The following is a 72,089-nucleotide window of genomic DNA, read 5'->3' on the forward strand; positions in this document are numbered from 1 at the left end:
TGTATGCCCAACCATTAAAAATCCCAGCTGGATGGTTTTGAAAACACCCCTTGCAACAAGCATTGACAAATAGGCAAATAAGTATCGATTTTTGTTTTCCCCTGCACAATTATCCAATTGTAGCAACAAGTTCTCTGGCAATCTGCGAAATGTTGACCCCAATTCCTCTTCTGCAATTTCTGACGACTGCACAATGGGCTCTTTTCCATCACTCAAGTTATGGTAGTCCAAAGCATCCCTTGAGTTCAAAGCATGTAGTAGTGAAATATTGCTCCTTGGAAGTCCATTTGTTACTAGATCACCAAGAGGATGCTTATCTATCCTCTCGAGGTTATGTAAACAATTAGCAATTGAGCCAATTGTAAGATTTGGATCAGCTGGCCACAAACCATTCAAGACAAAGTGTCCGTAATGACCTTCTCCATGTCCATGAGTGATCATGCCAATCAATGCCACCTGCAGATTATATCCTGAATCCACACCCTTGGGAACAATGCGTAATCTAGGAATGGCAGTCTTCTTTTGATCCATCTTATCATGGATTATGCATACATATTTTTGTGGTTGAGTTTCTGAATACGTGCGCCATGCATAATATAGGCTTCTGCAACTCTTTTGTTGTGCCATGTGAACTTCTCTCTCCCTCAAGAGAAGAGCTCTCTCTTCAAGAGAAGGTTTAGCTTCTAACCTTGCCTTGATTGAGCTACAAATATTGCACTTAGAGAACTCACTCGTCTTTGTTAAAGTGACATGTGGGTACTCTTTGTTCCAAATTCTACCAAAAGAAGATTGGGATAGCTTCTTCTCATAGCCCATTTGGTCAAGTGTCGTGTTGATTTCACATAAAATATCCACTTGTTTGTATGTTGATGGAATCACCAATTGAGTCTCTCTTGAGCCATCTAGCAGTGTTCTACTTCTATGTGGCATCTTCTCAGAGTTGTTTTCCACAAACTCATTTAGTAGTGCTCTTGCTAAACTAGTATGTTGAAGTCCCCTTCTCAATGTACATGTGTTCCCATGTACATATTGGCGCACACCATTTTCAAAGTTCTCCTTGTATCGATAAAATGATGTCTTTGGTATTCCATGTAGCTCATACCATGCTCTACAACAAACAATAGAGCCATTTAGCCTGAATTAGTATCGTGACTTCTCATCTTTCTGATAACATATAGAAAGAACATCATAAACATAATTAGTGCGTGATTTTTGAGACTATCCCCAAAATTGTTGTCGTAACCTTGTCACCATATCACGATCTACAAATTGGCAGCATTTTTGTGCACAACAATCAATGCATGATACCCTTTGAATTGATTTGTTTGAAAGGTAAAAAGTCGAAGCTGGTGCTGCTTTTGATTTTTGAGTCCTGTTCATGAAAGTGTATCGTCTCTTCTTTGACAACTGGACAACATTACTCCCATCAAGTTTTTTTCCAACATTGCCATCGTTGGATACATCCTCATATGTAGCATGCATGCCATCAACAGGAACAAAGCGTTGTAATGGGCTCCCATTCAACATTGTTGTCTGCTTGATGGGCCACTTTAGCAAAGTGATGCTACCCACTTCAACCACATCATCAATGCTTGCATTTTCTCTTTCAATACCCACACCCACACAATCAGGACCAAGTTCCTGAAAGTTGACATAATCATGTGGAAATACATATAAGATGGTCCCTTCATTCATGGTTTGCATCATTGTGTCATCTTTTAAAAGGACCCTCTGATTTCTCCAAGACTCTCGAATCATTGCTTCAAATTCTGGGCTTGTCATAGGTATTGCATCTGTAACTAGAGGATCAGAATGATCATGTTCTTCATCACCATTGTAGCTTTCGTGTGGATCAATTAAGTTCCCATTTAATACAAAAGATTGCAAAAGAAGCTTTGACCATCGAACAGCACTCCATAATGAGCCTTGGAGAGATGAAGTATCCATTGTAGGAAAAGGTAGGACCACATCCTTCAAGCATTCCTCCACTAGTATGGAGACATTTCCCAGCCCTATCTTTGTACCACCACAAGTGGAATCTGGATCTGTTCTACACACACAACCAATACCAACGATTTCATTGTCAAGTATCATATGTACTTTCTCCCCAGATTCGAAGTCCATCCTGTAAGTAAAAAGATTACATTGTTAAATCCATAGTTATAGAAAAATACTCTTCAAACCAAAAATCATGCTACAACATGAAAAAGGTTTGCATAGGTTGGACAAGTGGTGAACCTTGAGACCAAATCCTCCTTGCTATATTAATGGAAGCAAGGTTGGAAAAGTGGTGGACCTTGAAACCAAAGCCTCTTTGCTATATGAGAGCATAGGTTGGACCTAGTTGTAATACCCACTGCCACCTATCAACTACTATAGGACTATGCTTTCCAATGTCCAAGTATCCCTTGAGTCTTTCAAGGTTGAACACGTGGTGGACCTTGAAACAAAAATCCCCTTTCTATATCAGAGCATAGCTTGGACAAGTGGTGGACCTAGTTATAATGCCCAATATCCAAGGTGAAATACCTTAGGACTTTGCTACCTTGCTTGCCAATGTTTACGTAGCCCCTCATTTCTTTAATGGAAGTAAGGTTGGACAAGTGGTGGACCTTGAAACCAAAGCCTCTTTGCTATATAAGAGCATAGGTTGGACCTAGTTTTAATACCCACTGCCACCTATCAACTACTATAAGACTATGCTTTCCAATGTCCAAGTATCCCTTGAGTCTTTCAAGGTTGAACACGTGGTGGACCTTGAAACAAAAATCCCCTTTCTATATTAGAAAGGTTGAACACATGGTGGACCTTGAAACGAAAATCCCCTTTCTTTATCAGAGCATAGCTTGGACAAGTGGTGGACCTAGTTATAATGCCCAATATCCAAGGTGAAATACCTTAGGACTTTGCTACCTTGCTTGCCAATGTTTACGTAGCCCCTCATTTCTTTAATGGAAGTAAGGTTGGACAAGTGGTGGACCTTGAAACCAAAGCCTCTTTGCTATATAAGAGCATAGGTTGGACCTAGTTTTAATACCCATTGCCACCTATCAACTACTATAAGACTATGCTTTCCAATGTCCAAGTATCCCTTGAGTCTTTCAAGGTTGAACACGTGGTGGACCTTGAAACAAAAATCCCCTTTCTATATTAGAAAGGTTGAACACATGGTGGACCTTGAAACGAAAATCCCCTTTCTTTATCAGAGCATAGCTTGGACAAGTGGTGGACCTAGTTATAATGCCCAATATCCAAGGTGAAACACCTTAGAACCTTGCTACCTTGCTTGCCAATGTTTACGTAGCCCCTCATTTCTTTAATGGAAGCAAGGTTGGACAAGTGGTGGACCTTGAAAGCAAAGCCTCTTTGCTATATGAGAGCATAGGTTGGACCTAGTTGTAATACCCACTGCCACCTATCAACTACTATAGGAATATGCTTTCCAATGTCCAAGTATCCCTTGAGTCTTGCAAGGTTGAACACGTGGTGGACCTTGAAACCAAAATCCCCTTTCCATATCAGAGCATAGCTTGGACAAGTGGTGGACCTAGTTATAAAGCCCCTCCTTTCTTTAATGGAAGAAAGGTTGGAAAAGTGGTGAATCTTGAAACCCAAACCCTTTGGCTATATATAGAGGATATCTTGGACAAGTGGTGGGCTTAGTTGTAGTATCCAATGTCCAAGGTCCAAGGTGAACTATGTAAAGACCTTACTTCCAAAAACAGAGTCGTACAAGTGGTTCTCCTTGAAACCAAAACCTCCTTAGTGTATTAGAACATAGCTTGGAGAAGTGGTGGACTTAGTTGTAATGGTGAATGTCCAAAGCAAACTATTATAGGACCTTGCTTCCCAAATCAAGTTTGGACAAGTGGTGGATCTTGAAACCAAAACCCCCTTACTCTATTAGAGCATAGCTTAGATAAGTGGTGGACCTAGCTGCCATGGAAAATGTTCAATCTGAACTGCTGCAAGACCTTGCTATTAAATGTCTAAGTAGAGCTAGCTTCTTTAATGGAATCAAGGTTGGGAAAGTGGTGCATCTTGAAACCAAAAGCCCTTTATTGTATTAGAGCATAGCTTGGACAAGTGAGGGACCTAGTTTTAATGTGTGATGTCCAAAGAAAAGTATTACAAGACCTTGCTTTCCAATATTTGAATTGGTCAAGTGGTTAAAACTAAGTATAAAACTTTGACCATTTTCTTCTCGAATTGCCAAAAAGCTAGTTTTAGACACCCCTAAATGAAAATGGTTTAGGGTGGCCTTAAACAATGTTTTTTCAAAGACTTGAACAAAAGGGTTGTCGAAGAGTAATGACAATTTATTGTGGCTTGAAGTGCCTGAGTATGTGAAAACAAGCCTAGGTTTTCCACGAGGCAAAAGGTGACATAATAAGAACATTGGAAAGTTAGGATTGACCATGTGGCCTAAACTTTGCAAGTGAAGTGGTGGCCAAGTTTTGTGGCACAGTGTGCACTTGGTCCTATATGTGTTGACCACTTGGCTAAATCTAGGACCATAAGGCCAAACCTTTGGCACCTTAAATATAGTATGGGACATAATCTAGAACTGCTATAGTAAATTAGTAGTATAGCTAATATGTTAATATTTGTATTATATTTAAGTATATGCTAATATAATTTATGTTCAAAATTTCACTAATGAAGAATGTTCCCATTTAGCACTCCAGATGCGGGGTTCTTAGGGCAATGCCACAATGGGGTGACAAGGCAGCGCTTCCACGTGAGGTTTGGGGGTAGCGCTCTTGATGGGGATGTGGAATATAGCGCTCTCGATGGTGGGGCTTGGGAGGTTGATTTTGGGATATTGTTCTGGGCGGGGTCCGGGGCAGCGCCCCGGGCGGGGTCAAGGGGCGGCTTCCCCTTGTCGCCTCCTGGCGCGACTGCCGGGAGGGGTCGAGGGGCAGCGCCCAAAGATTTTTTTTTTTTTAAGTGAATTCCTAGTATAGAGTTACGCATGTTTTTCATATTTTCAACCATGATTTCTTTAATTTTGGCCGTGTGAATTGGTTAATTTTTTATATTGCTTTTGTTTTTTTTAATCCTATGATAAAACATGGACTTGTAGCATACGTGGCATTCTAATAAACCCTATCAAGATTAGGCACACAGAGAGCGCACGAGAAACGCACACAGAGAAAGCAGGCGAGCAGCAAAAACACAAAAAGCGCACACGGATCGCACACAGTTGGAGTATACGTGCGCGTAGAGGAGCAAGCTCGGCATCGTACACAACACACAGGTGGAGTGCACAGGATTGAAAGTTCGCGCACAAGACAAAGAAACAGCAGCGTACACAACGCTTTCCAGAAGGGCAGGATCGAGCAGTCTTCTCAAGAGACATTGCACACCTCACGAATAGAGAAAAAACAGGTATTTCTCTCTCTCTCACTCTCTGTCTTTCTCCATATAGAGAAGATGGTTCTCTGTAACTCTTCTTGCACACACACTCTCTCGTCAAAAGACAGAGATACATAGTTTAAAAGTATCCCCGCACACATACACATATTCCCACACATCGTCTTCCTCTCTTCCACATACATAACCACAGTGAAATCTGTTATCTTGCTGTCTCTCTCTTGAAAATACATGCACATATTCCCACACATCGTCTTCCTCACTTCCACATACATAACCACAATGAAATCAGTTATCTTGTTGTCTCTCTCTTGAAAATACGTGCACATATTCCCATACATCGTCTTCCTCTCTTCCACATACATAAACACAGTGAAATCTGTTATCTCTCTCTCTCCTCTCTCTAAAAAACAGTTATTTATCTCTCTCTCTCTCTCTATCTATCTATCTCTGTATTTGCTATCTCTCTCTTGAAAATACATGCTCATGTATGTGTGCGTCTGTGTTATCTATGTGTATGTATGTATATTTGTGTTATTTCATTGTAATACTCATACATAATGCAGATACACAATTACACTTAATTACGATATGCACACATAGTATATATACATACATAAATATCACAAATAACTAACACATTGTAATACTAGTAAAATTGAATGGAAGACTTACTTGCGTGATCTGTTAAAGTCGATTCTTGTAGCGAGTTCTGGATGTATGCTGAGCTGATTTTCCTCTAATCCATTTGTAGATATGATTGTAACTTCTGTTTCTCAAAAATAGTAGTGTTGTTTAGTGATACACCTAATGGACATAAATGGTTTAAACTAGGACATGTAGACCAAAAATACGTGTATTTCTTTGGATGAATATATACACTTTTTGGTGACCCTTACCACAAGTGGTGGACCTTGAGACCAATGGACTATAAGGACCTCCAAACAATACCTTGTACACTCAATCCTTCTTGGTATCTAGGTTGGACAAGTGGTGGACCTTGTTCAAATTCTCTAACCACTCTCTCTAACATGGTGACATAATTTAGGTGTGATAAATTCATATCTATGCAAACTAATATCAGTTTAGGCTTGTTAATTTGAATTTGTTTGAATTTATGTACAATATAATGATTTGAGGTTTGCATATTTGAATTTAGGTGGTATAATGATATCTTTTTGTGGTAAACTTGAATTTAAAATCAATTTTGCGTGGAATATTTTAAATTTAAGTAGTAAAATTTAAATTTTTATAAAAAAGTTTGAATTTTAAAATTTGGGCGGGATAGTTTAAAATTTAGGCGGGATATTTAAGATTTGGGAGGGATATTTTAAATTTAGGCGGGAAGGTTTTGAATTTATAGCGAGATCTCCCTTACATAAGAGAGTATAGGTTGGACAAGTGGTGGACCTTCAAGCTAGAGCATCCATGCTACTGGACATGATAGGTAGGGAATCTAGTTGAATATTGTATGTATAATATATATGTAATAGATCTAGCTTGGACAAGTGGTGGACCTTGGAATAAAACCCCATGTAAAACATATCATGCACATTCCAAGTGGTCAAAAAAAATATCATTTAGAATATAGCCTTATAGGTTGGACAAGTGGTGGACCTTAACACCCAGATATTCTTCATATAATGACATAGAGTGGAAAACTGGTGAATCTTGAGACCAAACCATGCTACTAGCGATAATAGCTTGGACAAGTGGTGGACCTTGAAAGTAAACCCCCCATCTACGAAATATCGTGGGTTTAAGGTATTTCGATGGAGCCTAGCATCTTGGAGACATCGTGCATCTTGCTTCTCTTCATGTTTCAATGGAGCCTATCTTGGACAAATGGTGGAGCATCCTTCTCTCCATGTTTCAATGGACCCTAGCTTGGACAAGTGGTGGACCTTTACTTCTCTCTATTATTCAATAGAGTTAGCTTGGACAAGTGGTGGACCTTGGAACCAAACCCCCATTTAAAACCTATCATGGTCACTCCAAGTGGTGAGAAAGAATAACCTTTAAGATATAGCCTTATAGGTTGGACAAGTGGTGGACCTTAACACCCTAATATTCTTAATATAATGACATAGAGTGAAAAAGTGGTGAATCTTGAGACAAAACCACTCATGCTACTAGCACTAATAGCTTGGACAAGTGGTGGACCTTGAACGTAAACCCCCCATGTTTCAATAGAGTTAGCTTCGACAAATGGTGGAGCATCCTTCTCTCCATGTTTCAATGGACCCTAGCTTGGACAAGTGGTGGACCTTTGTTTCTCTCTATGTTTCAATAGAGTTAGCTTGGACAAGTGGTGGACCTTGGAAGCAAACCCCCATGTAAAACCTATCATGGTCACTCTAAGTGGTAATAAAGAATAACCTTTAAGATGTAGCCTTATAGGTTGGACAAGTGGTGGACCTTAACACGCGCATATTCTTAATATAATGACATAGAGTGGAAAAGTGGTGAATCTTGAGACCAAACCACTCAGGCTACTAGCAATAATAGCTTGGACAAGTGGTGGACCTTGACTGTAAACCCCTCATCTACGACATATCGTGGGTTTAATGTTTTTCGATGGAGCCTAGCATCTTGGAGACATGGTGCACCTTGATTCTCCTCATGTTTCAATGGAGCCTACCTTGGACAAATGGTGGAGCATCCTTCTCTCCATGTTTCAATGGACCCTAGCTTAGACAAGGGGTGGACCTTTGCTTCTCTCTATGTTTCAATAGAGTTAGCTTGGACAAGTGGTGGACCTTGGAACCAAACCCCCATGTAAAACCTATCATGGTCACTCCAAGTAGTAAGAAAGAATAACCTTTAAGATGTAGCCTTATAGGTTGGACAAGTGGTGGACCTTAACACCCACATATTCTTAATAAAAGTGGTGAATCTTGAGAGCAAACCACTCAGGCTACTAGCAATAATAGCTTGGACAAGTGGTGGACCTTGAATGTAAACCCCTCATCTACGAAATATCGTGGGTTTAATGTATTTCGATGGAGCCTAGCATCTTGGAGACATGGTGCAGCTTGCTTCTCGTCATGTTTCAATGGATCCTATCTTGGACAAATGGTGGAGCATCCTTCTCTCCATGTTTCAATGGACCCTAGCTTGGACAAGTGGTGGACCTTTGTTTCTCTCTATGTTTCAATAGAGTTAGCTTGGACAAGTGGTGGACCTTGGAACCAAACCCCCATGTAAAACCTATCATGGTCACTCCAAGTGGTAATAAAGAATAACCTTTAAGATGTAGCCTTATAGGTTGGACAAGTGGCGGACCTTAACACGCACATATTCTTAATATAATGACATAGAGTGGAAAAGTGGTGAATCTTGAGACCAAACCACTCAGGCTACTAGCAATAATAGCTTGGACAAGTGTGGACCTTGAATGTAAACCCCTCATCTATGACATATCGTGGGTTTAATGTTTTCGATGGAGCCTAGCATCTTGGAGACATGGTGCACCTTGCTTCTCCTCATGTTTCAATGGAGCCTACCTTGGACAAATGGTGGAGCATCCTTCTCTCCATGTTTCAATGGACCCTAGCTTAGACAAGGGGTGGACCTTTGCTTCTCTCTATGTTTCAATAGAGCTAGCTTGGACAAGTGGTGGACCTTGGAACCAAACCCCCATGTAAAACCTATCATGGTCACTCCAAGTAGTAAGAAAGAATAACCTTTAAGATGTAGCCTTATAGGTTGGACAAGTGGTGGACCTTAACACCCACATATTCTTAATAAAAGTGGTGAATCTTGAGACCAAACCACTCAGGCTACTAGCAATAATAGCTTGGACAAGTGGTGGACCTTGAATGTAAACCCCTCATCTACGAAATATCGTGGGTTTAATGTATTTCGATGGAGCCTAGCATCTTGGAGACATGGTGCAGCTTGCTTCTCGTCATGTTTCAATGGAGCCTATCTTGGACAAATGGTGGAGCATCCTTCTCTCCATGTTTCAATGGACCCTAGCTTGGACAAGTGGTGGACCTTTCTTTCTCTCTATGTTTCAATAGAGTTAGCTTGGACAAGTGGTGGACCTTGGAACCAAACCCCCATGTAAAACCTATCATGGTCACTCCAAGTGGTAATAAAGAATAACCTTTAAGATGTAGCCTTATAGGTTGGACAAGTGGTGGACCTTAACACGCGCATATTCTTAATATAATGACATAGAGTGGAAAAGTGGTGAATCTTGAGACCAAACCACTCAGGCTACTAGCAATAATAGCTTGGATAAGTGGTGGACCTTGAATGTAAACCCCTCATCTACGACATATCATGGGTTTAATGTTTTTCGATGGAGCCTAGCATCTTGGAGACATGGTGCACCTTGCTTCTCCTCATGTTTCAATGGAGCCTACCTTGGACAAATGGTGGAGCATCCTTCTCTCCATGTTTCAATGGACCCTAGCTTAGACAAGGGGTGGACCTTTGCTTCTCTCTATGTTTCAATAGAGTTAGCTTGGACAAGTGGTGGACCTTGGAACCAAACCCCCATGTAAAACCTATCATGGTCACTCCAAGTAGTAAGAAAGAATAACCTTTAAAATGTAGCCTTATAGGTTGGACAAGTGGTGGACCTTAACACCCACATATTCTTAATAAAAGTGGTGAATCTTGACACCAAACCACTCAGGCTACTAGCAATAATAGTTTGGACAAGTGGTGGACCTTGAATGTAAACCCCTCATCTACGAAATATCGTGGGTTTAATGTATTTCGATTGAGCCTAGCATCTTGGAGACATGGTGCAGCTTGCTTCTCGTCATGTTTCAATGGAGCCTATCTTGGACAAATGGTGGAGCATCCTTCTCTCCATGTTTCAATGGACCCTAGCTTGGACAAGTGGTGGACCTTTGTTTCTCTCTATGTTTCAATAGAGTTAGGTTGGACAAGTGGTGGACCTTGGAAGCAAACCCCCATGTAAAACCTATCATGGTCACTCCAAGTGGTAATAAAGAATAACCTTTAAGATGTAGCCTTATAGGTTGGACAAGTGGTGGACCTTAACACGCGCATATTCTTAATATAATGACATAGAGTGGAAAAGTGGTGAATCTTGAGACCAAACCACTCAGGCTACTAGCAATAATAGCTTGGACAAGTGGTGGACCTTGAATGTACACCCCTCATCTACGACATATCGTGGGTTTAATGTTTTTCGATGGAGCCTAGCATCTTGGAGACATGGTACACCTTGCTTCTCCTCATGTTTCAATGGAGCCTACCTTGGACAAATGGTGGAGCATCCTTCTCTCCATGTTTCAATGGACCCTAGCTTAGACAAGGGGTGGACCTTTGCTTCTCTCTATGTTTCAATAGAGTTAGCTTGGACAAGTGGTGGACCTTGGAACCAAACCCCCATGTAAAAATTATCATGGTCACTCCAAGTAGTAAGAAAGAATAACCTTTAAGATGTAGCCTTATAGGTTGGACAAGTGGTGGACCTTAACACCCACATATTCTTAATAAAAGTTGTGAATCTTGAGACCAAACCACTCAGGCTACTAGCAATAATAGCTTGGACAAGTGGTGGACCTTGAATGTAAACCCCTCATCTACGAAATATCGTGGGTTTAATGTATTTGGATGGAGCCTAGCATCTTGGAGACATGGTGCAGCTTGCTTCTCGTCATGTTTCAATGGAGCCTATCTTGGACAAATGGTGGAGCATCCTTCTCTCCATGTTTCAATGGACCCTAGCTTGGACAAGTGGTGGACCTTTGTTTCTCTCTATGTTTCAATAGAGTTAGGTTGGACAAGTGGTGGACCTTGGAAGCAAACCCCCATGTAAAACCTATCATGGTCACTCCAAGTGGTAATAAAGAATAACTTTTAAGATGTAGCCTTATAGGTTGGACAAGTGGTGGACCTTAACACGCGCATATTCTTAATATAATGACATAGAGTGGAAAAGTGGTGAATCTTGAGACCAAACCACTCAGGCTACTAGCAATAATAGCTTGGACAAGTGTTGGACCTTGAATGTAAACTCCTCATCTACGACATATCGTGGGTTTAATGTTTTTCGATGGAGCCTAGCATCTTGGAGACATGGTGCACCTTGATTCTCCTCATGTTTCAATGGAGCCTACCTTGGACAAATGGTGGAGCATCCTTCTCTCCATGTTTCAATGGACCCTAGCTTAGACAAGGGGTGGACCTTTGCTTCTCTCTATGTTTGAATAGAGTTAGCTTGGACAAGTGGTGGACCCTGGAACCAAACCCCCATGTAAAACCTATCATGGTCACTGCAAGTATTAAGAAAGAATAACCTTTAAGATGTAGCCTTATAGGTGGGACAAGTGGTGGACCTTAACACCCACATATTCTTAATAAAAGTGGTGAATCTTGAGACCAAACCACTCAGGCTACTAGCAATAATAGCTTGGACAAGTGGTGGACCTTGAATGTAAACCCCTCATCTACGAAATATCGTGGGTTTAATGTATTTCGATGGAGCCTAGCATCTTGGAGACATGGTGCAGCTTGCTTCTCGTCATGTTTCAATGGAGCCTATCTTGGACAAATGGTGGAGCATCCTTCTCTCCATGTTTCAATGGACCCTAGCTTGGACAAGTGGTGGACCTTTCTTTCTCTCTATGTTTCAATAGAGTTAGCTTGGACAAGTGGTGGACCTTGGAACCAAACCCCCATGTAAAACCTATCATGGTCACTCCAAGTGGTAATAAAGAATAACCTTTAAGATGTAGCCTTATAGGTTGGACAAGTGGTGGACCTTAACACGCGCATATTCTTAATATAATGACATAGCGTGGAAAAGTGATGAATCTTGACACCAAACCACTCAGGCTACTAGCAATAATAGCTTGGACAAGTGGTGGACCTTGAATGTAAACCCCTCATCTACGACATATCATGGGTTTAATGTTTTTCGATGGAGCCTAGCATCTTGGAGACATGGTGCCTACCTTGGACAAATGGTGGAGCATCCTTCTCTCCATGTTTCAATGGACCCTAGCTTAGACAAGGGGTGGACCTTTGCTTCTCTCTATGTTTCAATAGAGTTAGCTTGGACAAGTGGTGGACCTTGGAACCAAACCCCCATGTAAAACCTATCATGGTCACTCCAAGTAGTAAGAAAGAATAACCTTTAAAATGTAGCCTTATAGGTTGGACAAGTGGTGGACCTTAACACCCACATATTCTTAATAAAAGTGGTGAATCTTGACACCAAACCACTCAGGCTACTAGCAATAATAGTTTGGACAAGTGGTGGACCTTGAATGTAAACCCCTCATCTACGAAATATCGTGGGTTTAATGTATTTCGATTGAGCCTAGCATCTTGGAGACATGGTGCAGCTTGCTTCTCGTCATGTTTCAATGGAGCCTATCTTGGACAAATGGTGGAGCATCCTTCTCTCCATGTTTCAATGGACCCTAGCTTGGACAAGTGGTGGACCTTTGTTTCTCTCTATGTTTCAATAGAGTTAGGTTGGACAAGTGGTGGACCTTGGAACAAACCCCCATGTAAAACCTATCATGGTCACTCCAAGTGGTAATAAAGAATAACCTTTAAGATGTAGCCTTATAGGTTGGACAAGTGGTGGACCTTAACACGCCATATTCTTAATATAATGACATAGAGTGGAAAAGTGGTGAATCTTGAGACCAAACCACTCAGGCTACTAGCAATAATAGCTTGGACAAGTGGTGGACCTTGAATGTACACCCCTCATCTACGACATATCGTGGGTTTAATGTTTTTCGATGGAGCCTAGCATCTTGGAGACATGGTGCACTTGCTTCTCCTCATGTTTCAATGGAGCCTACCTTGGACAAATGGTGGAGCATCCTTCTCTCCATGTTTCAATGGACGCTAGCTTAGACAAGGGGTGGACCTTTGCTTCTCTCTATGTTTCAATAGAGTTAGCTTGGACAAGTGGTGGACCTTGGAACCAAACCCCCATGTAAAACCTATCATGGTCACTCCAAGTGGTAAGAAAGAATAACCTTTAAGAATGTAGCCTTATAGGTTGGACAAGTGGTGGACCTTAACACCCACATATTCTTAATAAAAGTGGTGAATCTTGAGACCAAACCACTCAGGCTACTAGCAATAATAGCTTGGACAAGTGGTGGACCTTGAATGGAAACCCCTCATCTACGAAATATCGTGGGTTTAATGGTATTTCGATGGAGCCTAGCATCTTGGAGACATGGTGCAGCTTGCTTCTCGTCATGTTTCAATGGAGCCTATCTTGGACAAATGGTGGAGCATCCTTCTCTCCATGTTTCAATGGACCTAGCTTGGACAAGTGGTGGACCTTTGCTTCTCTCTATGTTTCAATAGAGTTAGCTTGGACAAGTGGTGGACCTTGGAACCAAACCCCCATGTAAAACCTATCATGGTCACTCCAAGTGGTAAAAAGAATAACCTTTAAGATGTAGCCTTATAGGTTGGACAAGTGGTGGACCTTAAACACGCCATATCTTAATATAATAATGACATAGAGTGGAAAAGTGGTGAATCTTGAGACCAAACCACTCTGCTACTAGCAATAATAGCTTGGACAAGTGGTGGACCTTGAATGTAAACCCCATCTACGACAATCGTGGGTTTAAGGTATTTCGATGGAGCCTAGCATCTTGGAGACATGGTGCAGCTTGCTTCTCCTCATGTTTCAATGGAGCCTATCTTGGACAAATGGTGGAGCATCCTTCTCTCCATGTTTCAATGGAGCCTAGCTTGGACAAGTGGTGGACCTTTGCTTCTCTCTATGTTTCAATAGAGTTAGCTTGGACAAGTGGTGGACCTTGGAACCAAACCCCATGTAAAACCTATCATGGTCACTCCAAGTGGTGAGAAAGAATAACCTTTAAGATATAGCCTTATAGGTTGGACAAGTGGTGGACCTTAACACCCACATATTCTTAATAAAAGTGGTGAATCTTGAGACCAAACCACTCATGCTACTAGAATAATAGGTTGGACAAGTGGTGGACCTTGAATGTAAACCCCCATGTACAAAATATCGTGGGTTTTCAATGTATTTGGATGGTGCACCTTGCTTCTCCTCATGTTTCAATGGAGCCTACCTTGGACAAATGGTGGAGCATCCTTCTCTCCATGTTTCAATGGACCCTAGCTTAGACAAGGGGTGGACCTTTGCTTCTCTCTATGTTTCAATAGAGTTAGCTTGGACAAGTGGTGGACCTTGAAAAAAAACCCCCATGTAAAACCTATGCTGGTCACTCCAAGTGGTGAGAAAGAACAACCCTTAAGATATAGCCTTATAGGTTGGACAAGTGGTGGACCTTAACACCCAAATATTCTTAATATAATGACATAGAGTGAAAAAGTGGTGAATCTTGAGACCAAACCACTCATGCTACTAGCGTTAATAGGTTGGACAAGTGGTGGACCTTGAATGTAAACCCCCCATGTTTCAATAGAGTTAGCTTCGACAAATGGTAGAGGATCCTTCTCTCCATGTTTCAATGGAGCCTAGCTTGGACAAGTGGTGGACCTTTGTTTCTCTCTATGTTAGTTAGCTTGGACAAGTGGTGGACCTTGGAGCCAAACCCCCATGTAAAACATATCATGGACATTTCAAGTGGTGAGAAAGAATACCCTTTAAGATATACCCTTATAGGTTGGACAAGTGGTCGACCTTAACACCCAGATCTTCTTAACGTAATGACATAGAGTGGAAAAGTGGTGAATCTTGAGACCAAACCACTCATGCTACTAGAGATAATAGGTTGGACAAGTGGTGGACCTTGAATGTAAACTCCCCATGTACAAAATATCGTGGGTTTAAGGTATTTCAATGGATCTTAGCATCTTGAAGACATGGTGCAGCTTGCTTCTCTTCATGTTTCAATGGAGCCTATCTTGGAAAAATGGTGGAGCATCCTTCTCTCCATGTTTCAATGGACCCTAGCTTAGACAAGTGGTGGACCTTTGCTTCTCTCTATGTTTCAATAGAGTTAGCTTGGACAAGTGGTGGAACTTGGAACCAAACCCCCATGTAAAACCTATCATGGTCATTCCAAGTGGTGAGAAAGAATACCCTTTAAGATATAGCCTTATAGGTTGGACAAGTGGTGGACCTTAACACCCAGATCTTCTTAATATAATGACATAGAGTGGAAAAGTGGTGAATCTTGACATCAAACCACTCATGCTACTAGTGATAATAGGTTGGACAAGTGGTGGACCTTGAATGTAAACCCCCATGTACGAAATATCATGGGTTTAAGATATTTCAATGGAGCCTAGCATTTTGGAGACATGGTGCAGCTTGCTTCTCTTCATGTTTCAATCAAACCTGGCTTGGACAAATGGTGGAGCATCCTTCTCTCCATGTTTCAATGGAGCCTAGCTTGGACAAGTGGTGGACCTTTGATTCTCTCTATGTTTCAATAGAGTTAGCTTGGACAAGTGGTGGACCTTGGAACCATACCCCTATGTAAAACCCATCATGTGCATTCCAAGTGGTGGTAAATAATACCATTTAAGATATAGCCTTATAGGTTGGACAAGTGGTGGACCTTAACACCCAGATCTTCTTAATATAATGACATAGAGTGGAAAAGTGGTGAATCTTGAGACCAAACCACTCATGCTACTAGGGATAATAGGTTGGACAAGTGGTGGACCTTGAATTTAAACCCCACATATACAAAATATCATGGTTTAAGGTATTTCAATGGAGCCTAGCATCTCAAAGACATGGTGCATCTTGCTTCTCTTCATGTTTCAATGGAGCCTATTTTGGACAAATGGTGGAGCATCCTTCTCTCCATGTTTCAATGGACCCTAGATTGGACAAGTGGTGGACCTTTGCTTCTCTCTATGTTTCAATATAGTTAGCCTATATTAGACAATTAGTAGACCTCGAATCTCTCCATGTTGTCTAGAGCTGAGCTTGGACAAGTGGTGGACCTTACTTCTCCCTTCCCTTAGTTTACTAGCTTAAATGATCACTATGTATACTTGCTTAGATCTAGCTTGAACAAGTGGTGGAACTTGTATTCACACAAACTTAATCCATTACAAAAAAGTATATGTTAAAATAACATTTGGTTTTTTTTGTTTCAGGAAAGATGGCTCCAAAAAAACAGGTTGCAAGGGTTGCTGTCTCAGTTGACTATACTTGCAATGATCTTAGGAAATGGTATTTGGACATACATGGTATAGAGGGTGCACAATTTCATAAGGTGCATCTATTTATTGCCAAAAAGGAGAATGACAGCTTGTTTGAAGATGTTGGACAAGTTGTGGAAGCATCTGTCTCTGTAGTTGATAGTCATCCAGAGGTGGAATGCATTGACATTCTAGTTCCAATGAATCTAGAATTTCAACTATCTCCAGGAGCATATGCATTGGAGCGCATGTCTAGAAACAAAGAAGAGACAATGTTTTCTCGAGGATGGAAGTTTGCAGAATCAAATCCAAATATCACAGCAGATCAACTTCAAAGCTCCATCATTGCCACACTACAACGAAAAAAGGTGAAAGCTTCACGACCACCATCCACAAAGAAGCAAGCAAAAGTGCAGAAAGTAGAAGCTAAGCGAACTAGTTCCATTTTGGATGTAGACAAGGCATCTTTGGCATCCTCATCAACAGAGGGTTCAATGTCAAAGATGAGAATTGTGGATCCAATGTTTTAGAAGCTGAGGCCATGAAAGGACAAGAAAAAGATACAGGTGGAATGAATAAGTACATAAATTATTTTCCTTTCCAATATAGGGAATTTGATATCCCTATTCAAAATTGTTGGCTTGCTCCTGATCACTATAATGCACGTATTATGGATAAAAAACACGCTGAAAGTGTGTTATTTGGATTTTCACGGAGTACGACCAAGCCTGCAGCATGTGCATATTTGATGCCTGTTCGAAATGCAAAATCAAAGAAGGGGACTCCTTTGGCAGTAGAAGAGGTAGAGGAGCAAAAAATTAAAGATTATCATTATTGGATTCTTGATGGGCAGCATTCAATCTATGCTGCAAAAGTTTTGCTTCACAATGAACAAAACAACAAAGAGATCTTTGAAAGACTGATTAGTGTGTATAAATTTAGAAAGGCTCGCATTGTTGTGAATGCTCCTCCATTTGTTGCAACTGCTATATCTGCCATTGCAAATGAGGAGGCTCAGGCATTGTATGTCAAGCAACCTTACAGCCAAATATTGAGACATTTACGGAGTCAATGGATCTTCTCAGGACGACCACCAAAGGCAGCAAGTGGAATTGCAGAGGGACATGCATCTCGTGCCGGATGGGATGTAAGTTATTTTCTTTGTCTTTTTGATAGTGTTTAATTAACAAATCTTGCTCAATAGTTTAATTATTTCTCTATTTCTTTTTAGGCTTTTCTTCGATTGGCAAGAATGAGTGCAACAGCAAGTTGGATTGCTAAACAGGCACACATGGTCACGTACTCTGATTTAGTTTATGATTGCTGGATAGAAATCATTGAAAATCTAGAAGAGGAGAATAAGAAACCCCCAACAACTGTATTTAGATACCTTTGTGGCCTTGAGGAATCAGAGGTAAAGACTATTCAAGAAGAGATTAGAGATGAGAAGATTTTACTGTCAAAGAGTGCAAAGGATGGTGATGCAACTGACATGTATGATCGAATCAAGCAGTTGAAGCAAGACAAATTGATTCAAGATGCACTTCTTGAAGGCTTCAACAATTTGAATGAGTCTTCACCATGTAAAGACTGGGAGGAGGTGGTCAAAATGTATAACATCAATGATGTTGTTTATAAAACAATTTTAATGCTATGCGAGGAATGGATCAGATCTAGTTTGACGCGTGGAACAAAGAAAATGGCTTTTCCAGATGGAGCAATAAAATACATGCAATGGGCAATTCACCTTCAAAAGGAGAAAACTGAGCCTAGAGATTTGCCATGGTCAATCTATGTGGTGAGCCTACAAATGGAAGGCAATCTCTACTTGATGCGCCACTTCAATAATAAAGTGCCTATTGGCTTATGTGTTTTAGATATGACAAAAAACGTTGGAGGCAATTTGAAGTGGAGTGAGGAGACATTAACAATGCTTTGGATGGGATCTTGGCTATTGTTGGAGGGTCAACAGATCCTGGATTTGTCTTTCTTGCATTTGTGGATTTCACTAACTTCACAAAATTGCAATGTGCCTTTGACGCCATGGGAGATAATCTGAGCTACCATTGTTGTGGTGCATTGCATCACTTTCCATCAGCTCCTTGCAAAGGAGCAATTCAATTCCTAACAGTTATTGCCTTCTTGGGACAAGGCAATGCATTTGAAGACCTGAGAAGAAGATTAGAGGAACATCCCATGCCAATTGATTGTTCTCTTCTTCAAGTAGCAGATAACGATATGTCAGATTTGCAATATTTGGAGGCCAAAAAAGAGCTTTGGTCAAGCACTACATTCGTACATATTGTTTTGAAGACCGCAAGCTTGTTGATGTTTTTGGTGATGGCTCCTTGGTTGCACAAGAAGGAATACAACAGAAAAAAGAAGTTATCTGCTTAATTGATAGTGTGGAGGAGGCAAAAAAGCGTGGAGACCATGCTGCTAGACTTTGTTAAGTCTCATGAAGATATAGAAAAATGGGCTGGACTTCAACAATCCACTTCGCAATCAGGCGACATTGTGCCTGTTACAGAGGAGTGCTCTCCACAAAGAGAAGAAGAACAACAACAACACCATCCTCTGTCAATGGAGGACTTTTTGGAAATGGAGACACGTATGTTTTGAGTTTCTTGTGCATGTTAGTGTTTCTTGTTACTGATTTGATACTCTTAATGTTAGATTTTGCTTTATATAGTATTGATTGAGTTTGTATTTTTATCTCAAGCATTCAAGGTTTGAATGTAAATAGTAAATTACTTGAGTTTTTGAATGGTGGATCTGTAGACTAAAACTATAACATTTAATACTCACAAAGACTTAATTACTTAAGAGCTTGAACTCAATAAGTTTTGGACCTTTTATCAATACCCCCTTGATATGATACATTAGATCGTAGCATGGTTAAATGGTGATGCTTCATAAATTGAACCTAGCTTAGACAGGTGCTGGAGCCTAAATTTAAACTAACCTTGCTAGAAGGGAGCTTATGTTTGGACTTTGAGAACTAGCATAAGTAATCAATTAGAGCATAGATTAGACATGTGGTGGTGGCCGGCCTTAGAGACCAAAATCTTAATGAGCTTGGAAAGGTATTTAAGTACTGCAATTTACTTAGTTTTAGTACTCATTAAATGCATAGCTTGACAAAAGGTGGACCTTACATGGATCCTAATTTCAAGAGGTGTGGTAGACCTTCAAAACAAGCTCATATAGCTTGGACATGTGGTAGACCTTGCATGAAGACTAGTTTAGACAAGTGTGGTACACCTTGTAACCAACACCCATTTGTTATATTAGCTTGGACAAGTGGTGGACCTTGCTTTTATGTTTCAATGGAGCATATTTTGGACAGGTGGTAGACCTTGTTTCTCTCCATGCTTCAATGGAGAGAAACTTTAGCTTGGACAAGTGGTGGACCTTGTTTTTATGTTTTAAAGGAGCATATTTCGGACAAGTGGTAGACATAGTTTCTCTCCATGGTTCAATGGAACCCACCTTAGACAAGTGAAGTACCTTGAAACCAAACCCCCATAATACAACCTACTAAATAGGTTGGAAAATTGGTGGATATGAAACCATCCATGATAGAGCATAGTATAGGTGAAAACGTAGTGGTCCTTATATCAATTACCCATGCATAGCTTGGACAAGTGGTGGACCTTGATTCTCTCTATGTTTCAATGGATCCTATCTTGGACTAGAGATATATCTTACTTAGTTCCATGCTTCAATGGATTGTAGCTTGGATAAGGAGTGGAACTTCAAACAAAACTCCACAGCATAGCATATATTAACAATTCATGGGTTTTATAGAGATTGTCTTGCCTATTTTGGAGAGTTGGTACACCTTTATTCTCCATTCTTCAATGGATCTGAGGTTGGACAAGCGGAGCTGGAGAAGTGGTCAACCTTAAAATGAAACCTCCCATGCTACAACCCATCATAGATCGTATATGTAGTGGACCTTGAAACTCTTTTATGTCCCTAGCTTAGAGAAGCATTGCACTCTTGATTATCTCCATACATGAAGGCAAGGTTGGACAAGTGGTGGACCTTCAAACCAGAATCTCTATGCAATAATAGGCAAGTGGTGGAGCTTGTTTTCTCCATGTTCCAATGGAGCCTAGCTTAGACAAACAATGGAGCTTGCTTCTCTCCATGTTTCAATGGATCCTAGCTTAGAAAAGTGGTGGAGCTTTGTTCTCTCCATGTTCCAATGGACCATAGCTTAGACAAGTGGTAGACCTTGAAAAACACCCCCGTATACAACATATTATGGGGTTTTCATGTTTCAATGGCTCCTAGCTTGGACAAATGGTAGAGCTTGCTTCTCTTTATGTTTCAATGGATCCAATCTTAGCCAAGTGGTGGACCTTGAAACAAGAATCCCCCCCCCCCATGTACAACGTATTATGGTTTTGAAAGCACTGGGAGAAAATAATAGCTTTGATAAGTGGTGGACCTTGCTTCTCTCCATGCTTCAATGGAGCCGAGGTTGGACACATGTTGGAGAGAAGATGGTTGCCCATGAAATAAGACCATGCATGCTATAATCAATCATATGTTGTACACATGGTGGACCTTGCAATTGTTTTATATGCCTAACTTGGACAAGTGGAGGACCCTTGATTACCTCCAGATATCAACAACAAGCCAAGTTTGGACAAGTGTAGTACCACCAAACCAGAATCTATATGCTACAATAGAGTATAGGTAGGACACGCGATGAACCTTGATATCAAACCATCCATGCTACTAGAGATGATAGGTTTCACATGTGGTGGAACCTTGTATCAATGTTCTATGTGTAGTTTTTGACTAGTGATAGACCTTGAAACTAATCCCTCTAGGCTACAAGAAAAAAGAGATGGATGAGGAGGCTAGACTACTTTTGTTGCATCAATGCATCCCATGTTACCACATATACTATAGGGTTCTTGGATAAGTGTTGGATCTTGTGTCAATGCTCCATGTCTAGCTTGGACAAGTGGTGGACCTTGGTTCTCTCTATGCTTCAAATGGGCAATAGATTGGAGACACAGTGGCCTTTTTTTTCCAATGATTTTATTTTTTGGAAACCTTGGAGGCACCATGTAAGAGGCACTCTAAGTCTTCCATACAATGGACCTATTGGACTATAAAATAATGATATCTTTCTTTGATATTGTCATTATTTTATGCATAATATTTTCTTCTTTTTGCAGACACAAAGGAGTTAAGTGATATAAAAACTAGATGTATTTCACACTATGATTGGCATGAAGATCCTTTTGGGACACCAACTTTTCCTATTCCCAAAGATGTAATTTTCCATATTAACGGTGTGGATTTTGAAGTGCGACTTTCATGTATTGAAGGAGCTGGTTATGGGCTATTTGTGCATACTACCCTGGAAAGTGGTTTGACTATTCTAAACTATGGAGGGCATAAGTATAGATTTCAAGACTGGAAAAAGATATGCAAATATTTCCAAGAGCTTATAAATATTCTCTTCTAGAGGATCCAAACATAGAAGAAGAGGAAGATCACAATCATACATTATTGGTTGTGTTAGAAGAAGGAAACGGTCGGGCTATATAAATAGTTCTCACAGTACAAATGTCTGCCCAACGTACGCTATACATTTGATCCAAATTTGCCACCTTGGCATTAAATGCACCTCTTCACACATCAAGTCAGAAGAATATGGCCATGTATGCATTGAGACTATTGTCAAGTTGAAGCAGGAGAAGAGTTGTTTGCTGACTATAACTTTACTTGACATTGTAAAGTATTGTACATGGATGGAAATCTCAAGTACATGCATCAATTTTCTTTTTCATGGGATGAAATCTCAAGTAATATAACATTTGATTATTGTTTAGTTTATGCTCAACGAGAATCTAGAGTGCTCTTATGCTTTGTGTGTTGTCTAACATATTTGACTACCCTTGGCCATAGAATCTTGATTCTACTCTAGATTGTGATAAATCTTACCAAAATTTAATCAATGTCTAGGTTGGACAAGTGGTGGGGCTTCAAAACATTACTGTCTTAAACAAGTGGAGTTATCTTACTTGAATAAGTGGTGGCCTTTGAATCCAAATCTAAGCCAAATCTCTAATTATTTTCTTGTAGTCTAGGTTGGACATTTGGTGGACCTTGTATCCATGTTTCCTCAACAAGGGTGGCTTTTAGTTTTCACTTTAAGTACTCATCTTTAATAAAGTGTAGGATGGAAAATGTTGAGTTAGTAGATTGTATTTTAGACAAGTGGTGTTTGGTGTACGAATGCTGAAAATGGTTGCAAGGATTCTAACAACGACTTTACCTTAAATAAATTTCTTACTAGGAGTTCTACATATAAATATGGTGAATAAAATTCTAGTGGTTTTGAGATACCATTTGTGTGTGTGTTTTCTTAGATTCACAAACTGGGATGGATAATGCTCCTATGGTTCAGTCAACAACTATAGAATCCATAGATTCTATGGTTTCTAAAGTGCCCAAGATGGATGATATTTCTATACTAGAGTCTAGTGTTGTGCAACTTGAGCAAGCTTCCAATAATGAGAACCAAGAAATCGATGCTTCAAAAATGCAACATACATCAAAAGAGACTGAAAAGTCCACTCACGAGCTATTGCCAATTGGTACTACGTCATGTAGCGTAGATGTTGAGAAATCCATGCTTACAATTATATTGGATTTAAATGGTCTATTGTTGAAACGTTCCCCTCAACCATCCTCACACCACAACTCAGTGCAAATGGATTCAAAAAGATATATTATACTCAGGCCAGGTTGCATCCAATTCTTGAAGACTATTTTACAAAGGTTTAATGTTGCAATTTGGTCGACAGCTACTAGGAATAATGTGTATCAAATCCTTGCAGCACTAAACAACTTAGCTGAGGATACATTGCCTTTCTTTGCAATTTGGTCGCAAGATGTTTGCTACACCGCTCAAACTCAAAAATTGTTTAGACCCGACAATCCAAACGTTGAGGCAATGTTCAAGCCTCTAGCCAAAATTGCCATGGGGTTTGAATGTGATCCACAAAGAACAGTGCTTATTGATGACTCTCCTTACAAGGGATGTATTTCACCAGCAAACAATTGCATTTTTCCACCACAATTTGATGCTGAGAAGATGGTTGACAATATGCTCTTGGAGGAGCTACTGCCATACTTGATTCAGCTTGATGAGAGAAGGGATGTGCGTGATTTAATTGCTTCTAATCGTTATGGACAACCTATAGTGACAAATGATAGTGAATACAAACAAATCATGGAGTATTGGAAGCAGAAAAATGATGTTTGGTCAGCTAAGGTGTTCTTTACAAGAAGAATACCACCTGCAAAAGGTGACAGAGATGAAACTATCATTGAAGATGCAAGTGACACAAGCCACCGCAATGAAATGAGAAGAGCCCAAATACAAGAGATCTTGGCAAAGGAGCGTACACCCATTGAAAGCATGAAGGCGTCACAATTGACCACTTTAGCTAGGCAATTGGGTTGTAACACAAAAGGAGTTTTGAAGGCAACCACAGCAAAGGCTTATATAAATAAGGTGAAAGCTGAGAACAATCTTCTAAGGCTGGATAGAAAGCAACCCTAAGGTACTAGTGACATGTCATATATTCTTGATACACATGCTTGAACACTCATGTGCATGGTATCTAACAAATCTTTCTTTTTATTCCTTCTTGCAGGATCTTACAAAGGATACTACTAGATGGAGCTCAATCAATAGAGATTTTGATATTTTTGCTCAAAATAATGAAGCAGTCACCTACATTTTTTGTTTATCAATTTCTTGAGAGACTTTATTTTAGTTTGTAATCATCAAATGAAATGAAAAGTATCCTTCTTATTAAGATTGTTGATCTTTTTCTTGTTCAAACCTTTCAATTGTGATTTATAGTTTTGTTAGCATGAGATTGTGCTTTTTTAGTTTGAAAAAAACTGTCAAAGATCCAAGTCTTTTTGGCTTTACTTAAGTTATTAATTGTGAAAGATCCAAGTCTTTTTGCTTTACTTAAGTTATTGATTGCCTATGTAATAGTCCTTAAAACAATATCGGATGGCTTTCTTGCTCCCATGTCTCACATTGGTCTTTAGGTAAGACAAGTGGTGACCTTGAAAGTATGGTCTCATATCTCGATCAAGTGAAGAGACATGAAGCTTAAATATCACTACTATGTATCTAGTGTTAAACTCCATCGAGACAAAGACTAGATAGCCAAATTGCAGTCGAGTTTAAGTGAAAAATCCATTTGAGCTAAGGTAAAACTTATAGTGCCTCATTTTTCTAGGATTCTACCCCATCAAGGAAGTTAGAATCTAGCACAAACCAATTAAGACTCTTTTGGAGCCTAGATAGGACAATTCGTGGAACTTATGAAACTTATTATTGAGTTAGAGTCTAGTTTAGATAAGCAAAAGATCTTCAAACCAGCACTTGACTTTCTTACTATTCAATATTCAAAGTCCCTTGAGGCTAACAAATTACATACCCACTTGTAACCTAACTAATGAGTAATTATATAGATCTAAGCAAGTATATATAATGAGTCTTCAAACTAATAATCCAAGGGAAGAGAGTAGCAAGGTCCACTACTTGTCCAAGCTCAGCTCTAGACAACATAGAAAGATGCTAGTTCTACTAATTGTCTAATTATAGGCATGGAGAAATGATAGAAGGTTGACCACTTGTCCAACCTATCATCTCTAGTAAGATGGGAGGTTTGGCCTTAAGATTCACCATGTAACCAACCTATACATCATTGTATTATGAAGAGTAAAAAAGCAAAGCTCCACCACTTGTCCAAGCTAGTTCTAAAATCCACATGGAGATAAGCAAGCTCCACCATTTGTCGAATCTCTCTTCCATTAAAACATGAAAAAACTCATCTATGTTGTATAGGGGGACTTTTTTCCAAGGTCCACCACTTGTCCAAGCTAGGATCCCTAGTAGCACGAGTGGTTTGGTCTCAAGATACACCACTTGTACACTCTATGTCATTATATTAAGAAGAACTATGTATTAAGGTCCACCACTTGTCCAACCTATAAGGTTATATCTTAAATGGTATCCTTTCTCACCACTTGAAATGCCCATGATATGTTTTACACGGGGGTTTCATTCCAAGGTCCACCACTTGTCCAAGCTAACTCTATTCAAACATAGAGAGAAGCAAAGGTCCACCACTTGTCCAAGCTAACTCTATTCAAACATAGAGAGAAGCAAAGGTTCACCACTTGTCAAAGCTAGGCTCCGTTGAAGTATGGAGAGAAGTAACCTCCATCATTTTTCCAAGATAGATGCCATTCAAACATGGAAAGAATCAAGATCTACCATGTCTCCGAGATTCTAGGCTCCATTGAAACACCCTAAAACCATGATATTTTGTACATGGGGTGTTTACATTCAAGGTCTACCACTTCTCTAACGTATTATACCTAGTAGCATGAGTGATTTGGTCTTAAGATTCACCACTTATCCACTCTATGTCATTATATTAAGAATAACTGGGTGTTAAGGTCCACCACTTGTCCAACCTATAAGGGTATATCTTAAATGGTATCCTTCACCACTTTTCAAGGTCCATCACCACTTTTCCAACCTATAAGGTTATATCATGACTTGTAATGTCCATGCTATGTTTTACAAAGGGGTTTTGTTCCAAGACCCACCACTTGTCCAAGCTAACTCCATTAAAACATAGAGAGAAGCAAAGGTCCACCACTTGTCCAAGATAGGCTCCATTGAAACATGGAGAGAAGGATGATCCACCATTTCTCCAAGATAGGTTCCATTGAAACATTGAGAGAAGTAATCTCCACCATGTCTCCAAGCTAGGCTCCATTGAAATACCCTAAACCCATAATTTTGTACATGAGGGGTTTACATTCAAGGTCCACCACTTGTCCAACCTATTATCCCTAGTAGCAAGAGTGGTTTGGTCTCAAGATTCACCACTTGTACACTCTATGTCATTATATGAAGAAGAAATATGTGTTAAAGTCCACCACTTGTCCAGCCTATAAGGTTATATTTTAAATAGTATCCTTTCTCACCACTTGAAATGCCCATGATATGTTTTACATGGGGGTTTCATTCCAAGGTCCACCACTTGTCCAAGCTAACTCTATTAAAACATATAGAGAAAGAAAGGTCCACCACTTGTCCAAGCTAGGCTCATTGAAACATGGAGAGAAGGAACCTCCACTGTTTCTCCTAGATAGGCTCCATTGAAACATGGAGAGAAATAAGCTCCACCATGTCTCCAAGTTGCTAGGCTCCATTGAAATACCCAATACCCATAATTTTTTGTACATGGGGGGTTTACATTCAAGGTTCACCACTTGTCCAACCTATTATCCCTAGTAGGTTTGGTCTCATGATTCACCACTTGTCCACTCTATGTCATTATATTAAGAGGAATTAGGTGTTAAGGTCCACCACTTGTCCAACCTATAATGTTATAGCTTGAATGGTATTTTTTCTCACCACTTGTAATGCCCATGACATGATTTACATGGGGGTTTTGTTCCAAGGTACACCACTTGTCCAAGATAAATCTATTGAAACATAGAGAGAAACAAAGGTCCACCACTTTTCCAAGCTAGGCTGCATTGAAACATGGACCTTAATACCAAATTATTTCTAGTAGCATGAGTGATATTTTGTACATGGGGCGTTTACATTCAAGGTCCACCACTTGTCCAACCTATTTCCCTAGTAGGTTTGGTCCCAATTTCACCACTTATCCACTCTATGTCATTATATTAAGAATAATTGGGTGTTAAGGTCCACCACTTGTCCAACCTATAAGGTTATATATTGAATGGTATTTTTTCTCACCACTTGTAATGCCCATGATATGTTTTACATGGGGTTTTTGTTCCAAGGTCCACCACTTTTCCAAGATAACTCTATTCAAACATAGAGAGAAACAAAGGTCCACCACTTGTCCAAGCTAGGCTCCATTGAAACATGGAGAGAATGATGCTGCACCATTTATCCAAGATAGGCTGCATTGAAACATGGAGAGAAGCAAGCTTTACCATGTTTCCAAGCTAGGCTCCATTGAAACACTCTAGGGGGTTTTATTTCAAGGCCCACCACTTGTTTAACCTATTATCCCTAGTAGCATGAGTGGTTTGGTTTCAAGATTCACCACTTGTACACTCTATGTCATTATATTGTGTTAAGGTCCACCACTTGTCCAACCTATAAGGTTATATCTTAAATGGTATCCTTTCTCGCCACTTGAAATGCCCATGATATGTTTTACATGGGAGTTTCATTCCAAGATCCACCACTTGTCCAAGCTAACCATATTCAAACATAGAGAGAAACAAAGGTCCACGACTTGTCCAAGCTAGGCTCCATTGAAACATGGAGAGAAGGAACCTCCACCATTTCTCCTAGATAGGCTCCATTAAAACATGGAGAGAAGTAAGTTCCACCATGTCTCCAAGATGCTAGGCTCCATTGAAATACGCAAAACCCATGATATTTTGTACATGGGTGATTTACATTCAAGGTCAACCATTTCTCCAACCTATTATCCCTAGTAGGTTTGGTCTCACAATTCACCACTTTTCCACTATATGTCATTATAATAAGAGGAATTGGGTGCTAAGGTCCACCACTTGTCCAGCCTATAAGGTTATACCTTGAATGGTATTTTTTCTCACCACTTGTAATGCCCATGACATGCTTTACATGGGGGTTTTGTTCCAAGGTTCACCACTTGTCCAAGCAAATTCTATTGAAACATAGAGAGAAACAAAGGTCCACCACTTTTCCAAGCTAGGCTCCATTGAAACATGGACCTTAATACCAAATTATTCCTAGTAGCATGAGTAATATTTTGTACATGGGGGGTTTGCATTCAAGGTCCACCACTTGTCCAACGTACTTTTCCTAGTAGGTTTGGTCGCAAGATTCACCACTTGTCCACTCTATGTCATTATATTAATAATAATTGGGTGTTAAGGTCCACCACTTTTCCAACCTATAAGGTTATATATTGAATGGTATTTTTTCTCACCACTTGTAATGTCCATGATATGTTTTACATGGGGATTTTGTTCCAAGGTCCACCACTTGTCCAAGCTAAATCTGTTCAAACATAGAGAGAAACAAACGTGCACCACTTGTCCAAGGTAGGCTCCATTGAAACATGGAGAGAATGATGCTCCACCATTTATCCAAGATAGACTCCATTGAAACATGGAGAGAAGTAAGCTCCACCATGTTTCCAAGATGCTAGAGTCCATTGAAATACCCAAAACCCCTGATACTTTGTACATGGGGGGTTTACATTCAAGGTCCACCACTTGTCCAACCTATTATCCCTAGTAGCATGAGTGGCTTGGTCTCAGGATTCACCACTTGTCCACTCTATATCATTATATTAAGAAAAATTGGGTTTCCATATCTAAATGGATCTTTGCTTGGATAAGTGGTAGACCTTGAGACCTAAATACCCATTCTACACTAGAGCATTGGTTAAGCCTTATACACTTCAAGAATACCTTTAACAACAAGTAGTAGTTATTAGTTGACTTAAGTCTAGTTGAACTCCATGGTATTGAGACTAAGAGAGAGTGTAGCATAAAAAAGAGTCAGGATTTTAATTTGACTTTCTTTCTATTAATGAGTAGATCATAGATGGATTTTGGTATCTAATAAAACCTTAGGGTAGACAATGTAAAACTCATGTCTATTGTTGTGTTTGCATTAAGTGTTCTTGTTCTTTAATTTCAGAACCATTACAGAAAAATGGATTGGCTATATGCTGGCATAAATTGAAGAAAACTATTGAATTACCCATCCAACCTCCTCCAAGACCTTGTCCAAGGAATGAATCACCTCCTTATCACCTACCACTTGCTTTCAAGGACATCAAAAGAGTACTTATCTTGGATCTAGAGGGGTTACTTCTCAAGACAGTTGAAATGAAACATGGAGATTCTATGCCATCTTGGGCTCAACACATGCGACTTGTGGAGGACAAAGATGAAGTTTATCATGTGGTGCGACCAGACGCACAAAGTTTTTTGGATTTTTGTGCTGAATACTTTGAGCTATGGATATGGAGTTGCTATAACTTAACAAGGGTGCAACGCATCACACAAAAGTGTTTTCCTGAGCAGTATACCAAGTTCAAGGTGTTTATGAGTAACAAAAATTGCCAAAATCCAAATATCATGTTAGGATTTACAAGGGTTTATCACAAAAATCTGAGTGATATTTGGAAGATATTTGAGGATTTGGATGCAAACAATACCTTAATTTTTGATGACACTCCATATAGGGTGATGTGGAACATGCCAGGGACATATCTTATATTTCCAAAGATGTGGAGGCAAACTTCCGAGCAACTTCAAAACTTCTTGCAGAGAACCATAATTCCATGGTTGGTAGGATGGTTGTATGCAAGAGATAAGAGAGTCTATACATACAACACAATTGTAAATCAGTATAGTGATTCTGAGACAAATTATGTCCTTGGTGTGTACTTGTCAACACGAAAGCATTGAATAAATATGGCTATAAGATGCTTTTTTTATTCTAGTGTGTATCTTTCAACATTTGTATAATTTGATATAGTCTTTTTTTTTTTTTTTAAAGGTGTGTCAATTTTATGAACACTTGAATGGAGTGCACCCTACTCTAAGGGGACTTCAATGTACTATTGGAGTGCATCCTATTGTAAGGGGACTCTGATGTATTGCTAGAGTGCACCCAAATTTTTGGGGACTCATTTTTTATTTGATTGGGGCCTATGTTGGGTCATATAGTAAAAGAAATTCATTTTTTGTCAATTCATATCGAGGTTGCATTTATTTGGAACTATGAAAGAATTGATGTTTGATGTCAAAATAAAACTTGTAAGTGTGGATCAGAGAATTCATGGACTTTAAATATGTGAGAGGGATCTTTTTCTTGGGCACAAATGTTTGCTTCAAGAATTTTTTCATTACATACTTTATGTGAAAGAGTTTTAGAACCTAAAAGACTTTGAAAACAAAACTATGGAATCTAAGTGCATGTATTCTTGAATGGCTTGAAAGTTGATGTATACATGCATGTCGCCTTGATGAAGATTTAGATCTGACAAGATGGAAAGATATAATTCTTGGACGTTACCTTTGTCAATTTGGTAATAACATATTTAACTTTCTTTTAATATGGGTGGAAAATATATTATTATGTGCATTTGGAACCTAATTGCTTGACCTTCAAACCAAGATTCCTATGTTATTTTTTCATATACTTTTTTGTACTGAATTAAGATTGTGGATGCAAGGTCCACCACTTGTTCAAGCTAGATCTAAGAAAGTATATATACTGAGTCTTCAAACTAGTAAACCAAGGGAAGAGAGAAGCAGGGTCCATCACTTGTCCAAGCTCATCTCTAGACAACATAGAGAGATGTTATGTCTACTAATTGTCCAATATAGTCATGGAGAAATGATAGAAGGTTGATCCACTTGTCCAACCTATCATCTCTAGTAAAATGGGAGGTTTGGCCTTAAGATTCACCATGTAACCAACATATACTTCATTGTATTATGAAGAGTAGAAAAGAAAAGCTCCACCACTTGTCTAAGGTAGTTCCAAAATCAACATGGAGAGAAGAAAGCTTCACCATTTGTCCAAGATAGGTTCCATTAAAACATGGAAAACCTCATATATGTTGTACATGGAAGCTTTTTTCCAAGGTCCACCACTTGTCCAAGCTAGGATCCATTAAAACATGGATAGAAACAAGGCTCCACAACTCGTCCAACCTTTATAGCTGCGAAGTGTACCGGTTGTCTAAACTAGGCATGGGAAAATAATAGAAGGTCCACCACTTATCCAATATATTATCTCTAATAGCATGGGAGGTTTGGTCTCAAGATTTAGGAATTGGCTGACCTGTATTTCATTGTATTATGATGAATTTGGTTTTAAAGTCAACTACTTATCCAAGCTATAAGTTTATATCTTGAATGGTATTCCTTCCCATCACTTAGAAAACCAATGATATGTTGTACATGGGAGGGTTTGTTACAAGGTCCACCACTTGTCCAAGCTAGTTTCATTGAAACATGGATGAAGACAAGCTCCACCATTTGTTAAATCTAGACTCCATTGAAATCTAGAAAATCCATTCTATGTTGTACATGGGGTTTTTGTTTTAAGGTCCAACACTTGTCCAAGCTAAGATCCATTGAAACATGGAGTAGAGAAACACTCCACCACTTGTCCAAGCTAGGCAACATTGATAGTAGTTGGTTTATTTTGAAGATCCACCACGTGTCTAAGCTAACTCTATTGAAACATAGAGAGAAGCAAAGGTCCACCAACTATTCAAGCTAGGCTCCATTGAAACATGGACAGAAGCAAGCTCCACCATTTCTCCAAGATAGACTCCATTGAAACATGGAGAGAATCAAAGGTCCACCATTTCTCCAAGCCAAGATCTAGTTGTCCAACCTATAAGGTTATATCTTAAATGGTAATCTTTCTAATCACTTGGAATACCCATGATATGTTTTACATGGGGGTTTTGTTCCAAGATCACCACTTGTCCAAGCTAACTCTATTGAAACATAGAGAGAAGCAAAGGTCCACCACTTGTCCAAGCTAGTCTCCATTGAAACAAGGAGAGAAGCAAGCTCCATCATTTCTCCAAGATAGGCTAGCATGGATAAGTGCACCTTGAAACCAACCTTCCTATGAGGCAATAGAGCATATGCTACATATTTTATGTATGCCCCATGCCTCAAATTAAGAAGTTATAGATTAGAAGTGGACCTTGCTTAAATGTCACATGCAATAAATTAAGGAAAAATAGCCAAGTGGATTGTATTCCTCAATGGATCCTTGATTTCACAAGTTGTGAACCTTGAGTCACTTTTACATTAACTTGGACAAGTGGTGGACCTAGAAACCAAGCTCTCCATGTTGAGATAAGTTGTAGGTAGGACAGTAGAACATAGACAACGATAATGGATGCAATATACTCCTCTCCTAATAATCCAATTGATTGAAACCATGATATTTTAGTTTTTTTCATTGTGTATTGTATGTGCATAAAGTGGAATGAAACCTAAAGAAAACTCAAATTTTTGACAAAATCTCTATATTTTATACATGATATATTGAAAGTTGTCCAACCTGGGAATTGGGATTTTCCCACTTTACCTAATATGGTCTTTAGCTCTACTCAATACGAATGCGTGGATATGTTGAAATGCAAAAACGGATAAGTATGCTCACCGAATCACCAGATGAAGCTCGTAGGTCGAGCTCGCAAAACCAGAACGTACACCTGCAATGTAGGTAGCGGTGCGTAGCTCTTGTCGGAGGCAACACACTGCACTTCTCCGCACTCGATTCCGACCACCGATGCGCGCGTAGCATCAAGATGAAACTCTCACTCTCTCTTGTACATAGTACGCTGACTCAGAGACAGAACTTTTTAAAAATGACAAAGGTTTTTTTCATTAAGGTCAAAAGTGGTATAAATACTTTACAATCTCAAACCCTAATATTCTAATTTAACCATCTACGCAATCTAAATGTCAAAAATGGGATACAATCTGGAAGCTTCTGCAAGCCCCACTATTTACAAAGGTGAAATGTCGGGTTTTCTCAATTAAAGAATAATTACAAAAAATAATATTCCACCGAGCAGTCATTTTCCGTTGGGTGTGTCCAGCTGCTAACAGTTCCCTGTGTGTAGCGCAAGGTAGAGAGAAAGAGAAGATGGTTGCAAGCTAGTTAGCGAGTAAGAGAGAGTGAGAGAGTTTAATAGAAATATTGCATGATATGTACTGCATGTGTCTGTGTATGCTAGTGAATGTGCGTGTGATTGATTGTGTGTGTGAGAGAGAGTATGCATCTTAGTATGAAAGTTAAGTGTGCGTGTATGTGTAGTGGAAGAGAAAGAGAGAGAGAAGAAGAATAGAGAGAGAATGTTGAGAAGTAGGGAGAGAGATGCTATTATGAGTGTGAATGTGGTGTGCGTGTTATATTTGAACGTAGAGAGAGAATGATAGTGTATGTATGTACCCGTGTAATTGGGAATAAGAGAGAGAAATTTGTCTCTAGAGAGAGAAAGCCTAGTTGAGAAGCGATAGCAATAAAGGAGACTAGATAGAGAAGTGTCAGAGTTTGAGTATGCACAAATGAGCAGTAGAGTGGATAATTAAAAATAAAATCCGAATGGACAAGGGTGATGAAGCCAAGCTATGGAGCACTCAGATTGGGACAACGATCGAAAGCAAATTGTGAAGAATAAATCTAAAGCAATAAAAGGTTGGTCTACAGTTTGAATTATAAATTAAATACAAACATAAATTATCCACTAAATAATAAAATTTGAATATTGAGTATAAAAGTTGGAACATAACTGCACATGAATCAAATTTTCATATCTGTTATGATTTTGCATTATTATGAATGTTTGCTAGAGATTTAAATTGAGAAAATATTGCATAGTACATAGAAGCATTGGGATTGGGAAGAAACGAACATTTGCAAAACAATTAATAATTTGAATGCAATTATTTCAATATTCATCTGTGTATTATGTCAAAGAGCAATTGTCTGGGCAGTTGTTTGAGAGTGATTTTTGACTTTGCAAAGTAAACAATTCTTTATCGTTTATTGAGTTCATATGTTAGTTTAAAAGTGTAACTGTGTGTTTGTGGCTGTTGGAAAATTAGAGTATTTTGACATTGAAAAATATTGAAATAAAAAATTATAAATTGTCTTCATGTGAAGGAAGAAGAAATGTTTTGTAAAAGTGGAGTTTGCAATGCATTACTGTGTGTTTTGTACTTGGTTTTATTAGATTTGAGAATGCATATTGGATTTTAGATATAGTTGGACTATGAAGTATAGGAGAGTAAGTAAATTACAAACATATATCTATAGATTTGCTAAAATGGGCTTGGGAATAGCAAGTAAGTGGCAAACTTGTGCATTTTTAGTGTAGTTAAGGGGGCCATTGGATTAACTAAATGTAGTTAGAAAGACTTGGAAGGCAGTGTTCATTTGGTGCATCCGTCGGAATCTTGGCTAGCTATTAAAGCTACGGGGCACCCCGGTGCGTAGACTTTGGATTCCGAGCATACCATGGTTTGACTTAGAGGCTTAGAGTGAAATATAGAGCCATTTAGTTTAGGTCAAGGACCATATGTCGTTAGAATGGGTCAGCAATTTGCTTGATCTCGTTAAGTGGAGGATTTTAGATAAGCTTTTGAGAGCCACGAGCGCAATTGAATACACTTATAAAGGCCTTTGCATAGGCTGTCTCTATAGTACGTTAGGGGAAGAAGGAGACTGCATAAACGAGTACACTGAACCGGAAAGAGCTCTTTACATAGACACTCAGTAGTTAGAGACCTCTGAAATAATTATCAATACACCTAGTGATCCTGTGCCAAAGCCTTTAACGCTTTTAGATACATATGCGGAAATTCAACTGATCACCCATTGGAAATTAGTGGATGTGATCTATTATAAGACCATAGCATGTGATTCTAGAGGGGGTTATCATTGTGAAAGATATTCAATTCCAAAGGAAAAACTGCTAACATTTAGCAATTTTTGAAAGTACTTAGCATTAGGGAGCGAGGTTCTTAGGGAGTTGGACCCTTACATGATTAAAGAGCATAGCGACATCCTAGAGTGGGAGAAGCAATCTACGACTGAGGGGATTTTGTAGAAGCAAGTAAGCTATAAAGCATGCTTGGAGAACTACAGGCTAATGTCGAGTGACTTCAAGAGTATAAAAATTGGGATTTTGAACCACAAAACATTGTGTCGACTAACTCTGTAGGGTCACTAAGTCAACTACAAACAGAGACTAGAAGAAATATTAGTTGTCAATACTGTTGTCATGTTTCACATCCACCATGTGTGATTGGAAACACTAGTTCAACGATTACAGTAAAGAGAACAGACTTAAGACAGATTATTGGTAAAGTGGCATATAGGAGCAGAATAAAACCCCTTTTACGACCCTTAGTAAACCAGTTACTTCAGTTGCTTAGAGAGACTCGTTGCATTGAAGAAGTAGATTCGATAAAGGCTACACAAGTGTGTATGTTGTATGAGTGGAGTGGAGTTTAATAGAAGAGAAGACCAAAATAGGGCTAGAGAAGCATGTAGAAAGAGGCGAGAAGAGATAATTGCTCAAGATCTTTCCAATCAACTCAAACATGTTGACGCGTTGCTTTTAGAAAACGTACCAGGAGTTCTTATTGAGGGATTAAGAGAAGGTAGGATAGTGGGCCAACCCACACCAGTAAGAGAAATAGTTGACCAACCTTTAACTTAGACCAGTGTCATGACTTTGTGTTAAGACATTTATTCTCTCTACCCAGACCACGAGTACTAAATTTTTGGGAAGACCCAAATTTTGAGAATCGGTTAGATCAAATGGCGTATGGTAAGAATCTGGCAAGGCGTCAAGAACGGTCTGCACAAGGGAACTGTCTGAAATGACTTCACCTACAAAAATAAATTTCTCATTGATATCCTTGACACTAGCAAGGAAAGTGTCCATATCATCTTGATCTCATGCATAATCTTTGACTCTAGCTCTTAACGAAACAACGCAATTTTTTCCTCATTGTGACTTGCATAAAGACCATCCGAAATATCCCAAGCCAGTTTTGTAGATTTCGTTGAAGGAATGTGAGGAGTAATAGTGAGCTTCACAGAAAATGCAATCAATGAATGAGCTTGCACATATTTTACATCCCGATGAGCTTGTCTACCATAGGCAAAACAACTCTAACAACAGTAATCCTTGTAGCAAGACCTGCAACATCCTCAACATCACCTACATCCTCACAACCAGGACGTACATCAATGCCCTGCACAATATTCCACACACCCTTTGACACAAGAACATGTTGCATCATGTAAGCCCACATAGTGTAATTATTCCCATCCTATTCGTCCTCAACAGCAAACATCTTGAACACATCTGTGTTGTTGTCCGCCATGGTCGCTGACGGAATGTGAGGAGTAATAGTGAGCTTCACAAAAGATGCAATCAATGAATGAGCTTGCACATATTTTACATCCCAACAAGCTTGTTCTACCATAGACAAAACAACTCTAACAACAACAATCCTTGTAGCAAGACCTGCAACATCCTCAACTTCGCCTACATCCTCACAACCAGGACGTACATCAATGCCGTGCACAATATTCCACACATCCTTTGACACAAGAACATGTTGCATCATGTAAGCCCAGATAGGGTAATTTTTCCCATCCAGTCTGTCCTCAGCAGCAAACATCTTGAACACATTTGTGTTGTTGTCCACCATGGAGAATGCCAGTACCTGATGTGAAAACTTCCCAAAAAGAGGAGAAATGAATGGGGAACAACACATGCTATATAGCACAAACCATAGAAGACTGTAAGGGACTTGTTATGCAGTAAACATCATTGACAAAAAAATTGCACAAAATGATGAAATAGCCTGTGCAGTACTGCCTATAGTGAAAACGGATACCGAAATGAGTCCAAATTAGAAATTTGAGCACCCAAATTAAATTAGAAAGCTCACAAAAATTGGAGAAAGTGAGCAGGCGTATGCTAGAGCTGCTGGCGACTAAGCCCGAGAGCACGCAACCTGCTCTGATACCAATTGTTGAAATAGGGTTGTAGGAAAACACACACAGCTTAGAGAAGACGAAGGAAGCTCAAGGCAGACAACAGAGAGTGTTTTACTTAGTGTGCAATGGAAAGATAAGTTAGCCCTAGAGTGATGGCCGAATGCACGGGGGGAAAAACCTCCTAGTGAGGGAAAAAATGCCCCGACAGTCCTAAGTGTGTTCACACACATCACTACCACATGTATATGGTAACAAATCCCCCCTGAAAAATTAAGTAAGATAATCATTAAATCAGTTAAAAAGTTAGTGAAATAATCTTTTGAGATAGATTACAATGCTAGAGATTTTTGATAATTATCTCATAATTAGTTTCTTAGTTTTACTAATTATTATGTATAAAATATTTTATTTGAGGATAATTATCAAATCCACTTAGAAGTTTCTAAGATAAGTTCTAGAGGTACATTACAGAAAGCTAGGATAAATATATCTTTATTAGATAATTACTTTAATAATTATTAAGTAAAAATGAGCTATTTTTTACCATATTTAAAAGAGACAAAAAAATAAGTTAACTCAAAAAATTATAAGATAACTACTAGCTATTAATAACACCACAAGGAGACTAGGATAAAAATATTTTGCTCATATATGTAGTTAGAAAATAACTAGGTCAAAAAAATACTATTTTTTACTACAAATGAAAGAGAAAAGTTAGCAGATTAATTTTTCAAAACTAGACGTGGATTCATATGGCTAAATTTTGGTATTGGGAATCCTCAATAATGATATCACACCAAAAGAAACTATACATAATACTATAATCCAACGAACATCTTAGAAAAGTGGAATTAAGATAATTGATATAAATACATCGTGGAAATTTTTATGGTAAGTTTTGAGCTTTGATACTTTACCTAATGATCAAACATCTTTTATGAGGATAAAGGATATGGCCCCCAAAAGAAGCCGTGTCAATCAACAACTAGAGGGTGGTGTCAATACAAAGAGTGTCAGGGCCACTCACAACCATTAGGTTAATTAGTCCAAGTAGCAGGCAGACGAATGAGACTAATGATGCCCCCAAGCCTTAGCATATATCAGAGCGATCACACAGGTAGGTCTTGATTATGAATTAATTTTATAAGTAGGCTAAGTCCTTTTTAAGTTATAACATTGCATCCATTAAGAAGTAGATGGATATTTAGGAAATGTTTAATTAGCCAAGAACGGAAGGGTATCTTCCAAGAAACATCGTGCATTTGTTTGTTAACCTAGGAAAGAAATGTTTTGTTAGTATATTTAAATTAAGAAAGATCTGATTGGTCATCCTTAAGACAGCTTGTCTCAAGAGACCTCCGACTCCTTGGTATATTGTGATGAATAAGGATGGCTATAAGGTCACTTTTAAGTCGGCCACCCCCACCCATGAACGATGAGTCTCTACTTCTTCATGTCTTGATTTTTTTGCATAAGTTAGGATACCATTTTCTTATCCTGGGGAAGCCACCTGGTTGTATGGGAAACCGGTTTGGTGTATGGGCACCCCGAACTTTTTGGTGATATTTTTTCAACCCAAATTATGAATAAGGAATGGATGCCGTTCAAGTAATGGACATCCAAACTACTAAACCTTTATCCTAAACATAGTCAAAATAGGTCTTTTTGGATTCTTAAGCACAAATTTACTTGAGCTAGAAACTTTTTGAATCGAATTTGGAAAAAAATTGGACCCCCAAATCCTTGCCGAAAGGTTTCACGATCACTTTAATTAAATAAAAAATTAAATACATTAGGAGATAATCATTACACATAGATTAGAAGATATTAATTCACATGGCCTAACAAATGATTACCAACTATTTGCAGATAAAGCAATAAATTGATCCCAAGGTAGCATAATTGAAAATTTAAGTGAGACATGTGCTAGGGGTGATGTGATGAACCTGCTAGGGACTGAAAAAGTAGTAGGGGATGCTAGGAAAAGCTTGTGGGCTACCTTCAAGAGCTGGTAACTGCTAAATACAGTCCCTTGTTATCATAAACCTATAAGTAGACCTCTAGGCTTCACATTTTTACACAGACTCGGAGACCTTTAAAATCGCTAGAGAGAAAAAATTCTAGTTGATTAATCAAGGTGACTAACACTAAACTTGTTATATTAGTGAAAGACATATTAATTTATGTCTATATTTTAATTATCTTATTAATTAGGAAAGATTAAGCCTCTCTCTTCTAATATTTACACTCTTATATGTTACTAGTCTTTTGAATATCAAATCCTTGTTTATGATTTATAATCTAACTAATTATTAACCTATATTAGGATTAAAATTATCAAATTTTATCTATCTCATCATTGTTGGACAACACCACAACACCACCTAGCATCATCAATGACAAAAACCGACAACAGTTGCCAAGAGCATCGTGTTCCATCCCCGGAGAGCTCACTCAACAGGGGAGGCGATGGTCACCATAGCCAACTACACCAAAGCCCACACCTCACAACTTGGATGATAATGAGGGAGTCAATCTACATTATATATATGACAGATCCATTGCTTGCTGAATCCCATATGGGATTTTCACACGCCACATGGCAGCAGCTCACGGGCTAGCCCTCCAACCTCTCAAAAACCCCACAAACCCTTTAAAAAAAACCTATTGTGATGCCACTTAAATCCTGCTCGATGGTTCAAGCCGCAAGACGCAAAAACTTGGAAAAAGTTCCATTTCACAACTTTGACCTGAGCAAACCCGACCGCATCTCAACTCCACCAAGGCCTTGAAGGATGCGGCTCAAAATGCCAAAAAATCACTTGATTCCCTCCTGCTGGCAACTGCCACCGATTTTAAACTTCAATTTCTTGCCAGTCCAAGCTCCAATAGACGAGCCGTAAAGATAGGCCTCTAGAGCTCTTTGAGCACTACAATTATAGTGCATAAACTTTCATTTTTGACATCTTCAAACATCTCCACTTTTTAGCATTACCAAGACAATTTATGGAGCTAAAAAGATAGGCATGTGGAGCTCTTTGAGAACTACAATTCTAGTGTATAAACTTTCATTTGTGACATCTTCAAACATCTCCACTTTTTTGCATTACCAAGAAAATTTATGGCCCTTTAAATCCACATCTGACATACATTTAGCATTAAGATAGCTTGTTATCAAGCCCTGATTAGTGTTCAATAATCATGTAGACATCAAATAGACTGTATTTGCATCCCTTTTCTCTTTTACCCATCATGAAAGCGGAGCGGCATGACAACGTCAAATTTTATCGGATGTTTATTCATATGTTTGCAGCTAAGGCTCTTTTATTATACTAACTCACCCAAAAAGGATTCAAGTTCATTCGGTCCGTTGATGTGAAATGGCATTTTAGAATATAAAAAAAGTTGTTAGCAAAAAAATAGTGCTTTTCCAATTAATCTAGGAAATTACCTTTCATGTGCATGTTGATGCTTTCGGCATGGCAATGGGTGCTATTTTAGCTCAGCTAGATGGCCGAACTAATTATCCAATATATTTTGCCAATTGGAGTTCCAGTAGAGCAGAGCAAGGGTATTCAACCATGGAAAAGGAGGCATTGGGAATGGATTTTATTGCTACAAAGTTCAGCTCTTTCACTTTTATGCTGATATCAGGAATTTCTTTATCTGATTGGCGAGTTTTTCATCTAAGGAATATTAATTAGATAGATGATGTTCCTTTTGGAAATTAATTTTAAGATCTTTCATAAGTCTGGCAAGACTCACTCTGGTGTAGACTTGCTATTCAAAAGCATGGATGGTATCTCATCGACATCCTTAAGAGATGAACCAGTGGATGTTGAATTATTTCAAACAATGACATTATAAAATTTCGAAGGTCTTTTGGAGGGTCTTTTAGTAGAGAGGGAAGAAAGAGCTCCTCCAATGAGAGAAGGACCAATGTTATGTAGAAAAATAGGCTGATATTAACAAAATTATGAAAAAGGTATCACCTACTCATTCAATGAGCCAACAATCCTTGAAAAAGGTCACCAATTCATTAAATGTGATTGTATTTTTCAAGATGTCGACGCCGCTCATTCAATACGGCTTTTGACATCATTGAAATAAAAGAAAATCACAAAATTATGAACTGGTATCAAAATTTGTAGATTTTGACATTGCTAATGCATTCAAAATGCCCAAAAACCTAAAAATCGATTGTCTACTTGCCCTGTTCGGACACCCGAAGAGGAAGAAAATGCCTTAAAAGAGAGTTTTAGCCGAATGGCATGCGAGGGGCACTCTAACTTCTTGTGAAATGGCCTTTGCGTGCCATTCAACTAAAACCTTCTTTTAGGGGTTTATATATATACTTCTCACTTTAAATATATAAACCCCTAAAAGAGGGTTTTAGCTGAACGGCACGTAGAGGCCAATCCACAAGAAGTTAGAGTGCCCCTCGCAAGCTAAAACCCCCTTTTAGGGGTTTTGGGGCATTTTCTTCCTCTTTGAGTGTCAAGACAGGGTAAGTAGAGAGTCGATTTTTTGGTTTTTGGGCGTTCCAAACACATTGGCACTGTCAAAATCGTCAAATTCTAACAGTAGTTGATAGTTTTGTGATTTTTATAAATTTCAATGATGTCAAAAGCCATATTGAATGAGGGGTGCCAACATTGTGAAAAAGACACTCGCATTTAATGACAAGGTGACCGTTTTTTTATAAATGCCAAAAAGTTAGGTTTACTTTTCAGAGTATCTAGTTGTCCTTTTGGACGTACTCAATAAGTGAAAATTCATTTTAAGAAGATTTTTTACAGAGAGAAATATAATTTCTTAGAAGGCCCTCCAAATGACCTCCGGAATATTTTAATGCTTTGGAGGAACCAAATCCAAATTGGATGTGTATGATTTCCTACAATATGGTGGAACACTAGATGACTAGTCACAATCCAATAAGAAGGCCCTATTTCTCAAAAGTCTAAAGTTTATGATCATAGCTTGATCTTTATAGAGACTAGATATTGATGGAGTTGTCATGCCAAGGGTAGGACGAGACGGGCACGGCCCGGGCAATGTGCCGGACACACATGCGGTAAAGGGGTCTATATATGGAAGAGGGCCAGGGGCCTATATATAGGATGGTTGGGAGGTTATTCGCATGTCTGTCTACCCGCTGGCCTCACATTGGTATCAGAGCAAGGTGGAGAGGAGGGGGTAGCAGGGAGATATGGAGGAGGGAAGCATGGAGTTCTCTCTGGAAGCATGACATTCTCTCTCTCTCTCTCTCTCTCTCTCTCTCTCTCTCTCTCTCTCTCTCTCTCTCTCTCTCTCTCTCTCTTTCTTCTTGGAGGAGACATGGCGGCCGCGGGAATAAACCCTTAATAGCACCCAAGCGGTTTTGCCGACCTGCACAGAATCGAGCATGGCGGCCATCATGGGGTGCGCAGTAGCCAGCTGATTAGATCTCGTCATGGCAGGGCACGAGGCGAGCAATCCTGCCCGTGTTATGGCTTCTTCTTCCCCTGCACTGTTGCCGCCATGCTTGGAACCAGAGGTATTTTAATTTTTTAATTTTATTTTTTACAGGGCCGCCCTTAGACTCCCAACCAAGGGCACCCCTAGCACCGGTAAGGGCCAAGCCCCACGGCTCCTATGACCTGTATTGGGGCAGCCGATTCTTGCGAGCAATTTTCGATGCGTAATCTGCAGAATTTGCACCGGGATGTGTGCCACTTTTTCTGCAAATCTTCTTGCATCATACAACATCATGATGCTCATTGGCGGGGTGATTACCGCGACAGAGGAATACTTCTAGATCATGCATGGACCTCCGCAAAAGGGGCCATAGTTGGAGAAAGCAAAGTGCTTTCATTGCGCATCGAAAAGGTGCCAAGGGCAGAGAAGCCATATAGTCAACAAGGGGGCGCGAAGTACGCATTCCCTCAGGTATGTTGTTGATTTGATTTTTAATTTTTTTTGTTGAGCATGCGTTCATGAGGTACGCCACTACTTTTATTTCAACATGCTTGTTGGCAACGGCATGTAAAAGATTTCTCTTGCTGCCACGTTGTTTTTCCCCTAAACACAGAGGTAAGAAAGAAAGGCTGTTGCCAGACTTTTAGAAATTGACCATGCCGATCATCAATCCGACCATGCAAAACAGTGCTGCGGAGAAGCAAGGCTTCTATACGTATAATCGTTAAACCGCACCATGTGGTGATACAGGCACTAATGTTAGGGTGCTGATTATCACGAACCATGGCACTCAAACCTAGCAGGTAAGAGCATGGAAGTTCTCACACGATTCCACATTGGTTGCACATTGGGCAAGGCCCTTGGCAGCAAGAACAAGAGTAGTTATTGAGCATGTACTTGATAACTCTAGTATGCACTGGCATGGATGATCACGGCTATCGTTCATAGAGCCAAGCAGGTACGAGCTGAATAATTTGCACGTTAAGGTACAAAAATTGTTCGGCATGGCCGAATCTTTGCAGGACAGACAACACTCTCTTTTCGATGACTAGGGCATGGCCGAATCTTTGCAGGACAGACAGCTGCTCACATGATCGGCATGGCCGCCTAACTGTCATCATTTCTTGAAATTGACGGTAAGATTCGTCGACAGGAGTACTTTATGAGATCTACAAGTAGACAAGGTCTATTGTTTGTGAATGATCGACAAGGTCGACTTTCTTTTGATATGACTTCTTGCTAAGAACATGGTTCCTAGGGTACGTCTGTCCATGTTTTTATTCGCTCATGACAAACCTATAAGGTCAAGGACAACAATAATCAAGCTAAGCAGGTACGCCTACGTACCTTGTCAATATTTTTATGCTTCTCAAGCCGATGTACAAGTAGACAAGGTCCATTATTGGTACATGATCGACAAGGTCGACTCTTTTTGCTATGACATCTATCGTCAGTAGCATTTGTTGGCAATGAGGCCAGACAACGTTGTACGAAGCAAGGCTTCAATTTATACCTTTTGCATTGACACTTTCCCGTTTGGCATATGCTATGAGCATACAAACTTGGGAGGGATTTGAAACTATGCTTGAAAAATCTTTCATGGTGTACATGATACAAGCGAGCGTAAGTGCATACGTGACATCTCTCTCTCTCGTGTAGTAGAATTGGCTGGGAGCCACATTTGAACGAGTTTTCCTTTGGAAGTTCAACCCAACTGGTGATAGTCGAATGACCAGGTTAGCCAAGCTTAAGTTTTTCTTATATTTTCCATGTTTACACTTTACTTGGCAATTACTGTCATTGTGCAAAGCAAAGTGCTTTGGCAATTTTACATGAAGGATGGCTTCTCCCTTGTGCCGAGATACTGCCATTGATTTGGAATCAAGGGCTTTGGCACACAAGTTTGGGGAATTGGCAAAATAGGGAATGTCAGTTCACAGAATCCCTACAAGTTTATTCTATGCAAGGCACTTATGGTTTTGGTTCTCACTCTTGAGACCGTTATAGTAGCCAAGGGCTTACGTTTTTTCATGCAAGGCATGCTAAGCAGGTGGCATGGATTCCACACTTTATGCATTATGCTTCCGCTATCACACTCTCAACTCTGTCAAAGACAGACTAAGTGATGGATTGTTGAACCTGATGGTTGGTTGCTATCAACACCCAACAACACTAAAAGGAACCTAAATCTAGGACTTATTTCACAGGCAAAGTGCCAATGCTAAGTCATTTTCATACAATCACGACCCTGCAAGCCAGGTAGATCAAGATGTGGTTGTGTTTTTCTGTTACCTCTCTCAATGAGAGAGTCATACCAGAAACTTGTTGCATGCTTATAGGATACGTTGCACGTTAGGCATAAGATGCATACGAGCATTGCTACTCAAATTAGTCTTCATCGGTTTGTCCATTGAACACTAATTTACACAAGGGCTATGAGACACATAGGCTAAGAGCTATTGTCAGACCAAGGGTAAGACCCAACTATTGGCATTCTTTGGGTGATTGTTTTCAAGAGTGAACAGATCTACCTAGGGAAGTATACATCGACGTTAATGGACAAGCAAGGGTTTTGTCATTCAGGATGTTTACAGTGTCATTTTTGCACTACATGTTTTCAGTGAGACACTCAAGTTGAGTTTTTGATAAATCTTCAACTCACAGTAGCTGATCTCTACAAGGAAGTATAGATGCAGCAATCAGTTGAGACAGCATGGCTGTCCACAAGAGCTAGGCAGTTCACTTGTGTGGATTTCTTGCTCTCTCTATAGCACTACAGAGTGTCTATGGACATATTGTTTGGGGTACGACCCGGAGGGTGACTGCTAAATCACCCCATAGGCATTGAGGATCACAGTTTGATCTCTCCCAGTTAAAATTTCAAGGAAATAATTCCGCAATCTACCACACGGTAGCGGACGAATTCAACTTTTCGAGTTGATTCCAATCACTATGTACACAGTTGACTATGTTGGTTACCGTTGCCTGCTAGGTGAGCAGTTTCTATAGCGGGTCTTACCAAGGGGTTTGACTATGTAGATGTTAACCAAAGGGGTTGGATTACGCAGGCCACGGTTTCCAGTGCAAGTCGTATAAATATGCTTGAATGTTTCAAAGCCATGCCAAGGGCATGTTGGAACAGAGTATTTTGGACCGTAGCGTCCACTATACCTTATGCTGTTACGAACCTAGTTATAGGGTTCTATTTGGCACATGTTGTCACATGGGATACAACATGGTCTAGGAACTCACGGAGTTCAGTTTAGCCAGTGTGGAGCATGATAATGAGGGTCCCTCTCACTCTTGTCGCGGAGTGTTTGCAGTTACCTCCACACACAAGTACCAGCTCGTACTTGATGGATGTCGCTTTTCTTGATATCCTTGTTTGAGACATATTCCACATGTGGAGAATATGAGTCTCTTGGACTGACAATGGCGCCAACTTTTTACCAATGTGTCGCGACGAAGTCCCTAGGTGCTGGTCGCATCCATTGGTTTGACCATTTTAAGCACACAGTATTAGGAGCAATTTCAGTGGCCAGAAATTGTCGGGTACTAAGTACAAACTTGTTACCATTACAAGTGCTGTGAAACCACCTTAACGGAGAGTCGTTTCTACATATAGCAAAGTATGCTATATTCATGAGAATGTTTTATGGTTGGTACCTAGGAGTGACTGGGTTGTCACATTCTGTTATGGTCCAAATTTGTTGCAAGACTGTCATGTACGTACCGTGGAAAGTCTCGTCATGGAATTGCGGTTCGGATATGTTTTTGTTAAATGCATGCACACTAGGTGTTATGGGCCCTATTGTTTAACACAAATTTATTCGGAGTGGCATGCAAATTCATGAACTTTATTCTTTCTGCACCCTTTTGCACTGCCAGTGCAATCTCTCTTGCAGATTTAGTATGAGTTTACACCCTGCCATACAAGGTGATGGCTGAGTATGGGTGTTTGTGATTGGTTTCTTGAAACTCCAATCTGCTTTCAACCTAGTTGGTTGTCTCCATTCCATATCGAGTATATGGGTGGATACTCAATGATTGAGTCATAGTTTGTCATCAGTCGTGGGCAATTGTCTGTAAGTGGTTGGGGGAAAGCACCTCACTCTTATTGTTGCTATTCATCCCGTGTAGGATGGGCAGCTTACAAGCATTCTATTTAGTACTAAAGGATATGCACAGTGCATACGTTAGTAAACTACGCTAAAGGATATGCTGAGAGCATACGTTAGCAAGAAGTGAAATAACTGGATCAGTTACCTTTTTGGTTTGAAGTTTTCTTCATTTGATGAAAGGCATGTTACGGCTAGTTTTAGTCTCTGCCTGTTATTCTTAAGTTATCAACCTTAATCATCAGTTTTGATGAGGTTGGCTACTGGTAAGAAACCACAGCAAGTCAAGGACGTGGTTGCTGCTGTTGAGTATGTCAGCATAGTACTTTCATGGAAAGATGAGCCTAGGTTGTATTGCACATTCCAGTACCTTCAGAAAGTCTGAAACCTAGGTATGCATTTATGGGTCGGTTAACCAAGACGGTTGCACAGGGACAACAATGTGGAAAATCAAGACGTTACTCTTGATTCCATTGAACCTCCCACTGAACCGGGTTCCAATTCAACGAACCGTTGGATCCATGAGGGATGCCGTGGTGGAAAACATTAGTGTTCTTATGAAGATACCACCACTTGTGTTTTCGAGGACGAAAACACTTCTCCAAGGTGGGAGTAATGTCATGCCAAGGGTAGGACGAGATGGGCACGGCCCGGGCAATGTGCCGGACACACATGCAGTAAAGGGGTCTATATATGGAAGAGGGCCAGGGGCCTATATATAGGATGGTTGGGAGGTTATTCGCATGTTTGTCTACCCGCTGGCCTCACAGGAGTATTAAGAAGTTGTGTGCCTATGCAAGCAAGGATGAGATCTATTAGTGAAGCTCACACTAGGAGCTCAAGAGGACACTTTTCTATGGACATCACCACTTATATACAAAATCTTCAACCTGGTTTATGGCGGTAGAGTCTGATATCAAATGTTAGAGCTTTTAGCAAGACATGTGATATTTACCATAGAATGGGTGGACCTAGAATAAAAGACATGACACCTCTGGCCACGATTCAGCCCTTGGGAATATTTATGAAGTGGGATTTGGATTTCATAGGGCCTTCAATAAAGTTACACCCAAAAAGAATAAGTATATAGTTATGGCAACATGTTATGTTATCAAATGGGTGGAAACTAAGACACTCCCAATCAATATAGTCAAGTCCACATCCTGGTTCATTTATGACCATATTATGTGTTGATATGCTTTCCCATTGAAGATAGTTTCTAATCCAGGAACCATTTCATAAATGATACTATCTAGATACTAACTAAAATATTCTCTATCAATTATTGAAAACCCACACCATATTATCCCAGATGCAATGGACATGCTAAAAGCGATGACAAGATCATCAAGAAAAATCTGACAATAAGTGTTATACAAGATTACCATTGACATATAATGGTATATGGAGTAGTAGCCATCCTACCAATGGAATTTTTATTTTTGAGTCTCAAACTTGCAATAGAGCATGATATGGGTTATAATGTAAAGTTGAGGAAGAGAATGGATGAATTGTTGAATCTAGATGAAAGTAGGTAGATGGTGATGCTGGAACAGAAGGTAGTCTAGAAAAGAAGGAAATACTAGCATTATAGCAAACTGAAGGTGCAGGAGTTTTGGTTTTGCTATTTTAGGCCAATTTAGGAACTAAGATACCCACTCTAAAAATAGCCTGTTCAAGTTCTTATGAGGTGGATTGGGTCTTCTCAAATGGGACAATTAAACTCAAGGAATTATCTAGACTCCTATTAATTGGTGTGTATAATGAGGCCAAGATAAATCTTTACTACAAATCACAGAAGAATCCCCTCAAAAACCAAGGTCATGAATTTATTCTTGCTAGGATTTGATCTAAACAAAGGCATCAATGATTTTTAAAGGACAACTTATATGAAATTGGAGAGTGGAACAATATCTAAAGTAATCAGAGAACCACTGTCTAAAGTGTCTAAAGATAACTGGTAAAGTAAATCTTTTTCAAAGTCAAGACAATAATTATTAGACAAACTAGTGAATGCATAGATGACACAAAAATAATAGATGGTATTCCCTCGAGGCGCTAGAGGAATGGGTCATTCATGTGTTACCATATACATGTGGTAGTGATGTGTGAAAACACACTTAGGACCATCGTGGGCATTTTTTCCCTGACTAGGAGGTTTTTCCCCCGTGCATTGTATATACGCCCATCACTCTAGGGCTATCTTATCTTTCCATTGCACACTAAGAAATACACTCTGCTGTGTGCCTTGAGCTTCCTTTGTCTTCTCCAAGCTGTGTGTGTTTTCTTGCAATCCTAATTCCAACAATTTCTATCAGAGCACGGTCCTCCCGCGCTTAGACATCAACAGCTCCGATGCATGCTTGCTCATTTTCTTCAATTTTTGTGAGCTTTTGCAATCATCAATAGGTCAACAAATACTTCAAGCTCATTTCGGCCTCTGTTTCCTGTATAGGCAGTACTGCACAGCTATTTTATCATTTTGGGCAAAAGAAAATTCAATGCCATTCTTTTCATAACAGGTCCCTTACAGTCTTCTACAATTTGATCTATATAGCATGTATTGTCTTCGCTTTGTTTCTCCTATGAGCAATTTTCACATCAGGTGCAACATTTTCCATGGCTGACAACAACATAGATATGTTCAAGATGTTTCTTGCTGAGGATAGATTGGATGGGGACAATTATCCTATGTGGGCTTATATGATGCAACATGTCCTTGTGTCAAAGTGCGTTTGGAATATTGTGCAAGGCATTGATGTACCTCTTGGTTCTGAGGATATAGGCGATGTTGAGGATGTTGTAGGTTTTGGTGGCAGGATTGCAGTTACTAGAGTTGTTCTACCTATGGTTGAGCAAGCTTGTTCAATAGGAGAAACTTGGACTCAATTTTGGGCCGTGTAAGAAACGCCAACTCAGCATAGAGAGAGGTAATTATAAAAAATATATAAGTTTTGTTTTGGAATTCTATTTCTCATAGTACATACGTAAAAGTTTTCTCAATCACTTAAATGCATGCTCATACAAAATGCTTTTCGAGAGCCCAACTTAAGTGTACACAAAAATCCATGTCTGTGAATCTTAATGAGTGATGTGATCTACGATGAGAGAAAACACATAAGAGTTGTTTTCAAAATACAAAATTAATACCACGGATGCATCCGGAACGTCCAAAAACCTTAGGATAGCTCTTTAAAACGCTGAAATCTATACTGACCTCATGAGGCCCTAGGCTTAAAAATGCTATATCTTGAGCTAGAGACCTGTACTGACCTCATGAGGCACTAGGTTTAAAAATGCTATATCTTGAGCTAGAGACGTCAGATTTCAGCGTTTTAAAGAGCTATCCTAAGGTTTTTAGACTTTCAGGATGCATTAGTGAGCTTAAAAAATGCTATATCTTAATCCTAAGGCCTCATGAGGTCAGAACCAAGCAAATAGAGGTCTCACAGACTCCTCAAGGGCCTATATTTGCTTGGTTTTGACTCCTTCGTAGTTTTAAATAGTACTTATCAATCACTATCAAGTACGATTTGTTCGAATTTAAATTGCAAGTACTTCATAAAATGGTGATTGATGCTTGTGCGACATGCACAAGTACAAGTACTTCACTTTATAGGATAGCAACAGCGGGTCATAAAAAGGCGTTCAACGCTTGTGCAAGATGTCATTATCAAGCGCCTTACTTTTCTAATGATAGTGACAATTTCACCAAAATGGTTTTCATGGATATTTTCAAAATGAGAAAAAAGGTTTTTTCTACGTAACGTTAGCCTTCTTCCTATTGGCTAAGGAGCATTCTCTCACTAGAGCTAAAAAGCTAAAAAATGAGTCCATTTCTTTCCTAATGGGGATGTAAAATATGCATAGGATCATGCTTTAATTGGGTTGTCTGTGAAGTGCACTATTACTTCTCATATTCGTTCAGCAAAATCTGTAAAACAAGCTTGGGATGTAAAAGATGCATAGGATCATGCTTTAATTGGTTTATCTGTGAAGTGTACTATAACTTCTCATATTCGTTCAACAAAATCTGCAAAACAAGCTTGGGATATTCTGGCTAGTCTTTATGCAAGTCGCAATGAGGCTAAAATTGTATTGTTGCGTAAAGAGTTGGGTTCAAAGATTATGCATGAGGAAGATGAGATGGAGACTTTCCTTGCTGGTGTCAAGGATATCAATGAGCAACTTATTTTTGTAGCGAAGTCATTTCTAACAGTTCCCTTGTTCAAACTATTCTTGATGCTTTGCCAAATTCTTACTAGACTTTTGCTAGTACTTGGAGACTTATGATCCAAGGAAATCCTGAAGTTGTCAAGTTTGATGCATTATGCACATTATTGTTGCAAGAGCCACTTTTTAGAAAAAACAATGTTAAACAGCGTGCAATTGAACAGGCTTTTATTGACGCTCAAAGAAAAGGTGGTAACATCAATGTAACCACTTCTCATGGTTATTCTACGAGCGGAAAATCTTATATTCCTAATGCTTCTGTTGGTAGCACTTCGTTTGAGAATTCTAGTGATAAGGGCAAGAAGAAGATGTGTTGCCATTATTATAAAGCTACTAATGATCACTTGATCAAGCAGTGTCAAATTTGAAGGCAAAAGAGACTAAGTAGAAAAAGGCTAGATCAACTACAGGGTCCAAAACAAGTGCAGCTATTGTAGAGTCTTCTATGAAAGGAGATTGTGATGCTAATGTAGATGCAAAGTGGGCTTTTAGCACAGAGTGTACTTATGATCCTAATGTCCATGATGCATGCATGTCAGTTTGCTGCAAATTCACATGTGTGGTATTTTGACAGTGGTGATACAAAACACATTACCTCTCATCGTGTCGGGTTTCAGGAATAGCCAGGCGAGCACCTGCCCACTTCTATTGTATTCTTTTGTTCATAAGGATAATAAGGAGGAAGAGAGTAGTTACTCTCTAATGCTCCACCAAAGAATAGGTATGCTCTTGCATCCCCTTTCCCTTCTCTCCTTCCCTCTCTTGCACGGATCACCCTGATCCTTCAAGTGGTATTAGAGCAAAGGAGCACCCCCGATCCCTGCTCCCCTACATTCTGTGTGTGCAGCGACCCTGAACAAAGGGAATCTTGGAAGCTCTGCAGAATCGGGCCTCAGAGCAGGCAGCTGAGCAGAATCAGGAAAGAGGTCCTTGAAGCCAAGCAAGCAAAGGAGTTGAAGAGCAAGGAAATTGGTCGACATAATCGAAGGTAAGCAAGCTTTGCACTTTGGAGCATCTCGACAGTGTGAGAGAGAAGGAAATTAGCTTCGCATCTCATAGCTTGGAAATTCGGTTTCCGAGCATTGAGGTGCTTGCAAGGGAAGCGAGCTGAGGCAATTGAGCAGCATACGAGAGAGCAAGGGATTGAGGACAATCGAAGGCATCGGGCCAAGCAGTGCCAAGCCTTGCATTTTGGGGCATAATTGGGAAGATCCGGGCAGCCAGGCAGGTCACGACAGCGAGAAGCAATTCAGCCCATCAAAGGGTGCCATGGCATTGGGAAACAAGCCCTCAAAGGGGCGGCCTCAACAAGCAGCAGAGCTTCTGGCTCACAAAACACACACTCTCCCCTTCGGCCTCGCTCGTCAGAGCCTGCAGTTCTTCGACAGAGTGCAGCAGCAAATCAAACTTTTTTTTAACCGAGCCTTTGTGTGTGCAAGTGCATGCTCCCCCCCCCCCCCCCCCCCCCCCCCCCCCCCCCCCCCGCGATGACACACACACCCCCGAACCCATTCATACCAAGCTTGAGAGATAGCGAGCTTATATGAAAGAGTGAGAGAGAGTGATTCTCATCGTGTGAGAGCGAGTGAGTGAGATAGAGATTTTCTCAAAACCAGAGAGAGAGAGAGAGAGAGAGAGAGAGAGAGCGAGAGCACTCCCGCTCTGACACTGACACCACATCTTTGACATCGGCAAGAGTGGTCTCAACATTGGCGACTTGCCGCTACGCACCTGCACATCAATTTCAACACCGATTCTTGCAATTTGGCATCGGCTCGACATCACCTCTCAACATGCACGGGTGAGGTTTCCCTATTACAGAGAAGTGACACCCGGCATTGGCACCGAGCACATCGATCGAACCTTACAACATGGTTTTTGGCTACAATACTCTTGGCGGCTATTCGACTAGCGCATTTTCGTCCGACGGCAAAACTCGGCACATACCGACACCGGCACGCAGGTTGCAGGTTGCAGGGGGCTTTTAAGCTCATTTACGCACACAGATTCTTTGGGTTTCTAGACACAATGCTTTTTCAAGCAATTTTAGTAGTCATTTCAATAGCAGTTTCTCTGCGGACAGATGCGTTGATAGAGGCATTTTTGTGTGAGCACACCTAGTGCTATTAAGCTCTTTCGAGAGCAGATATCCCTGCAGGGATCACTTTTACTACATGCAGCGGTTCTTGGCACCTATTTGAGCGTAGTCACTCATGTAAGATGAGTTACGGACATTGCCCATTCCCGCGAGTCCCTTCTCGAAGTTCTTGGCACTTCTAGTTGTTTTTACATAGTGGATTTGCTACATTTTGGTTTAGTTTTTGCTCCTGTTCTAGGGAAAACTCTGCCAAAATTATCCCAGGAAATTCTCCATAAAGTTTTCGGCTACATTCTCTTAATCATGGCTGCAAGTAGTGATTTCGAAAGAGAAGAGTATTGCATCAAAAAGTTTGATCGCTCAAACTTTGTCATTTGGCAGCAACTTATGCAAAATGTTTTGATCAACAAAGGCTTGATAGAACCCTTGTGTGCAAGAAGAGAGAATGCGTACACTAATGATGAGTGGGATGACTTGAATGAGCGTGCTATGGTGACCATTTGTCTACACCTTGGTGAATCCATTTACTTTACCATAATGGATAAGACCAATGCCAAAGATTTGTGGGATGCTCTATGTCAGGATTGGGATGGTAACAACGCCTCGAACAAGGTTTTCTTGATGAAGAAATTGATGTGCATGAACATGAAAGAAGGCAGTAATGTTAGTTCTCACTTGAACGAGTTCAACAACATGTTTTCACGGCTTACTTCAAAAGGTCTCAATTTTGATGATGAAATGAAGGCCATTTTCTTGCTATGTTTGCTACCATCGTCATGGGATACCTTCAACACAGCCATAATCAATTTTGCACCCAATGGCAAGCTAGATTTCAACGGTGTTGCTGGTGCATTGCTCACTGAGGATATTCAACGTCAATCTCTTTATGTAAGTGGGTATGGTGATGCATATGTGTCTAGTGGCAATTGTGCCAAGCAAAGGCAACGTGGTCGTAGTCGCGGTCATTCACAGGATCGCAGACAAGGTTGTAGCAAGAGTCGCAAAAAATACATGCAAAATGTAGATTGTTAGTACAACTATAAAAAGGGACACTTGAAGAAAGATTGCCACACAATGCAGCGTGATAAGGGCAAAGAGAAAGTAAAGTCTCACAAACCTAAAAGCAACGTGAAGATTGAAGAGCTTAATATGGTTGAGTTTCCAGCCATTGAAAAAGTTTCTCAAGTGTCAAATGATGTGTTGATTTTCACATCAAATTTGAATCATGATATGATTGTTAGCTCATGATAAGTGTTATGCGCAGAGTTGGATTGTGGACTCAGGTACTAGCTTTCATGTGACTCCTCACAAGGAGTGGTTTTCTACATACACTACCACACATGTCACAATGAAGCTAGGCAATTCTTACGAGCTTGATATATGCAGTGTGGGCAGCATCAAGTTTTCTATCCGTAAGGGCACTGAGTTTATACTGCATAATGTCAGACATGTACCCAAATTGACAAAGAGTTTGATGTCAGTTGTATAGTTGTTTAAGTTGCATTACACTACCGTATCAGTGCTCATGGTTCTTGGATTATCAAGAAGGGAAATTTGGTCATGCTTAAAGGCCAAAACTCTGGCTCATTGTACTCACTTTATGTCTCTTCTGTGAAAGAGAATTCTATTTGTGTAGCCGAGCTATCGTCTACACAGTTATGGCATAGTCGGCTAGGAGCCTAGGACATATGGGTCAAAAGGGAATGAAAGATCTGCTTTTTATGGCAATTGGATCGACAAGTTTGTACTCTCGTCATTACTTGTCTACCATCAGAACTTGCACTGCTTGAGCATCTTTCTACATGAACACAAAGAGGTTCTCATAGTCTATCAACTTTCTAGCATTCGGCTCTACACATCGATAAAAGTTATTTTGATCTCTATTTATGAGTCTATACAGACTCATATAAGCATAATCCATCAAGATTCTCATTTCTTTATTGGACTTGATGAATCTTGTATTAGGTTTTTTTAATCAAAGGAGGTTCTTCCTCTGGCTCCCCAGCATCTTTTTCTTTAGTACGCATCATACCCCACCTATCAACTATGTATAGGTCAGATACTTGTCTACCATCAAAACTTGCTCTCCCTGAGTGTTTATGATACATAAACACATAGAGATTTTATGATTTGTCAACTCTCTAGCATTGGGTTCTACACATGGATAGAAGTTATTCTCATCTCCATTTACAAACCTATATAGGCCCATATAAGTGTAATCCATCAATACTTTCATTGCTTTGTTGGACTTGATGAATGTCACATTAGGTAAGTTGATCAGAGGAGGTTCCTCCTTTGGTTGCTCATCAACCTTTTCTTTAGTACTAGCAATACCCCACTCATCAAATATGTATGGGTCAGATACTTTTGCACCATTAGAACTTGCACTCCCTGAGTATATGTATCTGTAAACACATAAAAGTTTGTACTATCAACTCTCTAGCATTGGATTTTGCACATCAATCAAAGTTATTCATGTCTCTATTTACAAACCTATAAAGGCCCATATAAGCTTAATCTTTCAAGACTCTCATTGCTTTGGTTGGTCTTGATGAATCTCGCATTAGGTTTGTTAATCATAGGAGGTTTCTCCTCTAGTTCCTCATCAGATTTTGGTTTAGTACTAGACATACCCCTGCTTATCAAATATTAATGGGTTAGATACAACTCAATACTTGACTCCATCATTGTCAAAGTACTTGTCTCTATTATAATCTACAAGTACCAACTTCTTGATCTCAATATGCCTATCATCTCTCTGACACAATATCGTTCCATTAGATTGTTGTATATTTTTGCCCTTGATAATTGTCAAACAAATATTGCAATATCATGAGGTTTATTTTTAGTTTGACACTAGATGTCCCTATGAACTTAGCTTTGTATTAAAAACTTACATGTAGATCACTCATATTGATTTGATAGGATTTTCAAATAATATATATGACAAGATTCATGATACACTCTCTTTAGGTGATATGGTGCTTACCTGGTCTCTCATTTTGATCTCCAAAAGTGAAATTTTGCAACAAAAGAAAATTCAAGATCCCAAAATGTTACAAGATTTCTAGTATCTGGTGCACCTCCTTCCAATATTTTGTATACCTACTTGATGGCACTCCTTGGCTCTCAACATAAAAACCAACAATACTCAGTATCTCTTCAGTTTAGTCGCTTTCTACATTATGAATTTACCAAATTTTATCACGTTGTCGATTCCTAATATTGAAACACTTCTCAGCTTGGTTAAACATACTTATATTTTGAAAAAATCAAAACACCAATAGGTTCCTGGACACTAGGCCTATCACTAGTATGAACCTTGAGTCAAATGGATGAAAAGGATGGATTGTGGACCATCATTATCATCAAATGTGGACTTGAGCTTCTAACTACTCAATATATGCTTTGTCTTGAAGCCGTGTCTACAAAATTTTCTAGTTTGGACTCTTTTTTATGGATCAATCCCAATTTCTTGGTATGTTTGGTAGTTTCTATACACTTTCTAGATTTTTCAATATTTCGTTGATTTCTAACTTTTTTCCAATCCCTTCACAGGTGATGGCTCATAAGCCATCATTGGCATGACCTAGCTCTAAGATTTGTACCATATGTAGATGAGGTCAATTGCATGTGTTCACAAAATTGTTTTTGATTTGGAGTTTAAATCTCAAGATTCCTTTGTATTTTGGTCTGATTAGTTTGACTTTTTTCCAATTTCTTGCTTTTGATATGATTTTAAAGAATTTCTTGGTTTTGGCAAGATTTCCAATTTCTTGGTTTTGATATGATTTTAAATTATGGCAATGGATGTTTGCAATTATTAAGGATTCAAAGCCTACAAAATATCAAAGTTTTTGATCTAGGATGATGGAACACTAGCATGCATGCGCTCATGCAAAAAATTGACATAATCATATGCCTTTAACAAATCAAGATTATTGCTAAATTGAGTAGTACAATTTGCATTAGTTGCCTTTGACATGGCAAGTCCTTTGATTCTTGCATCATTCACAATGGTGGGATTGAGGTCATGCTTGAAAAAATCTTGAGGTGCATGAGGGACACTTTTTAATTTCCACTTGGATTGTGGGTCCTTCGTTTCTTGCTTTCACCACTTCAAGACCAAGAGAAGGGGATCTCCCCAATTGCTGTGCAAGGTCTTTATTTTCCTCTACTACATCACCCAAGTTGTTTTCGGGGTTTTCTTCATGCGCCTCTTGGGTTGCAAATGCCTCTAGGGAACGTGTTTGGGAAGGGTGGTCAGCCCATGCCCTAGAAAACTCTTTTGCACACCATGTGTAGAGAGAAAAGGGCGCTTGATGGTCTTTCTTTGTCTCCTTGTGCCAAAGGTGAGGTCCCCCATCAGGCTCGCAAGAACCCGTTAATACCATGTTGAATTATGTGAGAGGCTTGTATGTCCTCTGTCGTCACTCTCTCTCTCTCTCTCTCTCTCTCTCTCTCTCTCCTCTCTCTCTCTCAAAGTTACACACATAAAAGCATGCACACACGAGACATCATGAACGGCTCATTAATCAACTTTTTCAGTTAAAAATTCTAGCTTATACTTTTATCCAAGTTTTTTTCACACATGAGAGAAAGTCTCCTTTATGGAAAGATTTTTTTTTCCAATCATTGGAAAAGGGTCAAAGCTCATATGAGAAAGATTTTCTAACATATTCATCCACACATGAATTTTTCTCACATATGAATGAACAACTACACGAGAAATCCAACATGAGAAAACTCACAAATTTTTTCCATGTTGTTACCATATATATGTGGTAGTGATGTGTATGAACACGCTTAGGATCGCCGCCGGGGCATTTTTTCCCTCATTAGGAGGTTTTTTTCTCCGTGCATTGTATATACTCCCATCACTCTAGGGCTATCTTATCTTTCCGTTGCACACTGGGTAATACACTCTCTGTTGTGTTCCTTGAGCTTCCTTTATCTTCTCCAAGTTGTGTGTGTTTTTTTGCAACCCTAATTCCAACAATTGGTATCAGAGCAGATTGCATCTTCCCTGACTTAGTCGCCAACAGCTCCAGCACATGCCTACTCACTTTCTCCTATTTATGTGAGCTTTAGTGAGCAACTGCAGGTGGAAAAATATTTTGAGAGAACTCGTAGAGCCTGGATTACATAGATTTTTGATTTGGGCTTATTTTGGCTTCTGTTTCCACTGTAGGCAATATCGTGCAAGCTATTTTGTCATTTTATGCAAAAATTTTGTTAGTGTCGTTTTTTGCATAACAAGTCACGTACAGTCTTCTACAGTTTGTGATGTATAGCATGTGATGTTCCTGCCTCGTTACTCCTCTTTTTGGGAAATTTTCACATCAGGTGCAGCATTTTCCATGACTAACAACAACACAGATGTGTTCAAGATGTTTGTTGTTGAGGAAAGCTTGGATGGGGACAATTGCCCTATGTTGGGCTTACATGATGCAACATGTCCTTGTGTCAAAGGGAATTTGGAACATTGCGTAGGGCATTGATGTACGTCCTGGTTCTAAGGATGTAGGCGATGTTGAGGATGTTGCAGGTTTTGCTGGGAGAATTGTTACTGCCAGAGCTGTTTTGCCTACGGCTGAACAAGCTCATTGGGGGGTAAAAGACGTGCAAGCTCATGCATTGAATGTGTTTTTTGTGAAGCGCACTATTACTTCTCACATTCGTTTAGTGAAATCTCCAAAACAGGCTTGGGATATTCTGGCTGGTCTTTATGCAAGTTACAATGAGGCTAAAATTGTATTGTTGCGTAAAGAGTTTGAGTCCAAGATTATGCATGAGGAAGATGGCATGGACACTTTCCTTGCTAGTGTCAAAGATATCAATGAGAAACTCATTCTACAGGCAAAGTCATTTCAGATAGTTTCCTAATGTAGATTGTTCTTGATGCCTTGCTAGATTCTTACCAGATTTTTGCTAGTACTTGGAGACTTATGACCCAAGGAAATCCAAAAGTTGTCAAGTTTGATGCATTATGCACATTGTTATTGCAAGAGTCACTTTCAAAAAAAAAAAAAAAACAGATAGCATGCAGTTGAACAGGCCTTTATTGCTGCTCAAATTGTGGGTTGTATAAGCTCACTTTGTATGACAAGTGTGGGCAGAATTTTGTAAATGCAGTTGTGGACTCTAAGGATATTTTAGATGCAAAACTTTGGCATGCACATTTTGGGCATCTGAATTTTGTCAATTTGCTGCATTTGCAAAAATCTGATATGGTTGCTTCTTTGCCGCCTCTTGAAGCACCTCTCAAACATGTTTGTGAAGGTTGTATTTTGGGTAAGATGCATCGTTTGAAGTTTCCAAAGAATGGTTCAGTTAGGGCCACATGCAGGTTGCAGCTTGTGTGCATAGTGATGTTTGTGGGCCCATGCAAACTCCGTTCGTGGGCAATTTACCTTTACTTCTTGACTTTCATTGATGATTACTCCAAGCATGCATGGGTATATCTGCTTAAAGCAAAGTCCAAAGTACTATGGGCACCCTCCATTTGAATCAAGGGGGGGAGTATATGTCTTATGAATTTAATGCATTAACACTAGGTTTGTAACCTAACAGGACATAAAAGTGTCCTTTCAGGGTTTTGAAAACAACCTCCAAAACCATAGTAGATCCACTCATTTTGTAGAATCCTTTCATGAGGTTATAGTTCAAGGCCTACTACACATGGAAAAAATAAGAAACTTGTAAAATTTCTCATCTTTTCGTCACACCAAGCCTCCAAAGTTGATGGACCAGTACATTTTCATCAAAACAGTCATTTCTTACGTTTTGTTGCATAAAAATAAGATTAGGGATTTTTGTAGGACTTGAGATAAATTCCCTAGTTAACTTCAATGGGTTGGTGATCAGAACATATGATTGCTTCTCACTCACTATTTTTTGTTTTTCCAAAAGAAATAGGTACAAAAAAGTTGAATTTTTACCATTCTGCAAACCTATCATCAAAGTTTCTATAGCCACTCTCAATACAAATAACCTATGCATGTTTTCTTAGTTCCCTATTGTCCTTTAGGTTCATAAGGAGCCATGGAGCATGTCAAAAGAATAATACATCTCTTACCAAGGGGAATCTTGGGGACAAAGATGAAGTGCTAAATACAACAAGCATGAAAAAACTGGGTTCAACATTATGAGTTGTAGAATCTCATAGAAACTATTCAATATCTAGCCAAATTTGATCCTTATGACTGGATATGGTTACTACCTACAAAATGCATGTAGTTGTAACAAGAAACTAAGAATATTGAAAAAGCTATACTTGATATACTAGAATGTTTCCTTTTCTTCTATAATTGAAAAAATCAACCATCGTTGTCTACTATGCAAAATAGGGTATTAGGTGCCCCAAAACTCAAGGAATATTAGCTTTATGTTACAATATGCGACATAGAAAATCAAAACTGTATTTGGATATCATGAAAGCCACCAAAAAAATCATAGAAGAGCTAAAATTGGCGAAAAAACAGGATTTGATAATTTTTGTGATTTGGTCATAACTTACAACTTTAACATTTATTTCTCCCTAGAAGCATCAGGACATGTTGAGGACTACTAAAGATAGTTCTCTAGCATTATAAACCTCACAAACATGAATTCTAGAGTGGTATAGTTGCAAAAAGTTGAAAAAAGCCAAAAACAGGACCCGTTTTTTCACACAGTTTAGGTTGTGAAATGTTGTGCAAGGACAAGGTTAAAGATGGAATTGATATTCAAAAAAGATTTCGAGTTTTTTTCAGCTCATGAGACAACTTTCTAGACAGATAGAACCTCAAAATCCATTTTGAAACTCTTGACATAATTCAAGGAAAATGGTCACTTAACAGGACATAAAAGTGTCCCATTACCAACCTAGTGTTAATGGCTAGTCGTGGGATAAAACACCAATGTACAGTGCCTTATACGCCTCAGCAAAATGGTGTTGTTGAGAGGAAAAACAAGTCACTTACGAAAATGGCATGATGCATGGTCAAAAGTTTGCTCCATTCGTTTTGGCTTGAGGCCATCATGTGTGCCACTTGTGTACTTAACAGTTGTCCTATGAAAGCTTTGCAGTCTATCACTCCACATGAAGCATGGCATGATAGAAAGTCTTCTATTGAGCACATGGGTGTTTTTGGTTGTTTGGAATATGCTTTGGTGCCACAAACACGGCGCAGAAAATTGGATGATAAGGATGTCAAATGTATTTTTGTTGGTTATAGTGCTGAAAGCAAAGGTTTTAGGTTGTATCATCCACAAACAAAGCGTATCTTGGTCTCACGGGATGTTGTGTTTGTGGAAGATTCTATTCAACCCTTGTTGTCATGTACTAGAGATAGTAATGTAAGCTCACAAGACATTTATGACACTTTGTTGCCTCTTTTCAATGGTGGAAGTTCGAATGTAAATTCGAATGAGGTAAATCTACAGCCTATGGGGGTTTCTGAAAATGTTATAGATCAATCTTTTATTGATGCAGATGTACATGATGTACTTGATGAGGAAAGGGCTGAGAATGAGCAGGCTAGAGGTATGCCTAAATGGTTGGTGCATACTTTGCGTGACAGTAAATTGGATCCACCTTTGTCTAGTCGTACTCATTCAGGTTCTTTCCATGCATCTTGTGCATCAAATTTTTATGCTTTGATTGTGACTAGCTTATGTGATGTTGAGGAACCTCTGTCTTTTTATTGAGCATAGAATTCAAAAAATTGGATGGCTTCAATGCAATCAGAATATGATGCACTTATAGAAAATGACACGTGGAATTTATGTGATTTGCCTCTTGGCAAAAAGGCCATTGGTACGAAGTGGGTTTACAAGTTGAAACACAAGCTGGATGGTGAGATTCAATCACTATAAGGCTCGACTTTTTGCAAAGGGTTATGCACAACAAAAAGGCATAGATTATGAAGATACTTTTTCTCCCACTTGTTATATGACTATTGTGCATTTTCTATGTGCATTGGCAGCTGTAAGTTTGGACTTGTTTGAGTATTGAAAACCTAATGCCATTGGGCCCATGGAAATAGGTTTGAAATTAATTCTTCATGATGTTGATGATCGTGTTGATGTCACTCTTTACCTGGATACCTTATTTATGTATGCAACACGAAGACGAATATTCAATTTATAGTCTCACAGGTCAGCAGATTCATGTATAGCCTAGGGTCTAAGCATTGGCAAGCTGTCAAGAGGATTTTTTGCTACTTAAGTGGCACTTTACATCTTGGTTTGTTTTATCCCAAGGGGGGATCATTGCCGCCATACTTACATGCTTTTTCGGACTCAAATTGGGCTGGTTGTTTTGACACGAGAGTGTCCACAAGTGGTTTTTGTTTCATGCTTGGCACTTCATGTATCTCATGGTTCAGCAAGAAGAAACCTATTGTGGCCACTTCTAGTTGTGAGGCTGAGTACAAGGTAGTCTTCACAGCTACGGTTGAGTTTGTATGGCCCTTATGGTTGATTTGGGTGTTGAACCAAAACACTGCCAACACTATCTACACCAACATTCAAAGCGCATTGACAGTTGCAAGGGACCCAATTTTTCATGCTCACACAAAGCACCTTGAGGTGCATTACCACTATGTGAAGGAGAGACTCTCCGTAGGAGAGATCAGATTGGCTTATGTGCCAACATAGGGAAACCTTGCAAATCTTTTCACAAAGGCATTTTCTCGTGAGAAGTTTGAAGCTTTTTGCAAAGCTTTGGGCCTACTCCCCTTTGTGGACTAATCATGTCATGAGGGCATGGCACTTCCCTCTACTCTATGTGCCAACTCTCGTTCACCGCATCACTCCCAGGGGGGATTTGTTACCATATACATGTGGTAGTGATGTGTGTGAACACACTTAGGACCGTCGGGACATTTTTTCCCTCACTAGGAGGTTTTGTCCCCAATGCATTGTATATATTCCCATCACACTAGGGCTATCTTATCTTTCCATTGCACACTAAGTAATACACTCTTTGTTGTGTGCCTTGAGCTTCCTTCGTCTTCTCCAAGATGTGTGTGTTTTCTTGCAACCCTAATTCCAACACATTTAGAAAAATGTTCACATGTGAAACTTTTCTCATCAATATATCACTTTAGAGTTAGTTCACACCAAGGATTACTAACGGTTGTAGTGGGAAGCGAAGAGGTGATCGCACTCTAGGATATAAGGGGAGAGTGCACAGAATTGCGCTACTTACATCTTGCCTACAACTACAGTTTAATCCCTTCATGATTGAGGTGAGGATATACATTAGAGAACTTAAAAATACACCTTAATACGATAGATTCCCTGCCTCACTACCCTTGCTACCCCTAAATGCAACAGATCTCTTATATAAAACAGATTTTGATTTTATTATAATATTCAAGTTGGCATCCCATAAATCAGTCATGCAAAATTTAAATGTGAACTTGCCCACAATATATATTTACAAGAATCTACATTCACGACAACATCTATATTCATGGCTTCCCAATTTTTTAAATCTTTCACTTCTCAAGATAAGCATGCCCATAATCAACACAAATTTAAGTGCATCAACATTAACAAAACCACCAACTGTCAAATTCAACTCTTAGAATGATTTATAGATCTCATATGAGCAAACCACTTCTTGCACCTAGCTTTAAGAAAAAACACCCCTTCACATATTTAACTTATGAAGAAAATAAATCATGTCAACCCAAAACAATCACAATATTCTTAGAGCTTGAGTATGCTAGAATAACGACAAATCTTCACAAACTCAAAAACTTGAACCGATGATCACATAAAGGAGCATTCTTATCCTAGAACTACTCACAATATTTCAAGAAACAAAAGCATTAGACATGAAAGATTTGATTGATTCAAATGGAATGATTCTTTTCAAGCATACAATCTCATACTTGGCATCATAAATAAGAAAAAAATGCATACATAGCCCATAGAGGCATATGTCAAAAAAGAGCAAGTACATTCACAATCTGTAAAATGCAATAATCTATTAATTAGTCCTCACTATCAATTTGATGGTCCGAATGCAACTTTTTGCATTGATTCAACTTTCAGCAACTCTAACTCTTGCCAAAACAAAAACCTTTACCTTACATAGGAAATAATAATAGCAACTAGTAGTACATGTCCTCACAGTTATCATGGGGAAATGAACCAAAATGAAATTGCACATCATTAAAGATTTTCCTTGTAAGAAAGAAATCCACTTAACACCTTTTAATGAAAATTTGCCCTGGGAAAATGCGTAATTTTGGGACAATGTTTTGTGAGCCACATTTTTGAGTGGTGGTTGCATTGTGCTAGGCTGGATTATTGTCAACCATTAGTGTTAACTTTGCTAGGTTACATTGTAAAACTCAATTTTGAAATGTGTTAGTTTGTGATATAGGAAGAATTGCTATTAATTTATGTCCCAAGGAGTAGTTATTCTACAATAAAAAATGCTAAAACATGAGTTCTAGTAAAGTTAAAACATTGCAGACACTTGTACGTAGAAACCAATTTTCTCAAAAATTTATACGAACATCAATAGAAACTTACAAATGCTCTCACACCTTAAAATGGAAATAATCAAATGAAAGTTGATGTGCTAAAACCTCTCCTATTAATTTTTGTGAAGATTATCGCATCATGTCATTTTCAATCTTGTTTTATGCTTGAGGAGCCACCCACCACTAAAATTCCATGCTAGAATTTGGTACTAGATTGAGATCAAACAACCTAGAATTCCAAAATGAAGCTTTGTGTACAAATTTACAAGAAATGTAGGAACTCAGTGTATTCTTTGTCATTGTTTTTTTTCCAGAGCATTACATCATGAGATTTTTTTTTGGGATTGCAAAACCTTGTGATGTTGTGGTAGCTCACAGTGTGGGATGTATTTTGAGATTTTTTCTAAAACATCTTCTGAAAGTTTACTAGGAATTTTTGAATTCTCTCATACTAGAAACGAGAAGGATTGAAAGGAGTGTTTTGATCTAAAAACTTTTATAGCACTTCTCTTGTGCACTGTTTTGGTAAGGCTCAAACTAGAGATTGAGGCTTTAAGAGCCACCCACATTTCAAAATTTCCATTGGGTACATGAGTTTTAACTTAAACATCCAGAATAGCAAACTATAAAAGCAAAAAAATCAAAATTGAAAATAAGCATGCAAGAGATTTTAGACATTCTCGATGTAAGAAACTCAAATTCATGAGCTTCTGCATCAACATGGTGATCCTTTGCCCCAACAACACCAAGATACATATATGTGGTGCCACTATCACAAAAGCTCATGAGATTGTATGATGAAATATTGTATAAAAATACTTGTGATACATGCTAGGCCCTGATAATTCTTCTTTTATTGGTTGGAGTCTCCGAAGGTCCCACTTGACGTATTTTGAAGAATGCAGGGTCTCTAGCATCTTTGATATCCCTACACCATGCTTAGCAAGATTTCCTATGACTACGAACAAAGGTTTCTAACCTAAGCCAGTATGAAGTCTCACATGTAGAAAAATCCATCAGTAATCTTTATTAAAATTATGAACCTCCCCCGCTTATCTTGCGTCCATCCCAAGCCGGCATCACACGAGAGCTTGGAGTTTCCATGGTTGTCTTTGCCCCTCATTGCCTGAGGCCTCCTTCATTGCACATGTCCGATGCTTTCTACTCCTCATGTCATCGTGCGCCTTTGCCTTTGCAGCACCTTGAAAAGATTTTGGCGTCTTCGTGTTAGTTTCTGAAATGTGTAGGACAAACTAGCCTTGATAATTCTTTTACAACCACGGGCAACAAATTGTAAAAGGCAACAAGGCTCAAGCTAAAGTTCGAGCCAGGACTAGAAAAATACATTTTCCATAACCAAGGAAAATAAGGGCAAACTTGAAGTTCTCCCCGTTTTTCATGTCAAAATTTGAGGCTTTGCCTCGTATTTACACTAAAACTTGTGTAAGTTTTCCGGTTTCCTTAAAGGCAAGCTCAAAATCTAACCTGGATTTAATGATCTCAATCAGTTAAGATACATTTCACCCCTAACATTGGCAACTGCGAGCAAGCTTGAGGAATGATGGAGAAGACACTAACGAATTTCGTCAAAGTTGAGGGATACGTCCGTCAAATTTGAAATTGAACGTAAAGTTGAGATACGTCCATCAAATTTGAAATTGAACGTTAGTTTTGATTTTTGAAAATAACCATAGAAAACCTATCATGGTGTATCGCTGTTGTGCCACCATGAGCTCGCCATGAACTCAGGTGTGATAATGAAAGTCTAAGTTGCGGCATAATCTGTTTAGCATACCCTCTCGCTACTATGCTTTCGATGAACTGTGGCAAGATACCAAATCTCGCCCTAACCTCTGCCATGAACTTGTGACGACGTGTCCTCCATGCCCTCTCACTACATATGTGTTACCGTAAGCTTGCCATGATACCGAACCACCTTGTGTGCTATTCCTTGATCCCTCCATGAGATTTGGCATGAACTGAATGTCACCACCTTGAGGATCCATGGATTTTCACCTTTTTCAAGAGTGCAAATTTTACTTCTTTTAGTTGTTCATGAGCTTTGCTTCTTTTCCTCTTTCATGTGCCCTCCATCAGCTATTGTGGCATGCATTGAGCCTCACCTTGAGGAGCCATGAATTTTTGCCTCTGTCATAAAACTTCACTTCTTCTTCTTTTCCATGAACTTTGCAGCCAAAAACCTAGGCTATCATTGATTCGTGCACAAAAGTATCTTGTTATGCTGTAGTTGTTTTGTGAACCTTGCCTTTGCATAGAGCCTTTCACTGCCTCTTTTATGAGACTCATATTCAATGCCACTATTGCATCCCATGTGCTTATTACACCTACTCAAAGAGCCTATCAAAACTTAGCCAAGAGCCCTATAGGCTTTGCTACCTACTACAACCATGCACTATCAATCGGTATTGGTTCTTGCTTCATCAAGATTGCCTTCAGTTCTTGTTGTGGGTGGACGTAACTCAAGGTATGCTCTTTCTCTTGGTCATAAGTCATGGTTAAATGGTGTTGAATATCATGAACTAAGTTGTTGCTAAGTTTTATGAAAACATATTGTTGCATAATCCCTTCATAATAAGGAGCCCTCATATCACCTCTCTCTCTCTCTCTCTCTCTCTCTACCTCTCTACATGTGTCTCTAGCTTGTCAGAGGCTTGAAGCCTTATAAGCTACAATCTCTACTCCTAGAGTCTCTAGCTCTTGAGGCTAGAACTTGAGTTCGAGCCTCCTGACCTAGAAAATTATTTTTCAAGCCTCCTAAGCTAGAGATTTTAGCAAAATTCTTTCTAGCTAGAAACCGTTTGCAAAAGTCTCTAGTGCATGAGGCGGCCCGAGATTAGGCTCAGGAGCTTCTTGAGACAAAGAAACTTGCAATACTCTTTCTACTTGAGCATTTAGTTTATAGCACTTGAGGCTCGAACTTAAGTTCGAGCCTCAAGACTTGGATGCTTAGTTTTCAAGCCTCATGAGCACTCTAGTATGACTCATTCTAGTTGAGAACTTAGTCTCTAGCTTTTACATTCGAGCCGCATCACTTGGACACGCAATTTTCATTCCTCATGAGCACTCTAATAGATCTCTCTCTACCTAGAAACTATTTGGAAGAGTATCTCACAAGACTTAAATTGATTCTTTACCTCATGTGGCTTGAGATAAAGCTCACGAGATTCTTGAGTTAAAGATACTTGAAATAATTTTTCTAGTTGAGCATTTAGTTTATAGCTCTTGAGGCTCGAACTGAAATTCGAGCCCCATGATGTGGACGCTTAGTTTTCAAGCCTCATGGGGCACTCTAGTATGACTCGTTCTATTTGAGCATTCAATCTCTAGCTCTGGGGCTCGAACTTAAGTTTGAGCCACATAACTTGGATGTAGAGGAGGTAAGAGTCTCATCGAGAGAAGAACCCAAGAGATGGACATAGAGAAAGAGACAGGATGCTAAGCTAGAGACAAAGGTACACAAGAGAGATGACAAGAAAGAAGTCATTGAAAATTGAGAACAAGGGGTGCAATTATATACAGGAATGTTGATCAGTTACAAGGCCACATGATGTTCATTGGAATGCAAGTCGTTGTGCTTACTAGGATGCTAATTAGGTGATGATGTAGATTATTATTCCCGCATGCCCCCACAAGACACATCGTCCATACAAAGGCGTGTGTAGGTGCACTATGAGAGATGCAATGTATTGTTTACTTTGGTTTATACAATCATGTTCATGCAAACTTGAAGTTGGTTCATCTTCAAAAAGCTTCAACCTAGATTAAGGTTTGACTTTACAATGAAGAAGTTCAATAGCTCTAATTGCTGCTTTGGATGACTTTGCCAAGTCCATTGCATGCGTGATTTCATGAGCTTGTAAACCACACATTCGCCTTTGCAAGTGAGATGAATGCATGAATCCAAGTTTGGGAGTACAAATCGATGTTGAGGATAAGGTCTATCGGCTGAAAAGATGATTGTAGTGGTTGGACTCTTGATATAGGTATGGATAAGACCAATGTGTTGAGGCCAACAACTTGCAATAGATTATCGAGGAGTATTGTTAGCAGCTTCAATATTATAAGAAGGTAACTGAGAGGGAGCTACTGAAGCATAAGGTTGAGTGATGATCAGCTTGTCCATCAGGGTCAAAAGCAATGGAAGACCATGAGGATATGCAAACAATTGGTGTTTGCAAGACACTTTGCAGCACTCTAGCTACCAATGAAAGAGAAATTTCATTGAGAAGTGTCAGAGGAAAGGGATTCAAGGTAGTATCATTGACTTGAACGTCAGTGTGAAAGAGGGTTTCCCCCGATAAAGGGTTGAACTGATGCTCAAGAGGGAGGGTTACAATCATGTAAGGATCAAGTAAACCCAGTTTGGAAAATAGATTTGAGGAGGTATTCACACTAGCTTCAAGGAGATACCACAACTTGGATTTTCTCAAATATTTGGAAGGCTAGATAATGCTGCTTTTGATGCAGGAGGCTTGCAAGGTGGCTTGCCCGCCAAAGTGGTTCTTAGGAGTTGGGCAGGTTTTGTGTGGGGTTTTTGGACAAAAGTGGCATGTGCAACCAGCAACAAAAGAGGTGGTTTGATTACCTACAACCCATGGATTTCTCACATTTTCTACAGCATTGTGGGTCTAATCGGACTAAGACTAGCTTTGAAGACAAAAACCATTGCGGCCATCGTTAAATTGTAGTACTAAGTTGTGGTGCAAAGCAATGCCATGTAGTAGTATAGATACCCCAGAGGAAATAGATGCAGCATTGCTTGAGCAATGCCCTATGTTGCCAAACATCTTCACACAAGCAGGTGCTAGAGGGGATCAAGAATTTTCCCTCAATGTGCAGGATTTGGTCGGATGAGAGCACGGTTTATGGTCTAAGAGTGTGAGGCACCGAATGCCTCAAATGGATGGTAGCCTTGCTAGCTATATGGCCATGAGAAGATACATGCATGGCTCCACTCATGGAAAGTTGATGAAGGGGTTTTTGAACATGGCTTGTAGCCTTATATGGCTAGCGTCTGGAGGGGCTGCAATGTTTCCTACTGCAACCAGGGCACATGCTGAGTGGGGAGCACCAGAAAGGGATGGTGTCTAGTTGTGGTGAGCCACATCATGGTATGTAGCACATAGGTTTTCAAGGAAGTCTTCAATGATGGTAGCATCATCGTCACCCTCAGCATATGCAACAGCGTTCGAAAGGGGTGAATGCCTGTCTACAAGGATGGAAGCATGGCTACATGGAGGGCAAGTTGGTACATTGGTGCAATAGTGGCACGAGCAAGTAAATGTGGCATCACGAATGAATTAGTAACAAAAGCACGAGCAGGCCTGGCTGCATCGAGAGCAAGCTGACATTCACGAGCTTGGCCTGCAACTTGTAACTGTTTTATGCTAGTGAAGGCTTTGGTGGTGCAAACAATCAAGTCGTATATTGTTGGGTTGACGGTGCCTGCGAGGGGCTTGTTCTGTGTGGATTTAACCAAAGAGGTAATTTCAGAGGCAACATGGACAACGCTTCCAATAGTCCACGCTTGGGTACATTGAACCCTAGGAGCAGCCTGGTTGGCAAGAAGGGCCTCAGTGATGGTAGCTGCATCACCAATATGAACGATAAGGGGCTGGGTAGGCTTGAGGAGATTCGCTTCATCAGGGCATATAGAAAGGAGGCAGACACCAAGAGGGTGTTCTCCGGTGCCTGCAAGTAGGAACCTGACCAAAGCTTGTAAACATGCTTGAGGTTGCAAGAAGGGACTGCACTCATGGGGAAACTGAGGCAGGTTCGGAGAAGCCGAGTAATGTTGGGTCTTGAAAGCGCAAGGTGTGGTTAATGGTGACTTTCAAACCCACAAAATTCCCGCCGGGCTTTTCAGTATCCCCAGCGGGCCGACCGGGGTTTATCATTTTTCCTGCGGGCCAGCCAGGGATATTGAAAAGCCCGACGAGCTGTTAGCGTTATATATACGCGGGCCCGATCAAGCCTGCTGGTGTATTATCGTCTTGCTTTCATCTTCTGAGAGAGAGAGAGAGAGAGAGAGAGAGAGAGAGAGAGAGAGAGAGAGAGAGAGAGAGAGAGAGAGAGAGAGAGAGAGAGAGAGAGAGAGAGAGAACGCTTGTGACCACCTTTGCAGGTACATCAAGAGGAGAGAGGAGAGAGGGAAAGAGGGGGTCTTGTGGGAGCGTGCTCTGCATCGCAATGCGCGGCAGCACAGCAGAGTACCTGACCACACGATTCGGGTATGTGTGTGTGTGTGTATGCGTTGTGTGGTAGCGTGCCTTTTGTCATAGTGCGCGGCAGTAATAAGGTACCTTACCACACAAATGGAGTGTGTGTGTGTAAGCTGTTCTACGGAACAGTGCTTATCACGAGGGCATCACCTCGGTGACATGGGGAAGATGGTGTCCTTGTGGTAAGTATTGGCTTACTGTCTGGGTACTACGTCGGTAACGCGGCGAATCTAGTATCCTTATGGTAGGTCAACTTCCCTTCCCCTTTCCCAAAAAACATATTGGCATCAATTGATAACGCGGCTATATGATGTTCATATGTAGGCCATTGTTTTTCCTTAGATTCAGGCGGCACTCGATCGGTAATGCGGCTAATAGAGTGTCGTTTGTGAGAAGCATATGTTTTTGCATAAATGTGGCGTTCAAGTCGTTAACCTGGCCGTACTAACGTCATATAATCTGTATGTGCATGTGCAGTTAATTTTTTAAAGTATTAAGTATATGAAATAATTGGTTGGTAACGCGGCTGCGAAGAGTATTTCATATACAAAATGTATGAGTTGTTTGATTTTGTCGTTTTTAACTGTCCATTTGAAATTAAATACTAGCTAATCATATTCAAAAGAATACTTTATTCATCAATCATCCCTATTTTAAATGTTCCATTTATATAGAATACTTTATTCATCAATCATCACTATTTTAAATGTTCCATTTATATAGAATACTTTATTAATCAATCATCATTATTTTAAATGATCCATTTATATAAATTACACGTAAAAAAGTATTTGCACACAAATTGCATGTTTAATATTCTTTTTTAATCTTTTTAAAGGACTCTCAAGCATTATCGTTAGTTTTAATGCTTCATTTACATAAATTCTCTGTAAAAAATCTAAATGCACACAATTTGCATGTTAAATATTCTTTTGTATCTGTTTAAAGAGCATCAATTATCATCGCTTTTTGATTGCTACATTTACATAAATTCTATGTAAAAAAGTGTGTGAACACAATTTGCTAGTCCAATTTGTATACTTCCAATGTTTTAAATGTTTTTGAAGTTTTTAAGTCGGTGTGTGCTTTGTTTGAATTAGTATGTGCGCACGGAGAAAAATATAAGTTAAAAATTCAATATATGTTGAAATGTGCCAGACCGTTAACATGTATTGTTTGATCTGAATTAAGTTCTTATAAACCACTTGTTTGAACTGCTTTTTACACGTGTAACAGATTGCAATTTTAAGTGAAGATTATGTTCAATTTTTATCAATATTTCCTTGCACATTTGTTAAAGTCTTCAAGTGGTGGTTA

At 39.5% G+C, this 72,089-nt stretch overlaps 1 protein-coding gene across 1 annotated transcript; it reads right to left on the minus strand.

The window, feature by feature from the left end:
- Positions 1 to 36,083: 36,083 nt before the first annotated feature.
- LOC147427004 (uncharacterized) lies at positions 36,084 to 51,872 on the minus strand. The gene is made up of 2 exons (XM_086499166.1): positions 51,542 to 51,872; positions 36,084 to 36,861 (listed from the first exon to the last, which is right to left on the minus strand). Exon 2 carries the CDS (start codon positions 36,844 to 36,846, stop codon positions 36,463 to 36,465), a length of 384 nt encoding a protein of 127 aa, XP_086355292.1. The 5' UTR covers positions 36,847 to 36,861; positions 51,542 to 51,872; the 3' UTR covers positions 36,084 to 36,462.
- Between the last annotated feature and the right edge of the window lie 20,217 nt (positions 51,873 to 72,089).

The sequence above is a fragment of the Adiantum capillus-veneris genome, chromosome 24 (assembly GCF_014529385.1).
Source record: "Adiantum capillus-veneris isolate H3 chromosome 24, ASM1452938v2, whole genome shotgun sequence".
NCBI classification, from domain to species: Eukaryota; Viridiplantae; Streptophyta; class Polypodiopsida; order Polypodiales; family Pteridaceae; genus Adiantum; species Adiantum capillus-veneris.

What these genes read in the sequence shown, in the direction of transcription:
- LOC147427004 (XM_086499166.1), bottom strand. Translation starts at nt 36,846, where the DNA reads ATGGTGGACAACAACACAAATGTGTTCAAGATGTTTGCTGCTGAGGAC.